The 72089-nt window shown below is 43.0% G+C and overlaps 1 protein-coding gene across 1 annotated transcript; it reads left to right on the top strand.

Annotated features, from left to right (window-relative positions):
* Positions 1-16693: 16693 nt before the first annotated feature.
* Positions 16694-71516, top strand: LOC144829415 (sodium- and chloride-dependent neutral and basic amino acid transporter B(0+)-like). The gene is made up of 14 exons (XM_078688537.1): positions 16694-16899; positions 26848-26992; positions 32847-32978; positions 38382-38552; positions 42394-42526; positions 44644-44776; positions 47865-48005; positions 50156-50384; positions 51270-51395; positions 51501-51619; positions 54832-54931; positions 56166-56275; positions 68769-68936; positions 70216-71516. The coding sequence occupies exons 1-14, from the start codon at positions 16840-16842 to the stop codon at positions 70378-70380; spliced, it is 1932 nt and encodes a 643-aa protein (XP_078544663.1). The 5' UTR covers positions 16694-16839; the 3' UTR covers positions 70381-71516.
* Positions 71517-72089: the final 573 nt, after the last annotated feature.

Genomic DNA, 72089 nt, shown 5'->3' with positions numbered 1-72089 from the left:
GACATGCCTACTGACACACAAGTGTACTGCAGAACGCAAATTGGCCTATCCAGGATGACATGTGGGAATATTCTAAGGTGAGTAATACAATACTGACCTGTTCATTTCATATGCAAACAGCATGCACATTGGCGCACATGGCACACACATGACGTGGTCACACAGGGTGATGCTGTGCGGCTATTACACCTCTGTGACCGTGGGCATGTTGCTGTCATCATGTGCCAGTTCCCTGTACTGAATGGTGAGCCATTCCAGTGTTGATGTTCCTGGCAACATGTTGGTGACGTTACTCCAATGCTAAGTGTTGAATGCATGTGATGCACATGTGCAATATGATTGATGACATGTCTCGCAAGCTCTTGACACATCAACTGAGGCACAAGGTCACAATCCCTGTGCTTCTTCAATGTGTGCCACACCAGGGGCATCCTGATGTATGTATGCCATGCTGATGTATGCACCACATCGTCGACATGAGTGTAGACTACATCACTGCTATGTGATTTCCTGGTGTGACTCTCCCAATGGTGACATGAAGGTGGACATGGACGCAGCCTATACAATCGTTCACTTGACCAGGTCTGACGCACTGTACCCCAATGGTATGTGTGTGTGTACGCCTTGTTTCCCTATTGCATTTCAGCCATGCGCGAGCAAAGCGTACCCCAATGGTACGTGCGTGTGTACGCCTCGTTTCCCTATTGCATTTCAGCCATGCGCGAGCAAAGCGTACCCCAATAGTACGTGCGTGTGTACGCCTCGTTTCCCTATTGCATTTCAGCCATGTGTGAGCAAAGCGTACCCCAATGGTACGTGCGTGTGTACGCCTCGTTTCCCTATTGCATTTCAGCCATGCGCGAGCAAAGCGTACCCCAATGGTACGTGCGTGTGTACGCCTCGTTTCCCTATTGCATTTCAGCCATGCGCGAGCAAAGCGTACCCCAATAGTACGTGCGTGTGTACACCTCGTTTCCCTATTGCATTTCAGCCATGCGCGAGCAAAGCGTACCACAATAGTATGTGCATGTGTACGCTTCGTTTCCCTATTGCATCTCTGCCATGCGCGAGCAAAGCGTACCCCAATGGTACGTGCGTGTGTACGCCTCGTTTCCCTATTGCATTTCAGCCATGCGCGAGCAAAGCGTACCCCAATGGTACGTGCGTGTGTACGTCTCGTTTCCCTATTGCATTTCAGCCATGCACGAGCAAAGCACACCCCAATGGTACGTGCGTGTGTACACCTCGTTTCCCTATTGCATTTCAGCCATGCGCGAGCAAAGCGTACCACAATAGTACGTGCATGTGTACGCTTTGTTTCCCTATTGCATCTCTGCCATGCGCGAGCAAAGCATACCCCAATGGTACGTGCGTGTGTACGCCTCGTTTCCCTATTGCATTTCAGCCATGCGCGAGCAAAGTGTACCCCAATAGTACGTGCATGTGTACGCTTCGTTTCCCTATTGCATTTCTGCCATGCGCGAGCAAAGCGTACCCCAATGGTACGTGCGTGTGTACGCCTCGTTACACCATTGACTGGGTTGCATTAGCAATGCAATGTCACCGTACTTGTGTGGGCATTTGAAAAAATACATAGTGAACAACTAGGGGAACAGTGTACTGATCAAAATGCAACCAGGTTGTCATGGATACAGATTTTTTTGAGCCTCCTACAGGTGTTCTAGAAAATTCAGTTTGGCAAAAGTATACAATGTTGCAAAAGTTGTTGTTCAGCTCTTGCTCAATTTTCAAACCATGCATATGTGTGTAATGGGCTTATGTGTGATGTGATTGGTTGGAACATAGGATGCTAACTATGGTGGCCTATCACACACTACTCCTTGGACTCACAGACCCTCTGCAGCACAGATATAAGGCAGCATGTGGCTGTGGGAGGGCACTTGCCTGCACAACATTGGTGTGGTAACCACAACTGCTGTCTCTGAATCCTCTGGACCCTGATTAGCTGAGCATGGAGAGGGCACCTGCATTCACCAATGGTGAGAACAAGGCCCTGCTGGATGCCCTCCTGCCCAAGTACAGCAAGCTGTATGGGAGACCAGAGGATCAGGTGAGTGATGTGTGCAATACCTTGGAGTGTGCGCCTGTTGTGTGTGTGACATAATGGCCACTGTGTATGTATGGTGTAGAGATGCAATGTTGTTGGGAGTGAATGCCAGGGTGTACAGTGTTGTGTTAAGAGGGTTATTTATTGTAGTGGGGTGTGTGACAGCGTGTCACGGGCTGCAGTGCACCCAGATGTAGCATACATTGCTCTGTGAGTGCCATGCTCTAAGAGTGTTTAGCGCATGTCATGTCATCTGTAGCCATTCAATGGCATGTAATGCAGCAGTGTTTGCTCACAGGCCACATACTCCTGGACAATGATGCAAATGTGTGGAGCCTACGATGCCCTGTTGTCATCAAGTATTTTGTGCATATATGTGTGTCTTTTGAACATGGACCAGGTGTACTGATGCTCTTTTACTTTACATTTGTGACAGGTATGTGCCTATGAGAAGGGTGAAATCTGGCTGGACATCGCCAGGGCTGTCAGGAGTGAGGGGGGGCCTCGCAGGAGGCTCAGAAACATCAAGAAGAGGTGGCAGGACATCCGGTGCTGGACCCGCCGCATCGCCAGAGTCCAGCTGCATCTGGAAGCTCCACGCCGGCATGGCGGCACCCGCCACCTCACCCCCCACATGCTCCGGGTCCTGGAAGTGGTGTTCCCAGACCTCCATAGGCAGTTGCAGGAGGGACAGCAGCAAGTAGGGGGTAGGTACATGTCTGTTTGTTGTCATGTGTGTCACATGCTCCCTGCAGTGCTCCAAGGCATGGTAACACTCCCATAGTTTGAGTGGTGTGGTCAGACAGGCACTCCATGCATTGGCATTAGAATGTCCCAATTTCTGCAGCTGCTTCTTTACATTTTTAGCCGTACTCCACATTTGCCCTACGCTTTGTCTGATGTTTGTTTTTCACATGTACTCCTATGGTGCAATGTCTCAGTAGCATCTTCCTTTGCACATCATCATGTTGGAGGTGGGTCTGTGACACCTGTTGGTACATTACATGTAGCACCACATGTTCACTGTGTCTGCCATTCTTCATATTTTGGCACTGATCTTGAGTCTCAACATGTGTTTTCTGCACGAGTCTGCCTCAGTGGCCTTGGTCGTTGGTACTCTTTCGAATTGCCATGTGTTGGATACAGGTGCACAATGTACATGTGCAATATTTTGGGCTTATGCATACTCACACTGGGCAGTGCGTGTGTGCATATTCGCCAAATAAGTAGAATGTTGTTTCTAACTAATAATGATGGTCAGCCACACAATGAGGCTTTGGGTGTCAACAGCTGTGATGCCAGTATGAGGTGATGTTACACTTGATTCATGTCCCAGGATGGCATCACATTTCAGTTCAGGCAGGACTGTTCCCATGTGGCACAAGGTGTAAGCAATTCAAACATGTCCAGGTCTGGGTTTGGGTGGCAGGGTGGGAAAATGAGCTGGGATGCATAATCAGCTATCCTGTTGTCAGGCAGTGGATCATCATTGTGTCTCTCATACTAGTTTTTTCCTTGCCTAGTTGCTTGTATCCTACTATACATTGAGTGTTGTGTCTCTCACAATTGGCCACAACTAGACTTTGCATTGTGCAGAGTTCTGTGTCATGTGACTCATGATGCATGCCATGTTTAGAAATGAGGCAAAATGTATTGTAGCTTATATGTTTGATGTGTACAGGTGACTGATATGTTGTTGTTGTTCTCCTTGCCCACAGCATCATCATCTGAATCTGGAGGAGACACAGGCGCGGACCAGGCAGAGGGACCCAGCGACAGTGCCACCTGCTATGAGGAGTCAGAGGGAGCCAGTGGCACGGAGGGTGATGAGAGTCTGCAGGCCGGACGACATGTGACTGACACATCTTACCATGCCGATGACTCCGAGTCAGACTCTCAGGAGGAGGGGGAATATGCAGCAATGGTCACATCTTCTTCTTTGGCTGCCCTCCCCACCTCCAGTACCATCTCCACCCTCCCAGTCGTTAGTGTCCCTAGGGTCCGTGCTAGCCCCCATGTCTCCTTTGTTCCCGGCACCGCAGCCCCTGCCCCTGTGTCCCCTGCTGCCCTCAGTGCTGAGACTGTGGACCTACTCTGGCAGATAGCAGTAGGTCAGACATCCATGCTGACTGTCCTCCATGGACATACACAACTGCTTACACAGGTGATGTCGTTCATGGAGGGCATGTCATCGGCCATGTCTGATCTACGTCAGAGTGTGGCTGCCATGGAGTCAACACTGACGGCAGCTCTGTACACCCAGCAGCATCTGTCCCCCCCATCCTTCAGACCCATCCACCTCTGCCTCTCACATACCTACACAGCATACACGCACACGCCACAGGTCAGACACACCCAGCGCACACACACAGCATAAGAAGCTCAAAGCTCCACGCACCCATTCTCAAGGGGAAGTAGGCACACCCACAGGGAGAGGGGAGACACCTAACACACGCATCCACACACCCAGTAGAACTGACTCACAGCCCTGTACCTCCACCCCCAATGTGTCCCCGGGTTCAGGTGGTAGTTTTTTGGCACAGGCTGAGGTGTGCAGCCAGGTATTTGAAGCTACTTTTGGCGATGCCCCAACCAGTGTGGATGAATCCACTACACCTGCACCCACTCCACCTGTCCTTCCCTCTCCTGTCCATGCGGTGCCAGAGGATTCCACAGATGGTGCCCCCATAGTTTCCACAGCGGATTAAACGCCATGTGCAGGCAAGTTTGGGTGTGAGCACACCCATGGAGGCACAGACTGTTGCAGAGACATCTTTGGACTGGCCATTGGCCTTTAATGAGCGAGGACTCTAATTTGCTTTTCTATTTTGAACCAGCTGAATAAAGCTATTAATTTCCTTTTCTGAACTTTAGTTTGTGTGAAAATGTCTGTGACTGCTGTGTGCCTGGGAGGTTGTGTGATGTTAAAATATAGGTATGTTGACATGTGATTATCTCCATATGGTAATGTGGTTAAGAATGGTAGGTTTTTGTTGTAAAGGCTGGCCACTGTTGGCCAGTGGTGGGGGTGTTATTTACACACACACTCTGATGCTGGGCACTGGTGGGCAGTGGGGGGGGGGGGTTAGCCATACACACACTCTGATGCTGGCCACTGGTCGGCAGTGGTGGGGGTGTCAGCCACACACACACACTCTGATGCTAGGCACTGGTGGGCAGTGGGGGGGTGTTACACACACACACACTCTGATGCTGGGCACTGGTGGGCAGTGGGGGGTTTAGCCATACACACACTCCGATGCTAGGCACTGGTGGGCAGTGGTGGGGGTGTCAGCCACACACACACTCTGATGCTGGGCACTGGTGGGCAGTGGGGGGTGTTATACACACACACACTCTGATGCTGGGCACTGGTGGGCAGTGGGGGGGTGTTATACTCACACACACTCTGATGCTGGGCACTGGTGGGCAGTGGGGGGGGGGTTAGCCATACACACAATCTGATGCTGGGCACTGGTGGGCAGTGGTGGGGGTCTCAGCCACACACACACTCTGATGCTGGGCACTGGTGGGCAGTGGTGGGGGTGTCAGCCACACACACACTCTGATGCTGGGCACTGGTGGGCAGTGGGGGGGTTAGCCATACACACACTCTGATGCTGGGCACTGGTGGGCAGTGGGGGGGGGTTAGCCATACACACACTCTGATGCTGGGCACTGGTGGGCAGTGGTGGGGGTGTCAGCCACACACACACTCTGATGCTGGGCACTGGTGGGCAGTGGGGGGGGGGGGTAGCCATACACACACTCTGATGCTGGGCACTGGTGGGCAGTGGTGGGGGTGTCAGCCACACACACACTCTGATGCTGGGCACTGGTGGGCAGTGTGGGGGGGGGGGGGTTAGCCATACACACACTCTGATGCTGGGCACTGGTGGGCAGTGGTGGGGGTGTCAGCCACACACACACTCTGATGCTGGGCACTGGTGGGCAGTGGAGGGGGGGTTAGCCATACACACACTCTGATACTTACACTTACAATTACTTAGCAGACGTATGTCCCACACTTCTATTACACTGGTGAAGTGCGGTGACGTACCGTACCCCGAGGTCGATGACGTAGGTGCGGTACGTCTCCGTATTGAACTGGTGTTGTGCGGTGACCTACCGTACCCCGAGGTCGATGAAGTAGGTGCGGTACGTCTCCGTCTTGAACTGGTGTTGTGCGGTGACGTACCGTACTCCGAGGTCGATGACGTAAGTGCAGTACGTCTCCGTCTTGAACTGGTGTTGAGCGGTGACGTACCATACCCCTAGGTCGATGACGTAGGTGCGGTACGTCTCCGTATTACACTGGTGTTGTGCGGTGACGTACCGTACCCCGAGGTCGATGACGTAGGTGCGGTACGTCTCCGTCTTGAACTGGTGTTGTGCGGTGATGTACCGTACCCTGAGGTCGATGACGTGGGTGCGGTACATCTCCGTATTAAACTGGTGTTGTGCGGTGACGTACCGTACCCCGAGGTCGATGACGTAGGTGCGGTACGTCTCCGTATTGAACTGGTGTTGTGCGGTGACGTACCGTACCCCGAGGTCGATGACATAGGTGCGGTACGTCTCCGTATTGAACTGGTGTTGTGCGGTGACGTACCGTACCCCGAGGTCGATGACGTAGGTGCAGTATGTCTCCGTCTTGAACTGGTGTTGTGCGGTGACGTACCGTACCCTGAGGTCGATGACGTGGGTGCGGTACATCTCCGTATTGAACTGGTGTTGTGCAGTGACGTACCGTACCCCAAGGTCGATGACGTAGGTGCGGTATGTCTCCGTATTGAACTGGTGTTGTGCGGTGACGTACCGTACCCAGAGGTCGATGACGTGGGTGCGGTACGTCTCCGTATTGAACTGGTGTTGTGCGGTGACGTACCGTACCCCGAGGTTGATGACGTAGTTGCGGTACGTCGCCGTATTGAACTGGTGTTGTGCGGTGACGTACCGTACCCTGAGGTCGATGACGTAGGTGCGGTACGTCTCCGTATTGAACTGGTGTTGTGCGGTGACGTACCGTACCCCGAGGTCGATGACGTAGGTGCGGTACGTCTCCGTATTGAACTGGTGTTGTGCGGTGACGTACCGTACCCCGAGGTCGATGACGTGTGTGCAGTACGTCTCCGTATTGAACTGGTGTTGTGCGGTGACGTACCGTACCCCGAGGTCGATGACGTAGGTGCGGTACGTCTCCGTATTACACTGGTGTTGTGCGGTGACGTACCGTACCCCGAGGTCGATGACGTAGGTGCGGTACGTCTCCGTATTACACTGGTGAAGTGCGGGAGTGCGTGGTGCAACGTACCCAGACATTACAGTCGTGCAATGGAGATGTGCGCGTGTGGCAACACGTACAGGTATGTTGGAGTTTGTTGTACTCACCTTCTGCGCCGTCGTCGGTTTCTAAGTACGAGGTGGTGGCCGTACAGGATAGGGATGCGACGGATAATGGCGTTCATGTCCTGCTTGTCGCATACCGGGGTGCGGGTCGTGCCGGAGTGTGGTTTTACGGTAGTTTTGAGCTCTCGTACAAAAAGAGCCGTACGGAGTGTGTTCTACACGGATCGTACTTCCTGGTTCGGGAGACGCGGTCTTTTTACGTCCGTACGTAGCGTGGAACGTCAGCCGACTGCAATTCGTATGGACTTTCGATTTGGACGGCGTTTTTTATGAGCCGTACGGAGTGACGCTTTAGATTGTGATCGTACTTGCAGATTCGTACGGGGACGCCTACGGGTACGATTCGTACGGGAAAAACGCTCCGAAACGCATTTCGGAGCGCTTTTTAACAGATCGGAAACGACGCCCATGGTGTCCGTCGATATTATGTCAGTGATCCTCAAAATATATTTGAAAGCATTATCGAAATTACGTTCACAATGATCAAGATAAATACAGCCAAACAGCTGATTAGAAATGAAAGAATGTGTGTCTTTGGTGGGAATGACACAGTAGAACTCTTAATTTGTTGACAAGCATCGCCACATGTAACATATCAATGAGCCTGCTGGTATAAACGCGCCACCAATAACATTGCTGTAAAAGAAAAACAGTGACAGCTACTGCTGCATGTGCAGAAGTGATACCTTCATGAGCAGCCACTATCAAAGATTGTCTGTGGTCAAGGTTGGGAATCAAATGAACACCAACTTTAGGAATGAACACCAAAGGAACTTTGTCAGTAGTCAACGAGTAAGTATATTTAGATGGAAATCCCTGAGGAAAGGGAGTACCATCACAAGTTGATCCCATGGCAGCCAAAATATCAACATCCATTTTAGTCTTAGAACATGTAACTGCAGCTACTTTAACTGCGGCTACTGCAGATTTGGCTGCTTCACCACCCATCGAATTCCTAATAGCGTGCGTTCATGCACGTTGATGGCCCAATGTATATACAACATGTGTCAGTGGCAAGCGATCTTTAAAAGCAGCCATTCAAACCCAAAGCATTTTATGCTTTACTGTGCTACCTTTAAAATCCCAAAAATCAATTTTTATCCAAAAACACACATTTTCATTGAATGAATGAACACAATAAAAAGAATCACACATAACAAGAGTGGGTGATTCAGGATCAGCTTATTCAAGAGCCAAAAGAAGAGCCCTCAATTCGGCCAGCTGGGCCATGCAGTCCCCAAGGAACTAGGTATGAACCTAGGTAAAGTGAAAACTCAATTTTTCACTGAACCTACGACAATAGCACATGCTGCAAAATAAGCCTGTTTAGAACCAATGGCCAGTTTTGCCGACCTATCAGTGTAAATGATACATTTGTACTGATCAAGGGGAAGAACAGAAGAAGGCATAGGGTGAAAATGTTCATACTGAAGAAACTCATGCGTTTGCAAGGAAGTATCAAAAACAAAGCTGACATCAATGGATGTTAAGGACGGAGCCTATTGAATCCAACAAGGATGTAGAGCTCTAGAATTAGGAACAATAGCTTTTGTGACCACCTGTAAGGCAGGCATAGAAGAAATGACAAAAATGCATTTACAGTAGAAGAAAAACACAGATCTGCAGGAGTATACAGATGCGATTTATAAGCTATTGGGACAGTGTCACCCTCATTAAACATCACATAAGTGAAGCCGATCGCAAAAGGCAAAATCCTGAAGACCATATTTGTAGTATTGAATCTAGTCTGAAAGTATTGCATAGCAACAAATCAGATTGTAAAGCGTGTAGCACCGCAGTGTGTTCCGGAAGCCAGGAGGTAGCAGAAAAGGATAGGTGCATCAAAGCAGAAAGAGGTTTGATATGCTGAGCATAGTCAGGAATATAAGTCCTGCCAAAGTTCAGAAAACCAAGCAGACATTCGAGTTTCTTATGGGTAGATGGATGTTGCATTTGTGCACATTTCTCCAAGTAATTGGGAGATAGCCCACGACCTTCATTAGTTAATTCATCACCAAGATAAAGAACAACCAGAACGGCACAGTGTGACTTCGTAAAATTGAACTTGTAACCAAGAGCATTGAATCGCGTGATGATGTGATCCACTCTCGCAAGATGGGGATTTAATTAATCATCTGCCAGGTATAGGTCATCGACATAGGAAAAAGCGTCAGGATCAAGATAATGAAAAAGGCTTACAGTACGTGCTGTAAAAAAACTGGGGCTATTCTTATAGCCCAAGGGCAATCTCACGTATCGCCTCTGAGATCCTAGGGCGCTGAACGCTGACAGATACCGGCTCTCAGGAGCCATGTTACGACTGAAAAATTAATTTGAAATATCTAGTGTAGTTTTAAACTGCTTATGCATGATAGTATTCACTAACGCTGTACTATGCATTTTTTGCACTGCAAAGGTACTGGTATGACTTTTCAAATGTCTATTATCCAAACAATGCGATACAAGCCATCAGGTTTCAAAACAGAAAAAAGAGTATTATTCATTGCTGAGACACAGAGTTCAATTATACCCTGGTATTCTAATTGAGTTATAATCTCTTTAACGGATGCTTTAACATCATTTGGATATTGAGGCTGTGGCTGACGAATAGAGCGTTTTGGAACAATATGCGAAGGAGAATCCTTATCCCAACCAGCCTGGTTGCGGTATAAGGTGGCATAAGGCAGGGGCCAAAGCTAGAGCCCATTCAGAAGAATAAGCATGCTTAGTCCCATTAGGGATGCATTGCGAAAAGGAAGGTAGGATCACATCCTCACCTCGAGGACATGCCATAACAAATGGAGGAGGCCAGTCGACCTCAGCCAAAGAAATATCATAAGAAGCGCAAGGTTCGGCGCCCTGGTACAATGATAACTTGCGAACGGCCAAAGCTGCATGTAAACGCGCCGAAAGGCAATGGAGGATCACATACTCCCTGCAGGCTAAAACTGTTTACACGGATAGCAGACGCGCTTATCATGCTCTTATTAGGAAGGCCAAATCATTGTATTACTGCAATAAAATTGAGGAAGCAAAGCAGTCTACCAAGGAGCTTTTCTCCATCTATAAATCCATTGCAATAGGCAAATCCGCCACAGTTCCTAAGAAACTTTGCACTACGGAGGGCTGCAATCGAATCGCGGAGTATTTTGCAACCAAGGTCTCCAACATCTATAACTCCTTCCCCCAGAGGGCAGACAATGGCCTTGCCTCCCTGGAATCCACAAGAACGGAAGGGGAACATCGGCTAACCAGGTTTGTCACTCCTTCCACTACGGAGTTTCTCCGCATTTGTGGATCTATAAAATCTGGTTCCCCTAGAGACCCGACCACTCCTAGTCGGTTAAAGGATAGCTTGCCAGTTCTAGAGCCCTATGTACGTCAGCTGCTGGATATCTCCTTTGAGTCTCAAGTGGTGCCTAAGGCCTGGAAACAGGCTGTGGTCCTTCCCCTGCAAAAGAAGGCCAACGTTAGCTTTGAAAAGCTGGATAACCTCCGTCCTATTTCCCTTCTTCCTTATATGGCAAAGGTGGCGGAAAAAACAGTCAACATACAGCTCATGCAGTTCGTGGAGACGGCGTCGCTACTCCACGACTCGCAATTTGGTTTCCGCCCCCGTCATTCGACGGAGTCCGCTCTCCTTGTGGCGGTGGAAGCACTCAGACAGGGAGTTGACGAGGGCCAGACGATGGCACTGATTTTACTGGACTTAAGTGCAGCGTTCGACACTGTAGCACATTCCACCTTGCTACAGTGTCTGAATGGAGGAGGGGTGACAGGAGCTGCGCTTGGCTGGATTAAGTCCTTCCTCACGGAGAGGTGTTTCCAGGTCAGATTGGGTGATTACTACTCCAGGGAGATTGAGTTGGGCCAGGGCGTACCGCAGGGTTCGTCCCTGAGCCCAACTCTATTTAACATCTATGTCTCCCCCCTGGCAGCCATCGTGGAGGGGTATGGTCTCCGCCTGGTGTCCTACGCCGACGACACGCAGCTGGTCATCTCCCTATCGCGCGCGTCCGGACTTGCGGCAGACATCTTCAGGAACTGCATGAATGACCTTGCTGCCTGGATGTCTGCCAACTGTTTAAAGCTAAACGGGAGCAAGACCGAGGTGCTCGTGGTGGGGGGAGTGCCGTCTGCGTGGTCGTCGGCGTGGTGGCCACCGTGTCTGGGGGAGGTTCCTGCTCCCTGCCGCGAGGCCAGAAACCTTGGCGTATGGTTGGATAAGGACCTCACCTTTGGCCCACATGTCGGTCGAGTGGCAGGGATCTGTTTCGGTGTTCTGAGAGCTCTCAGGAAAGTATTAGATCTGCTTCCCACTTCTGCTCGTCAGACACTGGTGCATGCCCTGGTTACCTCCCGACTCGATTATGGGAATCTGCTCTACCTGGGGGCCTCAGGCAGGGTCCTCGGCCGCCTGCAGGTTCTACAAAACGCAGCGGCGCGGCTGGTCCTCAGACTCCCCAGGAGGTCATCCGCCAAACTGGCCTTGCGGGCGCTTCATTGGCTCCCCATAGAGAGGAGAGTGGAGTTTAAGGCTCTTGCCACTTGCCATCGTATCCTGAGTGGCAAAGCACCTCTCCCGCTCCAGAGCCTTATAGCCCATTATGAGCCTGCACGCAGTCTCCGGTCTTCGCAGACCGGGCTGTTAAAAGTCCCAAGAATATTTAAAGCTCGCATGGGAGGCAGATCTTTCAGATACCTTGCTCCCAAGCGCTGGAACAATCTGCCACTGGAACTTCGGTTGGAACCCTGCGAAGTCCAGTTTAGAAAAAAACTTAAAACGCACCTGTTTCAGTAGATAGCTTGGTTGGGAGGAGGGGGGGACAGCCACACCACTTGCCATAGCGCGGAGACACGCCAGTGGCGTAATCAGGCGCTTAATAAATGTCCAAATAAATAAAATAAAGTCAAGTTGTCCCTAAAAATAGCATTAATGGAGCATTTACATCCCCTTCAATTTGAATGTCTACATGATAAAGTCTATCAGGTGGAGCTACATGGGTGTCCGCAGTTTTAACAGTTACAAAGGTAGCAGTTGCTTTTGCCTCTAGAAACAGGTAGAGTGTCTGGCGTACTACGATAACTTTTGCCACGCAGTTGAGGAGAGTCGCCGCCCAGCTTCTGTCCAGGAGGAGGGTTCTCACCGTCTGGGGCATATTTCACTGTTAAACTGGCAACTTTCTTCTTCTGGAACGGAGCTCTATATGGAGGTGGTTCCTCTTTCTTAACTTTCATTTCAAAAGAGCGCTGCAGCTCCCGCTTGGGATGGTAGGACTCGCCCTGTCTGCGATCCTACTTTTCTCCTTGGTTACACTGTTGATCTGACGATCCCTGAAAGGAATGAGGAGAGCGCGGATCAGGAACCTGGAACCAGTCTGGAATCTATCATGTGGCGCTACACGGTTGTCCGCAGTTCAGTTGCTTTTGCCTCTAGAAACAGGTGGGGTGTCTGGCGTACTACGGTAACTTTCGCCACGCAGTTGAAGAGAGTCACCACCTAGCTCCTGTCCAGGAGGAGGGTTCTCACCGTCTGGGGCATATTTCACTGTTAAACTGGCAACTTTTTTCTTCTGGAACAGGGTTCGATATGGAGGTGGTTCCTCTTTCTTAACTTTAAAAGAGCGCTGCAGGTCGCCCTTGGGTTGGTAGGACTCGCCCTGTCTGCCATTCTACCTTTCTCCTTAGTTATACTGTTGATCAGACGATTCCTGAAAGGAATGAGGGGAACGCAGATCAGGAACCTGGAACCAGTCTGGAGTTTTATTTTTAGAGCGATCATGTAATAATATCTATGCTCAGAAGCGTCCTGAGGTGGTGACCCACAACGAGACCTAGGCTTCTGTTGCTGCTTAGATTTGTCCCATGTCTTTTATGAAAGACAGGATGACCCTCTTTCCCAGGAGGGGGCTTACCTTGAGACTGATTAGAAGGCCGAACGCCCAAATTATTGTGACCTAAGGACGGGATAAACATCAGCAATAATAATCGGCAACTCACGTTCCCGATCAATGTCCGCCACCGCCGAAAGGTGTTGAAAAAACAATAAGAATGCTGCTTCACCTTTAATATTAGAAAGAATCATTTCAGAGACTACTGGAAAAATATCCATAAAATTCATTGCTAAATCCAGGGCTGGACCTGCCTCATGTTTGTTCTGTACTTGTAGAGCCGCGTGAATGGCATGAGCAACAAATTGGATCAGGCATCTATAAAGGATAACTAGCTGAGCATAAAGCAAACGTACTTCAGCCAAATTGGCAATAATATAATTAGGGTATGGAGTAAAACCGCCCAACACAGGCCAAGTGGTCCGTAAATACTTAAGGGGCCCATTCAAACAGTAGTAATAGGATGGGGTAGGGAGCCATTAAACCAAATTTAATGCTCCCTGGCCATAAGAGGAACTTCAACAACTGCAAAAGGACGATACGCTGCTGGAACAGCGACAGCAGCATAAGCATGAAAAGAATTAGCATTCGCATCCACAGCAGGAAACATTACCGTAACCCAGGAGTAAAACATTTCAAAATGGTATGCAGGATCCATCTCAAATACAAAAACAACCGGAGACCCCGCATTGGAGACTCCATTCTGTAACAAATGGCCAGGTCCTCTCTCGACCAGAAACAGCATCCTAGGACAGGTTTCACCACTCATCAGCCAGGATAGCTTGAATCTGGTGGCGTAGTGAGCACAGGGTGATGCCCCAAACTGGTTCCAGGATGCTTGTTTCCGGTCCAGGGAGGAGCTGGCTTGGCAGTTCGGGCTGGACTGTTTCCATTAAGCACCGGATCAAGACTGATTTGCATATGCAGCGCTGGTAGGCCTCAGGGTAGCCATGCGCTATACAAATTTAAATTCATTCATTCATTCATTCATTCATTCATATGGCTGGGTCTAAACTGTGATGGCATGGTGAGCAAAAGAACGATGGATTAACACAGATCTCTTGACTGGGGGTGAATGTTTAATTTGCTCTGCATTCCATTCTTCATCTGTGTGTCTTTTGCTTTCTCGCCCTAAGTGCACCAGATATGCCCAGATGTGGGTCCCAAGCTCACAGTGCCACTGGAATCAAAGTACCCTGGCAGATAAGGGGTGATGTCCCGAAACCGGTTGCAGGATGCATGTTTTTGGTCCAGGGAGGACCTGGCTTGGCATTGGCAGTTGGGGCTGGACTGTTCCCATGAGGAACAGGGTCAAGACTGATTTGCATGTGGCTGGGTCTAAACTGGAGTGGCACAGTGAGCAAGAGAACAATGGATTTAACCAAGATCTCTTGACTGGGGGTGAATGTTTGATTTGCTCTGCATTCCATCCATCATCTGTGTGTCTTTTGCTTATGGGCAATTGCAGCCTAAACCTAGGCTTGCCTGTCCTTTGTTTCAGTAGACAGACTGTAGCCTAAGCCATGGAAAAGGGAAGAAATTACCAGAACCTGTTTTTATGGTGAGAGGAAGGTTTGTTCTCCATCAACAGAATGGCACTGGTTATAAAAGTGACACACTCAGAACCTAGAATCAAAACACTCCTGGAGCTGAGAAGATTCCGAAGGACTGTTCCACCGTCTGAAGAAGTGAGACTTGACTTCCTTTGAACCCAGGACCTCAGAAGTGACTCCAAGGATCAGTTCCCTAACCTCGTATTTAAGCAACCGTACCAGAACAAGTTTCCAGAGGCCTTTCCTGCTTTCCAGCTAACCAGACCCAACTGAACCTGACTTGGTTCCTTCGGCTGGCTTCTGTGGGAGTGACTCTTGAGCCCCTCCTCCTCCAAGTGCTGTTCTCTAGATCGTGGGTCCTGGGTCGTGGGCCGGAGTCAGAGTGTAATCCTCCCTGCTCAAATGAAGGTTTCATTGGTTCTTACACAGCACAGACAGATGCCCCCTTACATTGACACACTCGCAGCTCCTGATCTGCGGCTTCACTGTATCTGATGCAGCATGGCACAGAACGATTCAGGCCTAGCATCGCAGTAACTCACAGCACCGGATCAGTGGCTTTGGTGCATCCTATGCAGAGCAACACAGAGGATGCATTGCAGAAGCACACAGCCTCCGCACCAAGGATCCCAGTGAGCTACGCCTTGTCCTTTACCCTAACGGCACTCCATAGCAGTCAACCTGAACTTTTGACTTTGTCCCAGTCAGGCACAACCAGATACCTACAGTCGGCATTTCACTCCTTTTTTATGCTATTTTGACCCTAAACTTTAAAAACTCATACCTGATGTTCATCTTTTTTGATTTCTGATGTTTTGGTGTCATTTTTTTTAAAATTAAAATAATCTGTCTTTAAAATTCGTTTCGGATTTTTCTTGTAGTGTTATCACTTTATTTTCTGAAAAAGTGCTACATAAATAGTTTACATATTACCTCTAAGTTTAGCCTGACAACTTTTGTACCAAGCTACTAGAAGGCTAAGCACATGCTTATTTCATGACTTTTATGGTTCACCCTGATAAGGGTTTTGATTATTATTACAGAGAGTAACTCACGCCTCTCAACTAATAACCGTATTTCTTACAGCTTACTTATTTATGTACGGTTTTTATTTGAAAACAGCTAAGCATATTGACAACAAATGAAGACGAGGTTGTGAACTCCGGTGAGTGCTACCATCATGTCAGGTTTTATGTTGTCTACAGCGGTGCTTTCCCCTGCCTTGCTGAAAGTTTCAAGTCACAAAACATCTTAAAAGGCTTTTCTCACGAACTCCCTTGAACATACCTCTGGGCTCAGCGGTGCTCCTGAGATCATTTTGAAGCATAAGATGTAAACCTACAAACACTTTACAAATGATTCGTGTTATTTACTATTCCACATAGATACATGAGCATCAAAAAGGCAGTAAATCAATATGTAACCTGCCAAAGTATTACCAATGTATAAACTATTTTAAATGTCTTCTAAATTGAAAAGTGATAGGTAACCTGACTGTCAGCGGTGAGCGCCTGGTTTCAACACCGGCGATGTGGATGTGAGTGTTCAAAGATGTGGGTTTGCTAATCCCACCCCTCCCGCCTCAGAATGGAAATTCCTAATCGCAACCTCATGTTATCGCCATGTCATGAAAAACAATGAGCACTCTCAGGAGATGCGTATTGAAATTACAAAATCTCGTCGCTCTGCTAATGCTGCAACGTTTCCTGTAATTGACTCAGGGGCAGGCAGGGAGGCGGTCGGCTGCCTTTAAAAGGGCTGGGAGCAGGGGCATGGCCACTTGGCTGGCATACCTTTCCAGGTGAGCCGGTGTTGAGAGGAGGTTCAGGGCCGGGAGTGAGCGCAGCCGCAAGAAAGAGCACAGGCAGAAGCAAATAACACTCCCTCATAGCTCCCCGCGCAGGTACACACGGAGGCCATGGGCATATCACTGCCGGGATTCCTGAAATGCTGTGGTCGGACAGCCAGCAAGGACTTGGTGAGTGCAGCGTTTCTTCACTTGAGAGGTTCACTGTTAGACCACCTTATCTCTTAAGGGCGCATGCTTCTTTCCCGGAGACATGCTGTCTGATGTGTGACCTGACTGCCTCTGGCACTGAAGCATCAGCAGTTCTGGCCTTGCACAGGACGCAGGGCAGTTACTACTCGTTTAAGTTATTTGCCGTTAAAAGAGTTATGCTGTCTGGAGAACCTGTGCGCCTCGGCACCCCCTCGCCCGTCCAAACCCCGTGCCGTGAAGCAGGCTTGGGCGGTGCACCTGTTGCACCCTGGGAGCAGGTACTGGCGCCGGCATCAGCGCGGCTCGCCTCGGGCGCTGCGCGGCATGCCAGCTCGCATGCATGTTAAGGCTGCTATTGTTCTGCAGGGTGGACGTGTTCTTGGCAGACTCCCCTCCACCGTTGCGACACAGCGCCCACGGTACACCAATACTTGGAACCAGCCCCAACTTGTGTCACGCACTTGTGGGGTTTGTGTTCCAAGAGGCTGCACTCAGGAACATTTTAAGGATTTTGGTGGCCCTGGGTCAAAGGTATTTTGGGGCCCCCTTTTTAGAACAGCTTTTAATGTACGATCCAATGTGCGCTCTTTCATGCCATCTTTGGCCAGGGCAATGCCACTGTGCAGGCACTAAATTCTTAATATGTTTACATCTACTATTTAGGGCTATAAAGTTGTGTTTTTAATCTCTGTGTTGCCCTCCCATTGCTCATATATACCTTTTCTTCTTTTGAGCTAAAAAAAAGATGTAAGTTGTATCTTGTGTGAAAATTAAACACAACATTTCGCTGCAAATTGCCTGTAATAGACTCTCACACATCACCCATGTTAAAAATAAATTAAAGTAAAATGGTATTTATAACAATCTGTTTAAGAATTGTTCAAGGTCATCAGGGCAAGACTCTGCAGAATAGAGCTGGCTCTATCAGGGGGCTCCCTCAGGGCCCTGGCTAGAGCCCACTTTGACCATTATATGGACACCCGAGTTTCCGCCATGAGTCACCGAAGTCTGCCCTCGGTGCTGTTGTTCAGCACTTTTTTTTTATTGCTACTGTTTCTTAAGCAGCGACCAAACCACAGGCTCCAGGTGCTAAGGCTGCTTCGGCGAGCTGTGGCATGCTCACTGCCACTACCACACTTACTTCAATATTTAATGACACCTTTGTGAGGCACACCCTGCTGTCCCTGCCGTGAAACATCCCGGTTTTATAGTATTTATTTTTTTAACATTTCATTCTGTATTTATATATATTTAATTTTTGGCCATTTCATCTGTATTTATCCATATTTATTTTGTGTTTTGCGTATAAATGTAGTTTTAAAACTACATTTCCATATTTATTTATATGATAGACACACACTTATACTTTGATGTCTGTCGTGTTTTAGCAATTTAAGTTGCCAAATATTACATAACAGTACATCCAGTGGCAAACATTAGCATTATACCACAAAATGTCTGTTGACAAATGCAGTTATTTAAAGAAATTTCATCCCGTTTTTTTAATTTCCCATGCTGTCCATCTGCTCAGCTGTTGGCCTAAATTCGTGAAAGACAGCACGAAGAGTCACTGAAAAGAAGCACATTTTTGTATTTATCCATTTTTTAAAATAAATACAGACAGAAAACACATTGTTTTCTGTCTGTATTTATCTGTAAAAATCCGTAGATATAGTATACCGGGCATTGTCTGGGGCATAGCAGGGGCGCCCTCGGCCCTAATACACGCAAGGACAAAAGGCACCATTTCAACAGCGGTTGGCAAAGCCAACAGGGCTGACCTTAGAAAGAGTGCAATAGTTTTTGGAATGGTTTTTGTTGTTTCGGAAACATATGCAACTAACTTATTCATCATACGAATATGAAATATACAAAAAAAAGTCGATTATGCAAGGATGCCTTCACCGATGGTGCAAAACAGCCAATGGGTGACATGGGCTGAGATGGGTGGAAGCAAAATGTTAGTGTCACTTCCCCAGGCCGCTGGTCAAAGACGGTTGACCTAAAGCCCCTGAACATATGTATGTTTACTTGCTTTTTATTAGGATATTTTTAGAAGCTATGAGGCTGAAGAGACTGTCTCTGTGCCAGACCTGAAAACAGCCATGTTTGCAGTGCTGCAGGTATGTCAGCATCTAGGCCCCAATGCCACTGCTACTGCAGGACTAACAATCCTTATGTCCCTTATTCAGTAATATTGAAAAGCACCCCACATCTGGCATTTTGGTCCCCAGAACTACTGCCTCAGAGGTCATATACGCTTACAAAACAAAGATGTGGGCAGATGTGTCGAGTGTGCTCTTCTATTGTTAAGGCAGAGAAGTTCAAGTTTGAATATTTTTAGAAAAGTCTATTTTTTTCTTACCTGAAGTATAGAGATACATGCAGACATTAACAAGTTGTGAAAAGGCGTAAGGTGTGGAGTGGTCATTGCTTTACAAAGCAATATGTCAGCTCAGCAGAGTTCCTAACGCTCAGCAGAGTTCCTAACGCTCAGCAGAGTTCCTAACGCTCAGCATTCTATAAATGACAGGTTTGCAGCCCTGTTGGCAGGTTGCAACGTGAAGGGGTGAGTGGCCAGTGAGTGGGTATCTTTCTGTCGTGCCCTGGGGACAGTCAGTCTAGACTCGCTGCCTTCAAGGCTTGTTCAATTAAACTCGATCCGAATAAGCGTTTAATTCCTGAAGGAGGCGCTGTTATGTGGCAGAATGAGACACGAAAAAGACACACGCTTGCAGACACAAGGCTGACCCTGAGGCCAGACCACAAGTTTATTATATACTCGAGGCGCTGGAGGGAGATTGCTCGAGGGCTTCGAAGCATGCACAGAGCAGTCCTGGAGAGAACTTAGATCCCCTGCAGCGCCCCGTGGTGAGACTCGCTCATTGTCTTATGTGCAGGGAAAAGCATACATTTCAGCTTTGTTAAATCCAATCTATTTCCAATAGGCTCATCTCAAACACAATCGTTATTTCACTCCTTTTAATGAATACTCTAGGTTCCCACTTGCACATATAGCAGCAGCCAGCTAGTAAAGTAGACTACTATTGAAGTACATCATGTAATGATATAGGGGTCGATTCACAGAACTAACTTAAGACAAAATCCTAAACTTACTACTTTTGGTATTCACAGAAGTTAGGATTTTGTCTTAAGTTTGTCTTAAGACAAACCTAAGACAGACTTAAGACAAAACCCTAACTTAAGTCTGTCTTAAGTTTGTCTTAAGACAAAATCCTAACTTCTGTGAGTACCAAAAGTAGTAAGTTTAGGATTTTGTCTTTAAGTTAGTTCTGTGAATCGGGCCCCTATAGTTGCACCGAGTGCTTTCTTTGTCAGTATGGCCTCGCAGCACTTGCAGAGTTCAAGTCCCTTCACGCCATGCTGTCTGGGATTCTGTCACAGACTAGTCTGAGTTCAGGTGGTTTGGTATATTTAAGTCTATGTGTTAAATTCAGGTACTTTCCAGATGAGAGTAGTGGCATTTGCATTTCCTAGTTTGAAGTGTATTTCTGAGATAATTGATAGCATTGTATGTTGATATGGATTCCTCTAACATACATGTTTGTTTATTTATTATTAGGGATAGTACTGGGGTAAGTTTTGTGGGATCCAGCTATATGGAAAATACCATCGGTGTTGAATAGGTATTCAGAGTATTGCCTGATATGTTGAGTTACTTTTATGAGGACGGATCTCTGACACCAAATTATATCGTGTATCTGGCCGATGATGGATGCATGTAAGGTATTGTTTCAAATGATTTCTGTTGGATGTGGGTACTAGGTATTTAAATGTTCTGCCAACTAAGATCTGCTGGGAAACAGCACAAGGTGGCACAATGTAATTGGCACAATCAGGTGCAAATAGAACTCACACGGGAATGAAATTCCTTGTAGCCACCCTCCCGAGGACCAAACTGAGGACAGAAGTGTCAGTCTTTTTCACCACAGGCTCTGCCACCAGACAACAGAGTTCTTCCAACTACACCCATTCTGCTTGTAGTATCCCAGTAGTGCCTCTCAACTAGGAATTACCCGTGTAAAACAATGCAGTCCATGTCCCGCCAAACCCAGGAGAGAACAAACCAAATAAAACGGTGTGAAAAGGTGAAGGGACGTCCAGTGGTCTGCAAAGAGAAACCAGTGGCAGCAAAAGATGATATCATCGGCGTGGAGCATGATTTTGACACAGAGAGAAATCAGAGAGGGAGACACAAGGCAGAATTTGTGGATCCAGAGAAAGTGGTACTTAGTTCAGAGAATAGCTGTAGCGAGGAAGTTATACCTCCCTGCATGTGACGCTACAGGATCCCATGTGTGTGGGAAATATGTCTCCTTGTTGTGGTGGGAGAAAGAGCTGGAGGTGAAAGGAAGACAACATATGTCACTGGGATTAGCAATTTCGATAATAGCACTAAATGGCTCTTAAAAATTACCTGGTACAGAGGAAGTATGTGAGAATGAAAACATCACCCCATGTTGAGAGACTCTAGGAAGCCCTCACAGCATAGAAGAGGAAACATCACATTCCTGCTAATTCCCAATCGATTATTTTTATATAGCTTTAGTAAACTGTCATGTGAAGAGTCCCACGCACTCTGTCTCTCTTCCAACACCGCCGGACCACCCACCGGCCACCGTTCGTCGCACTGCAAAATAGCATAAAGTAGTCTTGGAAAAAGAACCAGCACTGCTGTACCATATGACTGGCGTGGCAAGGATATGGGAGCCAACCCCTGGAACTGAGCGGAACCCTGGTTGGTACATATGTTAGTACTGAAGACAAAAGCCTGGAGATACTGGATGGGTAAAAAGAAGGGTGGAAGTCTTCACAAGAGCAGGGATGTAACCAAGAATTCAGGTGGGTATGGGACACTCTAAACAACTTGACTGACACTGGAGACAGCAATTTTGCTTCTGACACAGATTCTCTTAACAAAGTAGGCATGGCATAAGTAAGAGTCTTTTGCCTCTTTGTCGCCAGTTTTAAGTTGCTGATATATCTCTTATTAAGAAAACATAAATGTGTGGTGAGCAAATGTATTTCTACAGCTCTACCAACAGCTGCAGGTTATGTATTTTCCTTCAACACCTTACCTGTCATGGACTTGCTGATAGCTCTATTCCTGGTCATAGGGATGAGTTCAGCCATAAAGAGTTAAGTGTTTATTTTCTGTAAAACAAGTAGAGTGGTTTCATTGATGCAGGTCTGAATAAAGACTGACCCATTGCCAGGACCAAACCTCACATGTACTCTCAACTAACTCCACCCAGCCAACTCTGACTCCACCACTACCACCTCTGCCATTCACAGCCATCTTCACCACTGGGTAGCATGGTTCCTTATCCCAACTCTGTGACCTGATCCCAGAAAACCCAGCGTACAGGATTGCCAAACAATCATTGACCACCCTTCCTACGTGTCCCCCATTGCTACCATTCGATTCCATTTAAGTTGGACACCCCCACTGAAACTTAGTCCCTCCCCCACCAGATTAATCCTGCATGAAACTACCTAACTTGAATCTGGAAAAGCGTGATGCTCAAAAGAGCATCAAACAAATCCAACACCAAGAAAAGGTGCACACCTCACTCAGACCATCTCCATTGCCACCTTTAGGGCTCTCCGCTGTGGCTCTCATCCCTGACTCCAGAACCTAACCACCTCCATAAACACCTCCTTCATCCTTGGAGCAAATATGAGCCCTAAGTGCTCTACAAATGCCCCATCTTAAATAGCAGATATTTATTTATTTATTTGTTAGGCGCACAAATCATCCCCAAGAGGATCTCTTGGAGCCATAGCCACGGAAGACAGTTTGCAGTGCAATATCGAGGTTAGAGATTAAACAACCAGGTTTTCTGAAGTTTTTTAATGAAAGTAAGATCAGGACAGGAGCGGATGGACATGGGCAACCGATTCCAGTGATGCGGAGCTAAGAAAGAGAAGGAGCGACTCCCAAATCTAGTTTTATGGATGCATTTTGAGCATAGCTGTAGTAGATCTCTGGATCTAAGCTTACAAACTGGGAAATACAGATGTAGTTTGGTTTTCAGATAACAAGGTCCCTTTCCGTGCAAAGTTTTGCAGACCAAACAAAGAAGTTGGAAGAGTGTACGCTATTTTATAGGTAACCAATGAAGGGAGTGCAGTTGGGGTTCCGATGGGGAACGCGGAGCAAGATTGAGGATAAGGCATGCTGCTGTATTCTGCACCACCTGAAGCCTGGAAAAAAGGCCTTCATTCATACCGACCATTAGGGTGTTTCCATAGTCAAGGCGACTTACTGTCAGAGCCTGGACTAGTGTCCTGAACCTCAGAGGAAGATTATGGCCTGTCCTGTGGAAGAGGGGAGGTGGTCAAGGACCAGCTGGGGTATTCCGCCTTCCAGAACCCATCAAGCCCTATTACCTGGTCGCCTCAGTCTTAGCATCCCGTGAACACCTTTTGGAGCACATGCCACTGCCAAATGACACATCTGGTAGCCACTGGAGATTTTTTAATTTATTTTTTTAGAGTTTTATATAGCTCAAACTTGACCCCAAGGTATCGGAGCACTTTACATGAGTACCAGTTACGTTACAGATGGACATATTCATTTTTGTTGGGCACAGGGAGATTAAGTGATTTGCCCAGAATCACAGGATGTTGAGCGTCCCTGCCAAGACTCGAACCCAGTTCCCCAGGTTCGAGGTCGACCACTCGCTCTGGCCATAAGTCCACAAGCTCTCCACACACAAGACACAAGAGGAGGCCAGAGATACCGCAAGCATCATCCTTCACCAGAGAAGGCTGCACACACAAGACTGTCAGGCATGTACTCCTGAATGCTAATCTGAGCTGCAGCAGGCTCTATGGGGAGACCACTGAATAGCCCTTGGAATATGTTGTAAAGTCCAAACTATGTGCTCAATCTTCACTCCTACCCTCTCTACCTGAGCTCTAAAAACAAGTTCTTAATAAAGCAATGGCCTGTTCGATATCATCAAAGTATCAATCTCCCACACAGTATGGCAGTTCACAAACTGCAAGATCAGGAAATAGCTTTGTTGCATCCAACATCCTTTCTTTATGAATGAGTTGAATACTGCAACCATTTTTACCATTCACATTTTCTAATCTTGCCCTGTCCTTCTTGCATGATTTCGTTTTCAGATTCATGCCTTTTACCATCACTCCCTGTAGATTTAATGTGCTTCATTTATGATGCAATGTTTCACGTGATGTTGTCTTTTAGGACTTAGCATTGTGCATATATATTAGCCAATAAAAGGTAAGTTACCCAAAAAGAAGTGTTTGGTATGAAACATAGAAGTACTGAATTAATGTGCCTTATACAAAGACAGGAACCGGTAGGGGTCAGTGACACATTAGGAACCATGAGGGGAAAACAGCTGTTATCCGGGTAATTGCACCCAGCTTCACTTCCTCACCTATGAACTGTCCTATAATGCAGTACTAGAGGGGGTAAGGAAGAGGCCAAGGGGAGACAATAGAAAACATGAAGCAGGTCTCAAGTTCATCTCCCATTCCTGCCATCAATAGTGCCCATGCAACCCTAATGGCTCCACAGCATATACAGGGTGTCATCTGCGATTTTCACCCCCTCTGCTCCAAATATCAAAGTTAGAATGATTGACTTCCCCCTCATGAGTTATCACCACAGTCCATCTGTGTCCCGAATGTTTATTGTTGACCCCTGCAGGGAGGGACACCAAAGCACTTACCGGGGGCAGGGAGAGGAAGCCCTACATCTAAGCCGCCACCGCCAGGAGTCTCCAGCTGCAGGGATCAGCGCCGCCGCTCCGGGACCACAACTCCCGGCTGCCACTGCGGCGGCACAGCTTCTGTGACGCACCGCAGCGCCAGGAGGCGCCATAAACAGCGCTCTGCCCCGCTTTGCGGGACGACGAGCTAAGCCCGGGCAAAGGGCGGGCCCTCTGTGGCCCTCAGCGGCACGAGGAGGACGGGGACGGGCCATCCCCCTTGTTATCCCCACAAGAGAAGGTATAGTGTCTATTTTCACTTGTATAAGACTCATAGACTTTCTGTTTCGCCAACATAGTCACATAGCATAAATCATGACATCCAAGGGGGCCTATCCAATTTTCTTTCAAAAACGAAGCCCGGGCCAGGAAATGGACACGTATACTCAAAGGCATAGAACCCTTAGTACTATCAGCGAAACAAACACGGATGCTCGGCGTCAACTTTTAGATCTAGATCCAATTCAAACCCTCCCACAAACCCCTGTCAGACCGGAAAAAATGTCTTACTGTGAGGAACTAAATGCTTTGTGCGGGACTAATTTTCTCCCTGTTATAGCCCCTTCCCCTGTAAAAGGCTCTACTATCGACCATTGCGCAGATATTCTTGGCGATCCACGCCCATCACCCAAGGAGGATAGCAGCCAAGCTAGTGGACTGTCACATGGCCAAAGTGCGAAAAGGAAGCACAAAGAGGTTAACGAATACGATACAGAAGTAAAAATACAAAATCTCTGTACTGATCCCTCATCGTCTGCCATAAATTCTATCTTACCTAAAATGCGCGCTGAAGCTCTGGATGACGAAGTAGCATCCCCTCGTCTGCAACTATTGCCCCAGTTTGAACTGATGATAAGATCTGTAATAGCACCCCTGCTTGACCAAATCAACATCTTAGGGGACAGGTTGACAAGCTTAGAAACTATCATAAAAGCCAATTCTTTTCCTCCCGCAAAAATTGATAGATCTAATTGTTTTACTCTCCCTACTGCTCCCAAAGGGCCCCACATTACTAAAACTGTTCCAACTGTAAGCAAACCTCCCAACTGCCCACCTCACATAGTTACCAAAATCGCCCATACATCTGTAAGCAATACCACAAAAAATGTCTTTACCGATAAACAACCTTCCAAGAGACAACCTCCGACTGCCACCAAAATTGCTCGTAAACCGGCGTTATCTAATTATTCTGCTACTAGAGCAGAACCTAACAGAGCAGCTTGTATAGAAAAAAAGTCCACATTTGTAAAGCGCACAATCACCCGTAAGGGTCTCTAGGCGCTGGGGGGCCGTCGGGAAGATTAAGCGAGCTATTGCCCAGAGTCACATGGTGCTGGGCTAACCTGCCGCCGGAGCCGGGGATCGAACCGTGGTCCCCAGATTCCAGCGTCAGTCGCCCTGGCCGCGGCGCCACACCTCTCCCTAGATTTGCCTCCAGAAGCCTTTGTGCTCGTTCTTGCAGGAGTCCCTGCACCCACCCATAGGAAACTTGAAAGACACCAGGACCTATTGCACAAGGTCCTGTTTTGGTTATCAAAAAATAGACCCCTGCCACCCAATAAAGACGGTGGTATACTGAGTGTTAGAAGGGTGGGCTGGTTAGGGTCATCTTCTAAAGAAATTCCCGGGGACCTAGTTCTAGTCAAATTTAGGGACAGGCACACAGTCCCCTACTTACGGTCCTCCCTGCCCCATGAAAATGATGGCTCCATCTCCGTCTGGGATCTGTATGATTTTTATCCGAGTACCCCACCTACTCCCCCACCAAGATTAACAGCCTTACACAAATATCCCCTAGGTAAGGGTACTATCAATTCTCCTACCCTTTGTAGATCAGCGCTTGTTATTAGAAACCCATAGTGAATGTTTTATGAAAATCAGCATATGTATATGAAAATTAGAATTATGTAAATATGTATCGTGGTTTTATTGTAGCTGGTGTTTTATATTGATGTATACTTTTATGATTTCTTTGTGAAATCGAAATAAAGTTATGAAAATGACCCCTGCAGAAAGATTGGGGGCATATATAACTCCAAAGTCGTTTTCCTGTTTTTGAAGAATTCATTAGTTTTAACTCGGCTGGACTAGCAAAATAATGGATTAACATTATATTTTATAATACTCTTCTGCAATAATTTTATGATTTTATTTTTAGGCGTCACACGAGGGCAGCAAAGATGAGAACACAGAGCGTGGGAACTGGTCTAGTAAAACAGAATATCTCCTGTCCATGGTTGGCTATGCTGTGGGACTGGGCAATGTCTGGAGATTCCCCTACCTGACGTTCCAAAATGGAGGAGGTACCGTATTGATTCAAAGACGCTTTTATAATAAGAGTACACAATAATAAGCTTCTGATTAGAAAGAACGTATTTGAAGAAGGAATTGGCACATGTTGTACTTTGGAGGCTTCCTAGTTTAATTTAAAAAAAAGTGATGTGTCGAATGCTTCAATTAATCTCAGCAACTGGTACTTTCTCTGGTCCACTTTCTAGTGCAATCTTTTGCTAAGCTATGCCACTACAGGCCGGGATCAACTTTACGTCTATCAGTCATGGTTGTTTCTATACATTTGTCCAAGATCACATGCGAAGGTGCAAGTGGGGAAACAGGGAAGTCTATGATGGCCAGTCCAAGGTGCCTCATTCCCACAAAGGCACGGCAGATGCGGACTTTGACAACCAGTCAATGATTTCTCAGCTGGGGTTTGAAAGAAACACCTGAAAGAAAAATCTCACATGCCACTGGAATGAAACTTATTTGTCTGACAAAATTATCCATTAATAAGGGTAGGCGTGCACAGCGGAGCACAAGGGCGCACAGAAGTGTAAGAACGAAATGAGAGAGTCAGTAATAAGTGAGTTAGGCCGTTTCTACACTGATCATTAACCGTGCTTTGCATCTAAAACCATACTTAGTCTTGCTTGAAAGCCGTAGGCCAGGCGCACTTGAAGGTGCATCGGTCCAGAGTGTATCGCTGTAATTCACGCCCAGGAGCTGTGAAGAAACTCACATCTGGCAACACGCACACACCGCTTGTCAGAAAGTACGGTCTACCCAGTTTTTCTTCCCGGGGCCGAGGGTAACTGCCGCGTACTCCTCAAAATGGACTGTAATTGTTATGCTTTCACGTCAGACAGTCCGTCATCCCACTGAGTCATGGCTGGCGTTTAGTTACTCAAGACGCTGTACACTGCTTCAGGTAGTTTCTTTCCTTAACTCTCTCCATAGCACTATTTCTTCTGACAGGCCACACCTTGCCAGTGATTATAATGATGCGCTCTCACCCAAACACTCATCCCGTTTCATGTCCGGTGACGCCACCAGCAACAACACGCTTTCCCTTTGTTTCCATTTCTCCTTCTTGGCACGTGTTTTCATACAAGGCACTATGTCAGCACGTTCTACATTCCGCATCGGTGTTGTGATTATGTTGTTGTATTGTATAAGTGTTGGTGTACCAGAATAAAGTAGCTTTAAACAGCTAATTATTGTCAGAAGATTCTTAACAATCGGTTAATCACATTATTTCTATCAGCTTGCTCAACCTTTTACGACACAAATAACGTAGGGGCATATTATCAACAAACGCCGTTGAAATTATCGCCGCTTAAGCGGCCGAAAACTGCCGCTTTAGCGATAATGGACTTGATAATGTTCCCGTGTGAATTCCCATAGAAGCCCATGTTCTGGTGTGAACATGGGCTTCTACTGGAATTCACTTATTAAAACAGGTTGTTGTGACTGGTCACCCTGCCTACAAAAATACAGTACAGCCCAGTGGGCAGAAAGACTATTGGATGGAAAAGGAAAATGCAGTAAGAGAAGGAGGCCCGTGGTTGGTCCTATACATTTTTCAGAAAATTATGGTAGCCAAGCTTCATCTGCTGAATGCAAAGGGCCAGGATACCAACTTTGAAAGACAGGGCCTTTTTATCTAGCATAACACTGATTGCACCCAAAATAAATTATGGTGTTCGACAATTTGTCCAAAGTGAAAAAGTTGTGCACACCCTTTATAGTGTGGCAGGCACTCGCATTTACCACGAAATGAAGGGGGTCTCAATTCAGTGCTTCCTTGTGTATGGTTCTATAGGGAGCGATGCAGAGAGGCAGCATAGGGGGGCCCATCGGCGCTTCTTGAATACCTACAAGAGTAGGATGTTTAAGGCCACATATGTGTCCTTAAACATACACCTGCATTCACTGCGTGTCTATAAAGGGACTTTAATCACCATCCTGTAGAACAACAATTGATCAAATGCAACAAAGCGAATGGAAATTGTTTTGCATCAGTTGAGGACTCACCTCAGCTTAAAATATGTAATAGGGTCAACTGATCATTTTTAGCCATAGGTCAGTCATCCGTTTTCACCTGCTCTTTAAACAACACTGTAGGGCCTTAAACTTTGACCATGTTTAAAAATCTCACCGGAGAATTCCAATATTTTTTTGAATTGGTAAATACCCCTGCACAAACATTCAGAAGTGAACACATCACTACTTAATAAGTAACACATTACACTGCTCAGTTCCCCATGGAACAGCCCTAGAGGCAGGCTAGTTGATGTGCTCAGTATAGTCAAAGCAACTTATGGTAGAAGAACAACATTTTTTTTTGTTCGGTGACTTCCAACTTCCTGCTCAATCTTCTGCTGACACCACACAATTCAAATCCCTCTCCTGTGCTGTTTGCCCAGGTCAAACACAAACATTTGTACACTACCTCAAAAGAATTCCTGAGATGATCAGATACCTGACCCACCACTCGACCCGCGATGACAGCCGACCCCTACCAAGAGGAAGAAAGATACCAAAAGCAGATCATTAAAACTTAGCCTTTGCTCAAATAATCATTGGCAACACATAATTGAATGAATAACACGATTCACGTGCCACTATGCTTTCTTTTAAAGTTTATATTTCCCTCTCGTATCTAATATTTTATAAATCATACACCCATGTCTCAGCTTCCAAGCATTCAATGTAATTGCCGAACTTCACACTTTCACCTTTCAACTCACGCTAACATAACTGAACATTTCCTGAAAAATAAATGGTACCTCTAGTCATGAAGGATTAAGCGAAAATGCAGCCTCCTCGTTAATCTTTAATGACTTATACATACTCGAATTTCCCCCTAACTGCATGCATTTGAGTTCTTTCTTACTTTACTGTGAGATTGTTTGTTTGAAGACTCACATTGTGCTGTAGTGAAAATATAGCCATTCCTTATAATCACATTACAGGTGGATTAATGTTTGGTTTTCCTATTTATTTTTAGTTAACTTTCAATATTTTCACTGCGTTCTGACTTATTTTTAACCTGATTAATGCCTTGATTAATTCCCTTCCACATGCACTAGCGCCAAGACGCCATGGCAATCGAGCGCTCTACAAACATTTATCCTATCCTATCCTATTAGTTTTCCCCAAACTAACCTCTTGTCCAAAATAGAAGCGACTTCCTTTTATCAAAAGAACTTCCAATGTATTGAATATTCTTTCAAATATATTGTTTCTGAAGAAATCATGATCTCTTGTCGTTCTCTTTTTTGCTAAATCTTTGTTCTTTCGTCTTAACTGACGGATACACTCCTTCATCACCAGTGAAACAGGGGGCTTCGAACTCTAATGTAAATCACTCCACAACATTTGTTCTTTTGTTATGCTTCTGTTTGCATTACCAGAACTATGAAGCTTTTTCTGATTACTTTGTTTTCTTTGCTTGGTTTGTTATCTAACCAATAAGTATATAAAATACCTGCGAGATACCATCTCTTCCTCTATTTATTTTTCCTAGGGTTAAAATGTGTTGCACTTCTCTCTCATGTTTGCAACCTTATCTGCTCACTTATTATGAGCAGATCCATATCAACTCACTCATTATCAGCTGCTTCCCAAGACTGCAAGCAACTGGTTGGCAAACATCTACAAACTCACCTGGGACACTGAGCTCGATTTGCAGTTATCTATTGCCTTAATTGTGCTCCTGAATTCCCACCATGAATCACCTAGGAGGAGTTTTTAATTTATAAAGCGTTTTCTGAGATTCAGGCCCTTGTAGGATAGAGGGGCATGTCAGATCCAGAAAATAACTTTTTTTAAAGAATAATAGGGGCATACTACCAAGGACATACAGTGATTATCGCAAATAGCGCTTAGTGCGATTTACATCACCGCCGTCTATCGCTGGATTCCTGCGCTAGGTTAGCGGCGTATTATCAACGCCTTTCACCAAGGCGATGTGAAATCCAGTGATAGAGGGTGTGAACATGCATGAACGTGTGAAAAGCAGCGATAATTATCCTGCAATCACAAAATCCTTGATAATAGGCAGGTGTGGACCTAGCTTTGCAATCCACCTCCCATGTCACAGATAGCTGAGTAAAAATTTTAGCAGGAGTAAAAATCCAGCGTTAAGGGGCATTAGCGCAACGTTCATCATCACTTCGCGGCTATGGGGCATCCTTGTAAATATCGCGATGCTGTGTTAGCAATGTTTTACAAGGATATTATGTGAGGAATGCCTACTTTGCATCTAATTAGCGATGCGAGTCTAGGCGTTCGGAAAACAGCAGCTAACATGGGCTAATGCATGTTAGCGCCGCCTTGATGATTGTGCGATATTAAAATCTTCGCTTTTTCTGCTCTATGTGCCAAAAAAGCGGCGATATGTGTCTTGATAAAATGCCCCAATAATCTTTAATATTTTCCCCTATACTTTTCTATAGGCAGAACTCCACCCAGGTAGTGAAAAGTTACTAGAAGTAACTTTACACTCATGAATCCAGTCTTAGAGGTCTTCACTCCCAGAATGGAGGGGGTGGAAACGTGTAAGTCTACACTTAAATGTAGATCTAAACTCAGAAATGGAAAATAGCTAACAAATATAGACACGCCTACGTGTGGTAGTAAATGTACAGGAGAAAAACTACATGTTCTGTGAATCAGACCCAATGTGCGTACTCATTCAATTCTTACAGTTACATTCTGCAAACATCAGCATGGGAATAAGCCAATACTTAATTAAGTTGAACCTTCAAAGCATGTGAATGTATTGCACTTTGCCATATCTTTCCTTCTAATATATTAGTAAAATGCACTAACTGTGCAGCACACATAGGAACCTAGGAAGAGGTAATCACCACTTGCGATTGTTATTGTGCTGGAAGGTGTCCCTTCCTGCCCAAAAACAATCATCCCTGTGACACAGGCAGTCAGCGCATGGCAGCTAATAGTGCGCCAGCGCAGGAGAGAGCAAAGGAAACCGTCATATTGTTGTAAATATGACACATCTCATTGTTTTGGAATTAGCACAGCCAAATGGCTTGTGGCCCTGCGCTGCGTTATTTATCTCTGAGCCTCATGCACTTCAACCACACACTTACAGCCATGAACTAATGCACTCTGAACGGTTGCCAGCATCCCACTGTTAATCAAAGTGCTTGTTGGCTGTGCTAGGGATATAAAGTGATATTTAAAATCTTCAGTATAATAAATCTCTCAGAGTGAGTATCAGGATACCACATAACATTCATTTAGTCAAACTGTGAACATTTTGAACGCTGCATTATTCACACATTTTAAGAGGCGTTGATGCATATTGTTTTGGCTGTAAACTGAAGGAAACTTCTAGTGAAACAATGTTTTTCAAAATGCCGGGCAACTAACAGTCAACAACGTTATATTGCATATGTCACATAGAATCTCTTTTTAAAATAACCTTTGGATGCATTTACCTAGTTTGCACACTATTCACAGATTAATCTTTTCCGGAATATACAGTGGACAAGTTCTTCCAAGACTGAAACACGATCGAAGTGGATGAATTTATTCTCTAATGAGATATCGAGAGTGTAAATAATATTTTCTTCAACTATCCTATTACTCTGTTGAAGTAGCGAATTAGTGTGCATATTTTGACATACTCCCAGTCTAGATTTTCAGTAATTCAAATAAAAGAAACTATTGAATTAAACAAAATAATTCTCCATGTGTTTTACGAAAAATTATGATGTGTGATAATTGTGCATTTCAGTATCCACAATCACATGAAAGGGAGCCTTGCCTCTAATATACCTGGGAAAGAGGATCACCGTGCACTGATTTCGTGTTGCTAAACTGTTTTCTTACTCCAATTGTATTTTTCAGGTGCATTTCTCATTCCATACGCAGTTATGCTGGCACTTGCTGGACTACCCTTATTTTTCTTGGAATGTTCCCTGGGCCAGTTTGCCAGTTTAGGGCCTGTTTCGGTGTGGAAAATACTGCCAGCATTTGAAGGTGAGCATTTTTGTGGTTTTTGTTTCTGTTTTCTGACACTGATTTAACCAAGATGACTTTGGATTAAAAAAAATTAACATATGAAGGACTGACTTACTGAGTACACGCCTGTAAACCATATGCTGTCTTTGTCCGTGTTGGGGTAGTTATAAAAATCCAATCTACAAATCTTTTGCAGATTGCCAGCAAATATCTACACAATTTTAAGACAATGGAGTGTACTGTAAACTCTGAACTTTGAGGATTGTGTAATTTGAGAACTGGCTTTGTAGTAGAAATAGAAAAGGTAAATGTTTATCAGAAGTGCTTCATCCAACAAAAATCAAAATGCACGCCCGTTTCATTTGAAAATCAAATGTCCAAATTGTCAACAGCTGTCAAGATATCTCTTGAAGCGTTTCAGTACTTCGAGTACTGTCCTGTAGTCCTGGTTGGACTTGGTATTTTTTTTAAGTTTAAAGTTTATTGAAAGAAAGGGTATAATATACATCGGAAGAATAATATTATACAGTAAATAACAAAAATATAATCTGATAATTACTAAAGGGGGAGGGAAAAAGGGGGGTATCTTAATAAAACAGTACAAGTAAGAAAATTATCTGAATCATAAATCCTAATACATCAACAAGAAACAATAGCAAGTAAACTATAAGGCATAACATTCAAAATTGCAATAATGAGAAAGATAAAAGGAGAAAGAACAAGGAGTAAATCTGAAAAATAAAAGATGTAAAGACAACAATGAATTCATGGAGGTTTCCGAACTTCATCTGGGTTAGAAGATAAACTGGCCAAAGATGAAGCAATGGTTGTTAAGTAGGAGGATAAGGGGAGCCATAAAATATCCCTTTTAATGGATAAAGATATAGGAGTAACATTGTTTGTGTCTACATAACAGCATGGACTTGTTTTTTTAAGTTATAAATAGTCGATTACTACTGATATCCCAAACACTATTCAACATCACCAGGGTCAGAGTTAATACATTGCCACAGAAAAATCTATTGAAACAGCCCTGCATATATTATTGGTGCCGACTGAAGGTCAGTGTGGGGACCCTTTTGTTAATGAGGAGACATAGAATGGAAAACATGATAGATATGGATTTATATTGGTTATGGTGTCATGGTGTCTGTTAGAGGTTAGAAGGCTCTGGGATGGTGGGGACTTCCTTTCCAAGTATCTATGAGTTTATTAACCTAAAAGTTTTCAGTTTCTATACAACATGCACCAGGGACTTGAGTATCAAGCTAACAGAAATGAGATATTTGATATGTTACATGTCGTCTTCATATTTTCAATATTTACTATATGTTCTCATATCATGATGCATCATGTCATTACTTTCGTGTCTTTATGCCATGCTTTCTTACAGAGAATTATATCGGGTTAAACATGCCATATGAGACCCCTCATTGGTTGACTGTAGTTGGTTTATTGGGACAGATGAACACCGATACGTACAGCGTTCAATATAGCAGTAATATAACCGAGTGATTTGCAATATCACTAAAAATACCTGCCTTCAACCTGTAGGACATACAAATACCTGGGGCTGTATCATGGTGGGCTTTGCTGGTGCAGCGCAGAGCCAAGAGCTTTTCTGTTTGCATCTGACCTGTGTAAAGCAAATTTATTTGACCCAATGCTTTATTTTCTGATAATACAGCTCAGAAGCACTAAGCAGGGTTTGCTTCTTTCTGACAGAATTCTTGATATCCTGAGTGGGTTTGTTTGATGTTAAGTGTGTCTAGGATTCAACATGTTTTCTGTGGGTGAGAAGCTCTAGCTGAAGACAGAGGTGAATGTGGAGGGTTGTTCATTCTCTTTCAACACTCAGGACTTTTTTGTGTCAGGGTGGTGTTATGATGGACTTTGTGTAAAGTAGGCGGCAGGCAGCTATGCATCTCTCCTCTCTACAGCTGTCTAATCCAGGCAGTCACCAATCCTTACTAATGTGTTGGAATGTGTTGCTATGACTCATCCTTATAAGTCATTACACACAAATCCTCCAGGCACAGAGCCCTTGTTTTTGTGTTCTGACGTTGTTATTCTCATGAAAGGTCTCAACACAAGTTATAAAGTGAAGCTTTTAATTCTTCTGTTTTCTTGCGTTTTCCTGCTCTAGACAACCGACACATGTTGCTCCAAGTGAAGGTGTTTGGGTACAGAAAGGAAAATAATGCAGCAAGCTAAACATAACAGCAATGGTTATTTTATTTAGAGAACTGTTCATCACCAGTGTTCTGCATTTTGATTGGTTCAGCGTCGGTCAATATCTATCTGGGAAATTCGTACCCAGGACTTGAAACAAGTCTCATTACAGTTGCAAATCAGACATCACTCTGTCTTGTTCCTAAAACGGCTGCCAGTGAATAGCGTAGGGTTTCATGAAGACCTACTGCACTAGAATTATTCTAAGAGATATAATGCTGAAGAAGACAGTTTTACAATCATTCACTTCCTGTGCACAAGGCTGTGTGTACAAATGAAAATTGTTGTTTTCTTCGCTGCTGCAGCATTTCAAAATGAAGTAGGTTTTCTTTCTGTTTCAAAACGGTTGCTTCCTTTTTACAGGTGAGAGATGAGGTTGTAGTCAAAAGTACCTGAATATTGTTTTTTTAATGAAGTGTTTATCGCTCTGTTGGGGTTAACGTGCTATAAAGTAGTAAGATAATGCATGTGTGTAGTGTAGTTCCTATATCCCTGATAGGTTCTGCGCATTGGATTAAGATACCCTATAGTTTTGACATAGAACTGAGGTCAGTATGTCTCTATCAAGTACATTAAACTTAATTACCAGCTCACTCAGAGGTCACTAGAAACTTCTCGAATAAACAAAAAGGGATTAGTTACCGACAACCACATAAACATGACAACTTTGTTTCAGTTAGAATCGGAACAATCTCAGCATCGTGGAAACAATAGATAACAGTTTCACTCAGTCAATCGTGCATGCTTCGTTTCTACAGAGTTACACAGAAATAGATAGACGGGCGTTTCAATAAAAAGGGTTTATTGAACAGTCTTATTTCTCGTGCAAGAGATATGAACTGCTACAATCGTAAGACAGTATGCGAAGTAAAATACGTACAGCGTTAGCAGTAAGAAAAAATAATACTGCAATAGCATGGCTTGTAGCTTTGAAATATGTTCATAAAAATACATACATAAATAACACAGGCTAAAATGTGAATACTCATCTGGTGCTTCTGGCTAGTTCTACCCCAGTGTACCTAACCTAAGTGTAGTACGAGATAAGAAATAGGTGCTGTTCGTCTTTAGTCTAGTTGGGCTATAGTTTAGATTGGTGTTGCCAAGATTTGCCAAAAGTCCCTCTAGGGCCTAGTCCGCTCCATACCTTAGAATGAATGAGGTTGGAATCTCTTTCCGGGTCTCGATCTCTAACACCCCGCAAGGGGAGTCAGAAACACTGGAGCTGGATTCTATGCGAGGAGGATGAACTTGCCATTGCAAACAGTGTCCTGCAAGTATGCAGCAAGACCATGGTTTGCCATGGCAAGTGAAGGTATATTTATACCTTGAAGGTGTTTAGGAATGCTAGTATTAACGTAAAAGTCGCGCAGAAGAACGTCGTGAAGGAACCCCTAAGGAATAGATGTTCATGTATAATAAATGAGTTCTTAGAGAAATCAATAATCCGAGCAAGGGGAAATGCTAAAGCCTTAAGAGTTTGGTTTTCCAACAACTCGTGACGTTGATGGACGGATGTAGGTGTCCATGCCTGTATTTGGTTAGCATGGAAAATGCCCAAATAAGGGTAGGATTTCTATCCTTGAACAAGTGCAATGCGAATTGTGCCCATATAAGGGCATGAATCCGGAAACCTATATATGGTATCTAAATCGACACACAACATGTGAATTAGGGAAAAACGAAAACTGAGAAACCACATTGGGAAAACCAAATCATGGAAAACCAATTTTAAGGAAACACAAATAAATCAAAACTGAAAGGAAACATTTTAAAGGAAAGACAATTTTAAGGAAACACCCCAAATCACACTCTTTGGGGAAGATTAGGCGTAATGAGTTTTTTTTGTTCCTGAATGGTAGCTGTTCAGGCGTGATGAGGGTTTTCTTTTTTTTAGAGTTTTAGGGTTAGGGGTGGTTGGGGTTTAGGGCTGGTGAGGGTTTTTAAGAAATCAGGCATATGTGGAGTTTCAGGCTGGTGAATGTTTTTAAGATTCAGTGATGGTTAGAATTTCGGGGTGGTAAATAGTTTTTAGTGTTTAGGAATGGGTGGCATTTAAGGTAATGAGGGATTTTAAGGGTTCAGGGATAGGTGGAGTTTATATGTAGAAAGTGTTTGTAGGTTTAAGGAATGTCGGAGTTTAGGGGTGGTGAGGGTTTATGGGGTCGGTAATGGGGATTTTCAGGAGGTGGCGAGGGTTTCTTAGGGTTCAGGGATGAGTGGAGTTTTAGGGGTGGTGTGGGATTAAGGGGATTAAGGATGGGTGGGGTTTAGGCATAGAAATTCATTTTTAGGGTTCCGAAATGTGTGTTCTTTAGTGGTATTGAGGGATTTTAGGTTAAGAGTTGGGTAGAGTTTAGGAGAAGAAAGGGCTTTAAGGTTCAGGAATGGTTGGAGTTTAGGGTCAGAGATGGGTGTAGTTTATGTATGGGGAGGCCATTTTAGGGAGCAGAGATGAATGCTTATAGGGGTGGTGAGTGTTCAGTGAATTAAAAATATCCAAAGTAATTGCTTGACAATGTAAAATATATTAATCCCAAATAATGTACCCTGACTGAAATAAGGGACTGAAATACATTTCTTTGGCTAAAATGATTTTGAAAGTGAGTAATTTCTTCTACACCTTAAAAATAGGTATGCAGAAGTGAATTTGAAAAAAAAGACTTTCTATGAATTGGCTTCTATTAAATGGTAAATGCTATTCATCCCGAAAACTTCCATTAAACCGTCTAGATGAAATAGTTTCTCAGTAATGGGATTCCACTAAATTGTTTTTCTATGAAATCACATACAGCCTGTGTGGTAAGATGAAAACTTGACTCCATGTATTTATAGCATTTCCAAACCAGAAACATCTTTAGTTGTTAACAAGAGTAAACACTGTCAAAAGTACTGCCACATCAGCTAAAACCCAGTTGAAAGTATTTCAAAGAGTGCTTTAACAGCTAGCAAAACAGCAGAAATAACAAGAGAAAGGCTGAACTTTGGCTTACAAAGAATTATTTTGAATATATGTGGCTATGAACTTAAAAGTTACAACATTATGTCTATTTTGTCTGTGATTCAACCTTATAACAAAGTATTTTACTGTATGATTAAGTAAACCTGCCTGAAACCTAGACAGTTAATTTATTTTTCCCTCTACCTTAATATAACTTTGTTCCTTCTTCCATGTGTTTTCCTTTGCAGGTGTGGGAGTGACAATGGTCCTTATTTCAACGCTAGTGACTATTTATTATAATGTCATAATCGCCTACAGTCTTTATTATCTCTTTGCCTCGTTCACAAGTGTGCTTCCGTGGTCTGACTGCTCCAAGTGGGAAGGGTTGAACGATACGATATGCAGTAAAACACCCAAAGGTAGGTTCAGTGTCATTTTGACATTTTTGTCTTGTTTTTCTATGACTCATAACTTTTTCTGCGTTGTAGCATTAACACACTAAATGGCTGATATATTTAATACAGCAATACCTTATTTTTTTTCAAATTACATTTGCTATAATTTCAGAAGAAAGTTGAAAACAAGTCTACGTAAGAGAGACATTTTTGGAATTGGAATGTATATGCGGCCCTGTTCATATAGAAAACTGTAAATCTACACCCACAGGTTTATATTGACGTGCAGCTGCAGATTTACTACTTTTTGGAATTAACCAACTCCTTGAAATATTTGTAAGGAAAGATGCACCTGACTCAGGTTTCCCTGCAGATTCCATGGGAAATCGTGGGATTTCTAATGTGAGAATCTGTTTCCTCTACATGGGGTTCTCTGTGGTGAACAACTCTGCACAGAAGGAATGGATTCCCCTCTGCAAATGCATATTTTTGTTTTTTGTTGTTATTTTTTCCTATGGAGAAACCCCTTCCACGATGCCCCATCAAATTTGGGGATAATCTGACCTGCTTCCCATCTTTGGAGGAGAGTTACGCCAGTCCTATCCAGGAATACATCTCTGACCTTTTTCAGGATGGAAAGGAATTGGATGAAAATTTGAGAATGGCAACAAACTTCAATGTAAGTGGGCTTTGTCAAACTTTCAAGGCAAGCTATGTCTTGACATACTGACTTGCCACTGGTGGGATTTACGGCTGTAGAAATCTCCGCTCTCATGGTGAATATCTCTGCCACTGCAAAAGGGCTTATGCCTATCGGAAATCCTTATGTGAATTCCTAGCAGTTGTAGAAACGTTCAATTTGGTTGTAACCTTAAGGATACAGCCAATTTACTTTCATGTATAGTGCCCTTAGTGTCTAAATTGAATCCTACTCCTGGCTCTGGTAACCTCTGACCCTTGAAGTAGACCCAGCTGTCCCCAAAGCATCATGTTTCAAAAAATTTAGTAAAAGTACTGGAAACATTGTTTATTTTTTAAACAACGGGAGCCCCCCAGCAGGCCAAACTCTGTTTTGTCCGCAGCACCTAAAATCTTTGCACTGTTTCTGCATTGAAGCGATTTTTAGATTCATAGTGTATGCTGAACTCAATGAGAATGTGTCAAGGCATTGTGTTTGGGGTTTGTCTAGCTTTGCCTTGCACGTCATGTAACTGTGAATGTTTATTAATTTCTTGTTTTATGTATATGGCACACACTTGTTAAGTAAAAGTTTTATTTTTATAGTCCCAATCTTAAAAATGATAGCACTTTACATTTGTTTATTGAAAGCGCACCTCCTGTGTAGCAGCTTCACAAGCCCAAGTACTGACCGGGATGAAAGAATGCTCTCCCTACAGCTACCTTGATAACTTTATAAGCAGTAGAAAAAATACTTCACCCATATGGTGTTTCCTGCCTGTAATAGTCCATTTTCTTTCTTCAAAGGCTCATTTTGCTTTCCAGCTAAGTTTATGCTATTTAGGTCTCATACATACAGTTATACTCGCATATTTTACATATTTAGTTTTGTTTTTCGTGGAGCTCTCATGCGGTCAGTGCATGGAACTTCTGTAAGGAGTACAAAGCAAGTTAGTCTTCAACAGTCTTTTGAATTTCATATAGATAGATTTTAGGATGAGGTATAGCAGGAAAAGATCTCCAAAAAACAGAATGCTGCAAATCAATGGATCTGCATTCAAAATTCATGTAATCAACATAGAACATTCTGCTTGATTTGGGAGACTGGCCTTAGGCTACTTGTAACTAGTTAAAGTGCCAACACTCTGGTAATGTTGTTTGACAAATTGCCCTGGATCATTTTGAGTTTCAAACATAGAGTCTTGGAATCAATGATTTATTTCACTAGCAGTCGATTGCAGCTCTCGTATCCAGGATGATGTGGTTTGATCATGATAAGTCAAAGTTGAGGCAGCAGCTTAATTTATGTGTGGTGCAGTTGGTGTAGCATTTTGGCTTTTTGCCTGTTGTAGACTATGTTACTGTATGTGACATTGGAGATGTTGACTAAAAGGATCAGCCAAATCCTTTGAGTGCTTCAGCAGGGATGGGAAGAGGCCATACACAGCATGAGTTCATAAAGATGCAATTCTCCACTTTTCTACTTAGATTGAGCCAAAATTTCAACAATCACACCATGATGTTTTGTGAGACTATATAGAATGAGGGTCAGTACACCTCAACGCCTGGATAGATCCAATCTACACTGCAAAGAGGTGGTAGAAAAAGACCCTCAATGTACAAAATGTAAATGGGATATTGCTTAGTGTGATCACTGTCTACCTGTTGATTATAAACTGCATACATCAATTTTGGGTCACTCATAATTATTGTGAGGAAGAAATGCTGAAGAACTTAACAAGATGTCCAGGGTTAAATGGCTCACAGTGAGATCGGGTCTTGTCTGATATTGATGGAAACAGTGGAGGCCGAAGATGACATAGCACTTATGGTGAGCTTAGCGTAATGGAAGTGTGTCTGAAAATAATGAAGAAGGTGAAGGACAACAATATAGGCTCATTAAAATAAACCTGGAAGCTGGCAACAATATAATAAATCAGGCTGAGCAGTAAGGGAGAGGTTCTTTTATTCAAAGTATGGTGCTGATTACATTTTGAATCTGTGTGTGTGTCTTTTGCTCACTAAAAACCCAATCAGGCCCTGTACATTTCCACTCGTTCACATAATTCTATGCACAGGTGTGAGTGTATATATTTGGGAATTCACAAATATTTACAGTAGTAGACTTGGAAAGCTGCAGCTTTTCAGACCTTTTACTGAGAAAATCATATGACATTTTATATTTCCCTGACACAGAGTGATATGAATTACACATCTCTGCATTGGGCCAGGGCAACTTAGTTGACAAATGCATGTTTTTCTTCATTTTATGTTTTTTTCCATGCATGGATAACATTTCTCACCTTGGAGAAACACCTTTCCCTGTAACCGGAAGACTGAGGGTTTTACACTCTAATGTTTACACAGGAAGGAGAGTTACTCCAGCTCTTTGCTCCTTTGCTGACTATGCAAATGTCTACAAACGTACGAGTCTGGTGATGTTCACAAACTCTAAAAACATACTTTGTCCCACTGCTTGATTGTAGGTAGTGTTGTCCTGGCCATTTTGCATTTTTTGCATTTAACAGTTGGGCTGCAAGCAAGGGGGCTGCTTTCAGAGCAAGTGTGGTTGCCATGACCCTACCATGATCCATGGACCCGTTCTAGTTACACCCTCCTGCAGTGTAGGGCCAATTTGAACATTGTTCCAGGATTGATTTAGCCTCTAGTCCAGCCGTGATTATAAGACGCTGTGGGGCAAAATATGCATTAGTAAAACCTAATGAATGTGTAAACAGAGTCATTTCATCCATAAATGTAGAACTGAAGGTGGTAAATGGTTTTGTGACTCCGACACTCTGTACTTTGCATTACTTTGTTTCCTGAGTTTCAATGTAAAACCTGGCACGTTCTTTCAAGATTTTCAGATATAACTTTATGACGCAACTTAAAACTTGCAAAATGTCTTATTGATTATTCATGAGAAATTGATCGTAATAGAAAAATGTTTTCGACTGTAAAAATGCTTTTTATCAGTAGTATGTCCATTGCGCTGGAAATTCTAAATTTGCAATTTCTGTGTGATCCCATCTCTGTTGGGGCCCATGCATGAGGTCTGTTCTGACATGTTGCTTGCTACCATCTTTGTAATTAAATATAAAATATGCAATTCATACTGAGACTTAAAGGACAGTAAACTAACTTGTTGCATAATAAGCTTTGCATGATTTATATTGTATTCATACAGGCTTCTGCAACGTAAGTTTCGGAGGTGACATAGTGACAGCAAATTTAACCTGGGTGAAAGAAAGTAACCAGACCTGCCTAGCCAACAGCACATTCGAACTAGATGTTGAACTTCCAAGCAAGCTGTACTGGGAGTAAGTATTCTTGAACTAGTAGTAAACATTCCTTCATTTATTGGTAACTATAGGTGTATTTCTGAAGAGACTGCCAATATAACCTGCAAATGACTTCTCAGAGCATATTCACAGATGTTCCTATACTATGATTTGCTCTCTTTAGTCAAAAATAATCTTTTAGCAATAGTGCAACTGTTGATCGTTATTGATAGCTGCAGTCAACTGTGATCTCATTGAGATCACTCTTCTGCTCTGATGGTTTTCCACCCAGAGAAACGTGTTGGGGAACTTGAAGAATGGCATAATTGTCCTCTTCTTTGAAAAAAATATAATTTCCTAATATATTTAATAAATTCCTATTTTTCATACATTTTTGGTAAGAAGCTGATTAACAAGGCGAGCTCTTCGTATAGGTATGCTAATGAAAGACCTTTATATACACGATGTGTATATATAGCACAATTCACCAGGTGCCCATGAGGGTATCATGAGACCAGGAGTATCAGGATTTAACAAAAGTCCTAAAGACTTGAATCCTTGCACACTAGGGTGTAAACATGCAAGCTGTGCAAGTAGGCCTTGCTTGTGTGGTACCATTCTTGGTTGCATATTCCTTTTGCCGGTTCCAAATTATTCTGTGAGAAGTTGGCTTGTGTCCGTCAATGAAGGGTAGCATTTTTAAGACAATGGTTTCACTCAGTGCTACCTTTCTTTAAAAACAATCTTCTGCTTCCTTACAGCACAAAAACACTCTAAGCAGGGCAATCTAGGATCTTAGGATATAATGAAATAAACAATCAAGGACAAAACTGTGCAGAATCAGTACAATCGCTACCCTTGTCAAGGGCTAGTGCAGTATTGGTCGTGGCCTCTGGTTAAGTCTCAAGTGTTAATAGATACTACTCCAACTGTGATCAATTTTTATAAATGTAACATTATTCTTAGTTACTACTCCCAAAAATCTACCCTACTATTTGCCTATGTATTCAAAGGATATTTTATGTCAAATGAAAAACCCTTCACCAATGTGTGTCTATTTGCAACTGAAGGAGCAGTGAGTCAGAGATAGGGCTGGAAAATAAATTCTGCTCCACTGGCAAAGTTCACAGTTTTGCCCACTCACCAATGGTAAGTGCATGCAAGAATTGGCATCCCCTAGTGTGATTTTTGGGCACGAGGATGTCACTTCGTGAAATTTTCGCAACGTGGGCTGTCGTGGGCAGTCACGATTATTCGCGGCAGAAAGCTTCCGCTCAAGTTGAAAATCTACTCAAGCGCTAAAATTCAGCATGATGTGCCGATTCAGCACGCTAGCAGAACTCAGCCGATTCTAATGGAGTTTTAATGTTACTCCGCAGGATTTCTGCACAGTGAAACTTCATGAGTTTCATGAGTGCCCTGTCTCCAAAGTAGGGGACAGGGCAGGTGGCTCGATGAAGAAAGGACATGGAAATAGAAGGACTGGGGAGAGAAGGAAACACGAAAGAGAGATGGAAAGCGGGAGTTAAGGAAATTGGAGACATTGAGAGAATGTTGGGAAGGAGAAGGGACAAAAGTAGCAAGTAGGAGAAGGCATAATAAGACATAGAATTGAAGACAAAAAGGCAGAAGGGGCAAAAATGGAGAGAGGGTTTAAGTGTATGAGGCAGGACTATGGATAGAGAGAAAAAGCAGAGAAATTGACAGCTTATCAGATGGAAGGCGAGCATTAGTAGGGTACTTAATCAGAGGTGGAAAAGAAAGGTGGTTGGACAGAGAGGAGTGGAAGGCGAAGTAAATGGTCTTAGACACGGGTAATCAAGATGATATCGACTTAGAAAGGAAGGGACATTAAAGACAGCAGGGAAGGGATACTAAAGGCAGCAATGCATGAGCGGAGTCGAGATAGGTGGTTTCTTAAAACTCCCACATGTAAGGAGCAAGTTGATAGCGTTTTCCCCAAGCAACTGTTAGACATGGAGCGCGTGGAAACACCCAAGACCAGTTGAATGTGACCCAAACGTTTTTCCATAAGCGTTTAAAATTCCTTGGTACAGTGGTACTAAGCCTCTCTTAACTCTGTCAAGTGCGAGCAGCATTGCAAGTGTACAGCATATAGTGGGAGCTGTACTCATTTCTTATTTTGTTGTTTGCAGACGGGAGGCACTTCGTCGTTCAAGCGGAATGGATGAAACTGGAACCGTTGTCTGGCACTTGGCTCTTTGTCTTCTGTTAGCATGGCTCATAGTTGGCGCAGCTATGTTTAAAGGAATAAAGTCTTCTGGAAAGGTATAGTATGCGACAAGTAAAATAGAATAATCATGCCTTAAAGGGTTAATTTGAAAAATAGCATGTGACGGGTGTGGATGTATATAAGTAGAAACAATCTTTCATAGTTCATCTAATTTTCTGTCTACAGGGCATTTTGGCTGTTTAACGTCTGTGACGCCGAGTGGACTTTTTGCAAAAGTATTCATTCAGTGCCCTTTAGTTTTTAATTTAGCCAACTTTTGTTCAGCATGTTTAACAATGAGAGCAAAAATGTATAGGCATATTGGCACTTGGGGTCAGAATCTGGGATCAGGGCAGGCATTTGAACCTGTGTTTATAGTCCGATAGCAGTGTTGAGATTTGTAGACTGGGGTGGGGCGTAATTTGTAGACTAAGAGTCTGACCAATCTGTTTGTAGGACACTTTTTCAGTAGACCAGGTACACACATAGATGTAAAAAATACCCTCTACGAGCAGTTAATATGATGGGACTGCAGGACTGCAGCCTGCTTTGTGGTTCACAAATCGAAAATGTAAATTCTTAGTTGCCCGACCTAGGTAGGACAAAAACATATTAAAACCTAAAAAAGTATTTCGGTAATGTTTTGGACTATGGTTGGGCCTGCATATTATGGCAAGAAAAAATACAAATGGAAAAATAAATGGTGCATTGGTACAGGAGTCAGGACATTGTTTTGCATGCTACATGTGTGCTCCAAGCAATGTATGGGCAGCTCTTTGTTCCTGTATTTAATGAACCGAGAAAAAGGCCTAAAACCCTGCCCTTTGTTTGCTACTTGCATACGTGCAACATTCCCCTTTGAGTAATGGGTAAAGGGAATGCCATAAGATCAGACTATGTTCACATAACTTACATATGTATAGTTTGCACTTACGTATTTGTGGGAAGAGGGCATAGATGAATTCATGCTGTCTGTTACATGTAACCCTGGGCAGGAGTTGCACTATGCGGAACTCGGCGAAGTGCAAATAAAACTCTGCTGCACTACGCGGAGCTCCACAAGTGGCAGAGTACGATAGAAAAATGCTGTTCGCGGTGATTGCACAATGCCGGATGCTTGTCCGCACTGTCCAATCATTGCGAACGGCACCTTGTACAGTGCAAGCGGTCCCTGCTTTCCTTTTCTGCCGCTCGAGTAGATTTTTACTCGAGCGGCAGCTTTCTTAACACAAGCGGGCTGTTTCTCAATGAGAGCAGTCGCGAGCATTTGCTACCACTCGCAATGAGAAACCTGAGCCCCCGTGTTGAGAAATCTCGCCGGAAATTTGATTTTCCATGCTCGCGTTTGCCAACTTGACGTTGCGAAAAAATTCTGCTCTGCTACACAGAGCAGATTTTATCAGAACTTTGCGAGCTCCGGTAATGCAAAGTGCGGTAAACCCTGCAAACTCCGCGAGCGGAGGTAACCACCCAGGGTTAGTTACATGTAGGGCATGGCCACAGCAAATATCCTTTGCACCACATGCCCTGCATGAATTGCCAATTATGTCTTTGGTTATGTCGAACATAAAATTATCGCTGATAATATTAATAATGTCATCTTTGGTGTTTTGTATGATTTTGCAAGTTAAATGTTAAATGTCGTATACTTGTAAAGCGCACAGCTGCCCCAGCAAAGGGGCGTCCCGGTGCTGTATACCGCTGGGGAACCCGTCCTGGCTTTCCCTGTGGGATGGTCCCTACTGGGAATCCCCAAGGTGGAGCCAGGCATCCCCGGCGTTAATTGGGCCGTTGCGGAGATTAGGCAAGCTAATGCCCAGAGTTGCCGAGTGGGACCCCAGGTTAGAGTAGGCACCGAGGCGAGAATTGTCAAGTCCGCTGACCCTGGTCCACGACCCTGCCGCGTCGGGAATTGAACCCTGGTCCCGGGCCGACTTCTGCTCCCGGGTCTGCTGCCTCTAACCAGTGAGCCACACCAGCAGTACAGCAATGGCAGAGGAATTTTTCTGCAAAACTACCCATAACTATTTAATTTTTAGTGTGCTTCAGTTTTTATTCATAACCATATCCGCCATTCAACTTAAATATTTTCATTTTATTTCAGTAAATTGTTTGGGTATTGTGATTATATAATTTGACCCTGTTCGTCAGAAGATTAGACATGGTACAACCTACACTCATGCCTTAGGTATTCTACTTACATCCAATATCTGTGGCCTGTATGCACTGTGCCTTAATCAGCATCTCTATTCACACTAATCACAGTACAGCGTCTTGATATGCCATGCTGGTATTGCCAGGGGATGTGAAATTCAGTATGTGTAAAAAGCATATCTCTGTTAGAAATAGCTACACAACATGACCTTAGAGAATACCGCGAGGGTTGCTTTAACGTACTCTTGCCCAGAGCACTCAAAAGGTCATAGCTTCCAGCTGTAGTCTTTGGTTAAATAGTGGAGTTCGGCATACGACGGGAAAGGTGAAAGTAAAGAAATAAATAAATAAAACCACTTCCCTTGCTCTTGTTGCACCACCGACTTGGCGATGCAGCAAGCGCAAGGTAAGTGGTTTTATTTATTTATTTATTTACTTTCTTTCCCGTCGAACACCACTGCCTCTCCATCCCGCCTGCCCCGGCCCCGCCTCACCGCCCCACAGTGTTGCCTGTGCGAGCCGCCACTGGTTTGTGATAATGCTGTATGTACTACAAAATACAGTTTGGGATTTAGGCCCAATAACTTTCCTAAAAATCACCCACCGGCAATTCAGTTTTAATAAATGAACATATCTGTGTAACAGAGAGATAACGAAATAGGTGAATATGGTTTGTAAAATATTTGCCTCAGCAACTACTGCCTCTGGTGGAGTACTTAATAATTAGCTATGCTCTACTGTAGCGAAGGCAGGAGGCAGGATTTTTCTGGGTTCTGTTGCGGTCATCCTAAAAATGAGCTTGAGTTCCACTGTTGTCTTAGCTGGTGTGTTTCAGGGAATAGACATCACACGATGAATACAGTAATAAAATCAATCAAATATGAAGTACTCATATATCTAAAAATTTGTGTTTTGTGATATCAAAATGGGAATAACATCTCAGTATGTTTTTCATCATCTCTGTTAATTTTGACGTGTCTTCTGCTGCAGGTTGTGTATTTTACTGCTATCTTTCCCTACGTGGTGCTGCTTATCCTTCTAATTAGAGGCGTGACCTTGGAAGGCGCTTTGGAGGGAATCCAGTATTACATTGGACAACAGTCCGACATCTCAAAGCTGACTAACGCAGACGTGAGTTCTTTTTTTTTTACTTTGAATGAGAAAAGTAAATTATGCTCGTACCTTTAAATTTTGTTCTTATCTTGTCACATTTGCTATGAACTCAAAGACCGAGGTCAAATTACTTTTCTTTCTCTGACTTCAAAGTACACATAACAAACAGTAAATGTCTGTTAATGAACAGTGCAAATATTTCAGAATAAATCAGAATTAGAAAAGCACAAATGAAGCACTTTAAAAAAAAATTTGTAAGTATGGTGGAAAAATATTTTAATACAATATAACAAATCAATACACCAATTCCACAATACTTTTGTGTATTATGTCGTTTTTTCAGTAAAACTGTATTTGAGATTGTAATGGTCAATTCAATTGAAAATGTGTTGTCTGTAATGGTGGAGTACTAACACACCATGCATACATACTCCACTCAACTCTATGCCACTCCACTCTACGCCACTCTCTTCCACTCTACTGTATGACACTTTGAAATACTCAACTCCACTCATCCACACTCCACTCTATGCCACTTCACTGTATGCCACTGTATTCCACTCTACACCACACCACTCAACTCCACTCTGCGACACTCTATGCCACTCTACAACACACAATGCCACTCTGACACCTTACTCAAGGCTAATCTATGCCACGCCCTGCACAACACTTTACTTCACTCTACAACACATTACTTCACTGTATGCCCCCAACCCTGTGCCCCTCCAATCTATGCCCCCTCCATTATCCCACTATACATCACTCCACTCTATGCCACTCCATTCTACCACACTCTTTGTCATTCTACGCCATCCTACAGTACTCCATGCCACTTTAGCCCACTCTCTTTTATGCCACGCCACTTTGCTCAAGTCTACGCTATGATACTGTACACCACTCCACTCTACACCACACCACACCACTTTACTCTACAACACTTTACTCTATGCCCCTCAAGTCTAGGGCCCTCCACTAAGACACTTTACTCCACTCCATGACACTCTACACCACTCTATTCCACTATACGCCACTCCCTCCTACACCACGTCACTCTAGGCAACTCTAGGCCATGCCACTCCACTCTATGCCCCTCCACTCTTTGCCACTCTACTCCACTCTGCTCTGCTCCACTCTCCTCTATGCCCCTAACTTTTAGTCATGCTGAACAGCAGCCACCCTGATGTAGAACGTGGCTCAAACACACTGGCAAAGCCAAAAGCTCTTGCTCTTGCCAATGCTTATCTGTCTTTATCTTCCTCCTGATTTCCCCCTTGTTTGCTTTTCTTTCTCTTGCTCTAGGTCTAAGTCTGTTGAGGAAAAATAAGTGCAAGTTCCCAAAAATGGATTCCGGTGGGCCTCACCTCCAACCACAAGTTTAAATTAAACACTGGAAATCTTTCTGAAAGTGTGGAGCAGACTAAACTTGACCACTGACCGACAATACAGGCAACACTTCCTTTGCCTGGATATAGGACCCCTAAAAACTGAACCTCTCATGGAGAAAATACATTAGTCTTTGAATGTAAAGCAGTCACATTTCAATGAGAGAGTAGGCGACGAGCATTCCGGTCCACACCAGAATACTAAAGTGAGTTCCACTTGTTGTGAGCAATCAGTAACAGAATGGTGCTCTTTGCCCCATTGTGTTCATGTTTCACATGCGCTCTGTTTACGTAGGTAAAGTTGCCTTTGCACAGCATGTAAACAGCCCAGTTGAATATATACTTCACCATTTCGACCTATTGCGGTATTACCTATTTGCACCAATGCCCATTGTTTAAAATAAGATAAGATAGATAAGTAAAATTTGCATCGCGATTTCCACTGGTCAACCAGCGCAAATTGTCATTTTTAGATGGTGCCAAATGCCATTGAGGCGATCATCAGTGGGTGCTAATGCAATTTCGTAATAATAGGTTTATGTAAAATAGCCTGCAGTCTAGGCACAGTTGTTCCTTCTCTGGTTCTTAAACATATAATTTGCTCTTCAGGATGCACAGCAGGCTGCATTCGCTGACTTAAAAAAACAAAAAAACAATTAACTTCATTAGAAAACTTCATATGCTAAGACTTGATCCATGTAAACATTTGTTTTTTTACTGGATATCAACGTTTTCCTCATGTAATGTCATCCATATATTGATGAAATTCTGATCCTGTTTTAGGTTTGGAAAGATGCTGCGACTCAAATCTTCTTTTCTCTGTCGGTGGCTTGGGGAGGTCTGGTAGCCCTGTCTTCCTACAATAAATTCAACAACAACTGCTATTCGGACGCCATATTCGTTTGTATTACAAACTGCCTTACAAGCGTCTTCGCCGGATTTGCAATTTTTTCCATCCTGGGACATATGGCTTTCAAGGCAGGAAAACCTGTCTCCAAGGTGGTCGATTCAGGTAAGTCTGAAATTGTGTAAAGGGTTGTGATATGGGTCCCTCATCATTAGTGACGGCATAGTGCAAAAATCAAATCTGTTGACAGTAGCGCCTGAAATTGGTTGAACGAGACTGCAAATGCTTATGGCAATGCTGGTAGAATTAACCCTTTCAATGAACAGATTTGTGAAAGTAGCACTTCTACTACACATCTAAAGAGAACATACAGAGTTCTTGTGGGTTGAAGTCAAAGATTGCACCTACCAACGTCCTCCAGATGGCGGCACTAGCATCCGTCCACAGCAGAATATTCCATGGATGAGTTACAGTAGACACTGCTCTAGGTGTGCTTCAGGGTATCACCGGCCTGGCTGTCTAGATGGGCCACAGGCTCCTCGGGTCCTCCATTCGGGGGGATGGTTAGTGGGCCTGTGGGGTACTCTGGCGGACTCTGGAACTGCACTCTGTAGATTCGCCGGAGTTTGTTCTACCTGTGTTACCCAGAAAGCTCTGGTGAATGCACATGCTCTGGAGGAGTAATTACATTTTTTGTGGAAAGTCTTCTTGCCTATTAGGATACCATCTCCCGGTTACCTCTTCCTGCCAGTAGCTTCTTACGTGGCAACACACACAGGGGTCAGATACTACTTCAGCATTAGTTGGAGAGGCAGTTTTGAAGATCCGGACATCTTTAAGTTACATTTACTGCCTGTTAATGAGTGTTTGCTAAAATGTACTCCTTAATTTCATAGTCTGCTGTAAGCATTGCTGTAGCAGTCCCAGCGTGCAGATTGCATTCCATGCTGTTGACCTCTTTATTTCATGTATGTCTCTTTTGTACCATTTTTCTTCAAACGCTACAGTAGCTGGCACTCTTTGACACTTGTCTTCATGTTGGTGGTTTAGGTTTTGCCCTGGCATTCATTGCTTATCCCGAAGCTCTCTCTCAGTTGCCGGTGGCTCCCTTGTGGTCCATTCTGTTCTTCTTCATGCTGCTGACCTTGGGTCTCGACTCTCAGTTTGCCTCCATAGGTAAGTAGTGTTGTTTTACCGCGCCGCTGGTCTGGTCTCTGTACAAACTACTACATTCCAGTGACCCAGTCCAAAGTAGACTAAATCAAACTCTTTTTTCTGCAGAAACCATTACAACAACCATTCATGACGCTTTCCCAACATTGATGAAAAAGATGCGCATCCCTGTTACCATTGGTGTCTGTTTAATGTTGTTCCTCCTTGGTCTCGTCTGTGTCACCCAGGTACAGAACCGTTCATGTTTGCTTTAAGAACAGCACATTGTTCCTTATTGAGACTTCAATTTTAGTATTGAACCTAGCAAAAGATTCAAGGTTAAAAAAAATATGAACTTCCTGTTAATAAGCACTTCTGTCAATATTACTAATTTCAATTTCACAGGCTATTGTGGTTTTCCATGTTCACTTTGTACGTACTATGTAATTGGGGGTAAAAGTAGTGCAAATATTATTTTTTGCATTTTGCTATTCTCCTTTTAGGGACCTCCAGTATTATTAAGACATTTTCAAGCTAGGCATGTTCATATAACCGTATGTAATAGTTTCAATAACTGGAGATTATCAACGTTAAACAATTCAGTAGTAGAGCACCGTTTCTCTACTATAGGGGCTAGATGGTGGGGCGAAGTTTCTATGCTATGGGGTCTAGATAGCATATCTAGAGTATCTTTACAGTTAGGGTCAAGAGAGCACGGCAGAATTGGTGTACTATGTGGTCTAAGTAGTAGTGTAAGGTTTCTTTACTGTGGGGTCTAGGCAACAGAACTAGAGTACCATTACTGTGGTGATCAAAGAAACAGAGCTGGAGTATCTTTCCAGTGGGAGTCTAGGTAGGAGTGCAGATTTTCTTCACTCTCAGACCTATTTAGCACAATTGGATTATTTTTACTGTGGGCTCTGGGTAGTATGGCAGAGTTTCTTTATAATTTGCTCTAGGCATTAAAGCAGAGTTTCTCTATTATGGAGATCTAGATGGTAGAGGAGGGTGTCTGTACAACATGCTCTCGGTAGTGGAGCAAAGCTCATTTACTACAGAGATTAGGTAGTAGAGCAGAGTTTCTTTACTACAGGGTTCAAGTAGTAGATCTGAATTTCTCGCTATCAGGTGTTGGTAGGAGAGAAGAGTTTCTTTCTGACGGATTCCAGGTGGTAGTTCAGACTTTCTTTACTACAGGGCTAGGTAGATGATGGCAGTCTGCTTCAAACCTTGTTTATTCATAGCTAGTTTATGGAAATCCAGCTAAATAATTCCGCAGTTTCAGGATTTTTTATTAAAGCAAAATTACCTTTGTTGAAGGAGAGAAAAGGTAAGACTATAGGCTAGGTGTCCGACATAACAGCCTTATTTACTATCCAAGCAAGTCAGAAGTACTTAGAATTAAACTGAATCCGGGGTTCTCCAGCTGTTTACGTTTTTGAGGATGGATCAAGCCACCCTTAAAGGTATAGACTAGTATTTGAGAATACCTTTACCAACAAAAGACGTTTTGCTTTTATGGTGAATAAGTCAGATAATCCTGGCTACATATTTTCGTAATTTGGCTGTGGTATAAAAGAGAGCGGGAACTATTTTTTTATAGAGTTCTCAAAGTGCCTGCTGACCTACCACTACTGGCACAATGCACCTGGATGATACAAGCTAGGAATATAATACTATTCTAGGCAGTTAATAATTGTTGATTGAACACTGCATGAATATGTCGTTTGTGATTTGGAGCAGAATGTTCTCTACTAATGTTCTGAATTCTGGCTGACTTGCCTCTCTTAAATCATACTTTAAAATACAGTTTGTAAGGACAAAAGGTTGCTAAACAAATATATATGTGATTCGATACATTGACATAGTAAGGAAAGTTTAGAAACTAACAAAACTAAATAGACTGCCCGGCTGTTATGACTCGCATGTCTCTCTCCGGGAAATTACTTTGGATTGGCGTTTCTATACTTGACCCCCACTCCTGTTCTTCGATAATTGTGTCCCCATAAGATTAAATATGGGCTTTCTTCCGCCACTTAATTAGGGAAACAAACTTGAGGACACCAAAGGCATATGGAATTATCAGCATGATCCTGACAGCTGACTTGTTCATTCCATTTTGCCTTACTGTCGCAATGTCTTGCTTTAGCAAATCCATCTCCTGAGCTCTTGAGACATGTCGTGCGTCATTGGACCGCTGTTCTTGCTAATAAGATTACGGGCGCGTCTGCTGGCCCGCGTGCAAGTGTCAGCCACACCCACACTGAAAGTGCACTGTTCAATGGAGCTTCTACCCGCCATAGTAAAGCGAATACCTACACATGTGTAGGTGTGTGGGTATTGTAAGCGTCTTGCAGCACTCCCTCCAGGGAGATTGGGCAGGTTTACTCCTACGCAGGGAATGCTGAGTGTATGAAATTGGTGAGATCGGGTAGGGCGCATCCCAAATTAAATGAGGCTATAAATAAAGGCTTTTCATATTGGTTTAGAATATCATTTAGTGGAAAGAAAGAAACCATACATATTAAGTTTCCATTTCAAGTGAGATTTAAAATCCCTTTATTTGGTGCAGCCCCTTAGTGAACATAGCGAAGATGTGAAACCATTACCAAAACCTCGCAATTTACTAGGGCCAAAGGGCCGATAATACCAATACATGAGGAATCCAGTGTATTAGGCGCCACATTTTTCATGTTCTGCTCATTTTGTGTGAAAAACTCAGAAGAGGAAGTATTTAGTGTATCCAGTAAACACACACACAACCCAAAATGTTGGTATTTACTAGGTTAGGGTAATATCCCATCTCCAAGCACCCCACTTGAGATCAGGACCTTAGAAACTCATGGCCTGATTCCCAAAGGTAAACTTATACTGTTGTGAAAGTTTATGATTGTTTGCTATTCACGAAGGGATTTAGTAGTATCTTTACGAAAGCTAAGTCTCTGCACATAAAAAGATAGGACAGTCCTATATCCATTTGTGCATAGCAAACAATCATAAGTGTACACCAAAGTGTAAGTTTACCTTTATGAACCAGGCTCTTAGTATTACTGTGCAGAAAAATCACTAAAAATGTGATGGATTCTGCAGATGTTGATCAGTGGTGGCTGACACAATGAAGAGGTGGTGTGCAGGTGAAGGGGGCGCGGAAGAGCGCAGAAGGTTAATATTTTTTTTAAAAGGAGTACCTGAAGTTGCATCGCTCCTCGTGGGTCTGTGTTCTGCTGCTTCCTGGTCCCAGCAGACACTGGGACAACAGCAGAGACTCCCTGTGCAATCCCCGCGCTGCTCTCATGCTGCCCCCATGCCAGTGGGGCGACGCTCCTCTGCTATTGCGGAGGAGCTGCCCCTGATGTTGATTTATACATTAAGGATGCGTTTCAGTCAAAGTTTAATATTGAAATACTTTCTACTTTGAGGGTCAGATACTTAAAATACGTGTTTTGTTATATCATTACAGGCAGGCATTTTCTGGGTTGATTTGATTGATCATTTTTGTGCTGGATGGGGCATCCTGATTGCTGCACTGCTGGAACTCGTGGGAGTGTGCTGGATTTACGGTAAGCAAATGTGTTGTTCCTAACTGTAAAAGACTGTTATTATGGAAATGAGTAGTAAAATGGAATTGAGGTTTATGATGCCAAATGAAAAGGGGTTTCTATAAGCTTACTCAGTTCGCTCAAAACAGAGGCATTCTGTATGTACTCTATTTCATACACCATCAGGCAGATTTTTCAAGTGCCTAATTTGAGCCCTAGTTGCAGGTGGGGCCGACCGGCACACAAATTCGGTGATTGGGACTTATTTTTCCCAACAGGCTTTGATCCAGGGCAAGAGAGAGAAACACAAAAAGGGGAAAGAAGGCGGACAACTGGTGACAGGGAAGAAGGGATAAAAAAGAACCTGAAATCGTGAAATAAAGAGACAGGTAGTGATTTGTGGTGGATTAAAGAGGCATGAGGTGGAAGCACGACTACACACTCTGTATTCTCCACTCCTGACATTCTATAGCACCAGCTGCGGCTGCTGAACAAAACTTTGAGACCCGGCCCTTATCGTTTTACAAATTAAGTAATGGATTTTTGAAGACTTTGAGCTTCTGCAAAATAACAAAGTGACAAAAAAGCAGGGCAAAGTCAGATAACATATTTACTTTCCAGTGCAAAACAGGTTTGTGCTGGAAAGCTGCCCTAAAAGTTTCACAAATACCACAAATAGTGCTCAGGTGCATTACTTTGTTTCAAGTGGCCATTTCATGAATGATACTTCAGCATTCTACACTACCACACATTGTTTTTATGCAAGGCCAGATCTACAAATGTTATCAGACCTGGCTTTGCATTAAGAAATAACACCTCTTTGAGGCAGGTGTTAACTACCAGAAATATATATTTATTTCTCCATATATTTCACTTATTATTTGTGTGCTGCAATGAACTGAACACATCGAGTGGGTGAAATGTAAACAAAACGCATAGGATTTTGTACTAGATGGGACATCATACACACACCTTTTCAATATAGTGCAAATGTGTGTTCATGGTACAAGGCAGCCTGTTTGTGCGGCAGCACCAGAGAAGAGAGTAGCAGCAGATAGTAAAGATGACTATGCCTTTCTTTCTCCTACTGTGTTGTGCTATAATTGAGTAAATGTGCTCCCACTTCTGGAATATTTTAAATTTTATAATTGAAACATTTTTTTGTATGCATTTGTTGTTACATATTTGACAATGTAGTGCTGTCACCTGCCTATTCTATACCACATAATATTTGAACATTTACAACTTTCAACAGGAGGAAACCGGTTTATTGAAGACATAGAAATGATGATTGGTAAAAAGCACTGGCTCTTCTGGGCGTGGTGGAGACTCTGTTGGTTCTTCATATCCCCATGTCTCTTGTTGGTAAGGTAGCACCATTAAGTATTATTCACATCTGCTATTTTTATATCTTCCTTATGATTCAGGTGCCTCCTAGAAAAAGGCTGGATCCTTCACCTGTGATATGTGTCATTGTGTTTCTAATCATATATAATTAAACACATACCTCACAGCAAAAAATGAAACAAATGGAAACTCTCAGGATCAGAGTGAAAACACTCCAACTGCTGTCCCCTACTCAAATCTTTCATGAAGATGATAATGATGGGGCATTCTACCCTAATCCATCCGAACATGGCTCTACAGAAATTTACAAAATCCACGCAGCTATCTAAAGTTTCAAGCACGCTGCAGCAATATCCAGACCCACTCGAACTAGAGCTGACAATCATCTTTCACAGGTTCAACCATTCACTTATAGCTTATGCTTACAAGCAGCATTGCCCCAATAACTCCACATGCTGTACCCTAATCAAGTCTGCAGCCTGTGTTATAAGTCACTTATAAATCTATCCCCTAAATCTGACATTTTTTCCAGTACTCTAAAGAAAATTACTCACAACCATTTTTAACTTGAAATACGCCTGCCCAATTTCAAGACTCTCCTTTTGGAGAATAGCCATTGAAGAGTTAGTCCACATGGAGGAGCCACACACCATATAGCAGGCAGTAGTATACTCTGTGATGTGATGTGATGTGATGTGATAGCCCATTTATACCGCGCAACAATTGCTCCAGGGAGCATCTCGGCGCCAATATGAGGTCAACCTGATGTCAAAGTTGCCATTACTGCTTGGATTGATCAGGGCCGGACTCACACTAGTGCTCTGGCAGCTATGTCTGGAAGGTTGTAAATCCAGGTTTTTAGTTGTTTACGGAATTCTGATTCCTTGGCCAGTGCTCTGAGGTGTGGAGGAAGGGAGTTCCAGGCTTTTGCACCCAATACCGCCAAGGATTTGCCCCCACGGGATTTAAGTCTAAACCCTGGGACGATCAATAGGTTGGCGTTTGAGGATCGCAGTGCTCGGGTCGGACAGTATCTAACAACATTTTTCCTTAGGTATAAAGGGCCAAGGTCGTGGACAGCTCAAAAGGTGATTATCAGCACTTTATACAGGACCCTCTTTGTTATGGGCAACCAATGTAGTGCATTGAGTGCTTTGGATGCTGAGGATTTTCTCGGCCATTTTAGGACCAGCCTTGCTGCCGCATGCTGTACCATCTGGAGTTTGTGAGTAACCGCCTTATTGGTTCCAGCATACAGGCTGTTGCAGTAGTCTATGCGTGATGTAACTAATGCAACGGTAACGGTTTTCCTCGCTTCAAAGGGCAGCAAGTCGAAGAACTTCCTGAGACTCTTTATCACCCCAAAACAGATGCCTGCCACTTTTGACGCCTGCTTTTTAAAAGATAAGTCGGAGTCAAAGTGTACCCCAAGATTACGGGCTGAGGAGGTGGTGTGAGGCGGTATTTCTGCCTTCTCAGGCCACCATAGTCTGGGGATGAAATCATTTTTTGGGCCTATAGGCATGATCTCAGTTTTGCCTGTGTTACATTTTAGATGGTTTCTCCGCATCCAATCAAAGGTGGCCGTTAGGCAACATTTGAGTTTTTCCTCCCAGACCTGGTTATCTTTATCCATTACCAGGATAAGTTGAGTATCGTCGGCATATGCTATTACATCTATGCCAAAGGACGATACCAACTTTATCAGAGGTGCGGTGTAGACATTAAATAATGTCGGGCTCAAGCTGGAACCTTGAGGTACTCCAGTCGACAGCGATTTCTCACTGGAACGGTAGTCCCCCAAGGTCACCACTTGTCTCCTGTCACTTAGAAAGTTTCTTATCCACTCCAGGGCTATGCCTGAGATGCCAGATGTTATTAGCCGGTCTATTAGGATGACATGTGAGACCGTGTCGAAGGCCGCCGACAGGTCTAATAGTATCAAGACGGCCTTCTTTCCTTGGTCTAGGGCAGATCGGATAGACTCCGTAGTGAACAGGAGAGCTGATTCCGTAGAATGTTGAGTCCTAAAACCTGCTTGGTTGGGGTGCCATACTTCACTGTTTTCCAGGAAGCTAGTAAGCTGTTTATTTACTATCGACTCTGTAATTTTACACAGTGCCAGGAGGAGTGAAATGGGACGTAAGTTTGACAGTGTAGTTGGGTCAGGGAGCTGTTTCTTTTGCAAAGGTTTCACTGCTGCCAATTTCCACTCTGACGGGACATTGGCAGTAGCCAGTGAATTATTGACGATGTCATTTATATCTGGATTGACAATATCAGCAATGAGATGTAAAAGTCTAATGGGGCAAGGGTCAAAAGGTGATCCCGATTTTGTTGCTAGGATGGCTCGCTTAGTCTCCTCCAGACTAATTGTAGTAAAGGCTGTGAGCTGGGTTCTCTCCTGCCTTGTGTTGTCATCCTCCTTCATTGCATCCTGAATAGGGACCTCAAAGTCTTTCGTCAGACCCTGGACCTTTTCTTCAAAGAAGTCTGCGATAGAGTCACAGAGTATTTGTGAGGGCGGAATGTCCTGCATTAAACATTTAGGTTTATTAAAATCGTTCACAATCTTAAAAATCGCTTTATGTTTGTTGTTGGCTGTTTCAATCGTTGACAAAAATACTTTGTTTTTGCGTGTTTGATTAGTGCGTGGTACGCACTTTTGATCTTTTTATATTTACCACGTTCTATACTGTGGTAATTTTTCCGCCAGCTACGTTCAGCTCTACGTAACTCCCCCTGTTTGTTTTTAAGTTCTCGATCGAACCAAGGGGCGGATTTCTTCTTTTTCCCGGGTCTGGCTTTATTTCTTCCCTGTCCAGCCATACCTTTCAGTTCATTCATCCAGGCTCTAAAGGTGTTTAAATTTGGAGGATCTGCTGTCCTGGGTCTACATTCTCTAGCCATTGTGGTTAGTTCTGGGTGATTAATAATAGCTTTCCAGTCATCCTGCCTAACCAAGTAACGTTCTTCTGCCTGTTTGTTCTTTCTATTGGTCTCTAATGAGAACATAAAATGTATTAATGCGTGATCCGTCCACGTTTGGGGTTTCAGATGGTCTGTTTTTAAAATATCTAAATTGGAGGCAATGCAATCTATCGTATGCCCAGCCTCATGGGTGGCTTGGGTGTCACGAATAGTGAGGCCCAATACGTCCATGGTTTCCCTAAAGGAGATAGTGGATGCATCCGTTTTGGACTCTAGATGAATGTTTACGTCTCCCAACATAGTAAAATTGGAGTATTTAAGTATCAGTGGACTTAACACATCTCCAATACTCCCCAGAAAACCTGTGCATGATCCCGGAGGATGGTAAATCAATGCCCCGCGAAGGAGAAATTGTCATGAATTTTAATACAGAAGCCCATTCCTTCCGCATCTTTTAATTCATGGAGTTCTGTCACCGAACAGCCAAGTGTATCTCTATGTATGATGGCCACTCCCCCCCCGTTGTTCATTTCCTCTGTCAACCCTTTGGATACCATATCCGAGAGGAAGGGCATGTACCAGATCGGGAGTGCACCAAGGTTTGAGCCAGGTCTCTGTCATAAAGAGACAATCTAAGTTGTCATCGGTTATAAGGTCCTGAATATGCTGGGCATGCTTTGGCAGAGATCTAGTATTAATTAAGCCTGCCTTTAGGGTATAGTTATGTGTTAAAAAGGAAGAGACCTGGGACCACGTGAAAATACGGTTACAGTTCTGACAACTCACCGGGCCTGTCCAATCTGAGGGATTGAGTTTATGTAGGTCACATCCGCAATCCGACTTTAGGGCTAATAATTCCTGTCTGCTATAGCTCCCTTTATCAGACCTAGCAGGGTTCCCAGCCCTGTGCCCGGCCAGTCCGCGGACGGGCACAGATGGGCCGGACTCTGGCTTGACTCCGGCGCGAGTCCGGCGCATCCGCTGAGCGCGTCCGCTGCGCGGAGACATGACTGTTTGTTTTTATACCCGTGACTCTCGCCCCCAAGGGAGGCTAGCCCTACCCAAGATGGCCGCCGCAATAGTTTAGCCCGTGCCCCAGGTCGAAACAGCCCTAAAATCGGCTGTAACCTCTGGGGGAGGCAGCGCTATGCAGGGTGAGTACACTCCAGTAATTAGGTGGCAAGTGAAGTTAAAATAATGCCTTCACACAAAATCGATGAAGACACCAAGCGTCGCAGTAGGGCCGCGCGCTAGTGCAGGGGGGGCAAGGACACAAAGGGAAAGTGCAAACAACAAGTTTTAAAATATCAGCAAGAGAAAAGTGTGACCGCCCGGCTCAAGCCTCAGGCGAAAATAGCAGTAATCTGCTATTTTGGACGAACACTGTACCTTTTAGAATTATCTTAACTTTTCTATAACATGGCCTCTTCAAGACCATCTGCATCACCTATAAGGAGTTCAAATGTGCGACATACACTTTAACAGGCATCCAAAATCAGGATCTGAAGACAACTCGACAAATCAGCCGAAACAGTACCCCAGGTCAGAGAGCAAGAAATACAAGAAAGTGAAAAAGAGACTTAATGCCCTTTCCTGCTGTATCCCTAAGCATGTGGAAAGCCACCACGTAGACATCTGCCGGGCCTCCCCTTCCCACACGCTTCAAAAGAGAATTTAGGACCGTGCTCCTCCGCTAACTCCTCATCACCATATACGCTTTGGGTCATTATTCTAGCCTCAACAGCCACCATGGGCTGCCCCCAAAAAACCTTCATCTAAACCCCAACTACTGCCTACCCATCAAGGTTCTCCCAGCACCCTGTCCTCCTCCAATACCTTTAGCACCACTACTCATCCTATTTTCACTCACCGTACGGTACCTTTGATGCTCCAGTCTGTTACTTTGGATAGGTCGGTGCTACATAAAGCCACACACATACATTCATAGTCCGAACGTTGTCTAGCCGAAATGCTACAAAACACAGACAATATTGGTCAGAATCACAAAGTGATAATGGAGAGCATGGCTCCGAAACTATGCTGTAAAAGTTTGATTCCCTGGTGGATTCGTTAACTCCCTTTTTTTACTTTTATTATGCATCAGAATAGTAGCATCTGTCCCGGGCAATGGCAAATGTAAACATTATGCAGATCTGGATGTAGTGGAATTTAAGAAAGAAGATGAATACCCCGATAAGGAGATAACAATTACAACTTGGCTAAACAGAAACATTGCTGACAAAATAATGGCGAATGTTAGCGTATTTGAGAAATGGGGTATTAAAGTTTGGCGACCACAAGCATCTTGTTATCCAATGGTGTTGATTCCAAACGAGCCCCTTGATATAATGCAGCAAAAAAGTGATGATAATAAAATATGTATGGCTCGTCAAAAACGAGATGATAGAAAAACAGCCAGAATAGAACAGGTTAGAGTTTTAAAAAATGCATCAGGCGCATCTAAGGAATTAAACATAGCATACGGCATCAAGATATGATGGGGAGAGGAGTTGGCCTAACAGCTAGGGCGCTCAACCTCGGACCTGGGGATCTGGGTTCGAGTCTCGGATACGACGCCAAAACCTCCTGTGATTCTGGGCAAATCACTTAATCTCCCTGTGCCTAAAAAAAATGAAAGTGTAACTGGAAAATATGTAAAGCGCTCAGATACCTGATTCGGTTCGGGTCCAGTTCGCGCTACATAAAACTTTGCAAAAAAAAAAAAAAAAAAAGATAAGGAGTAGCCAGTCTGGTTTGCGAACCTGTGAAGCATTGAAGAAAGTCCCTGAGTTACAAGACGATTGGAGTTGGCTCCCAGGAATATTAACTAAGCAAAATCTTGAAAAGAAGGATTGTTGCTGTTCAAATCCTCTGACTCTTTGTTCCTGGAACACCAATGGCTTAAAATCGCTAATTGAAGATCAAGGAGTAATGGATTTCCTGAAAGCTTCCAGTATAATAATGTTGCAGGAAACCTGGTCGACGTCTAATGAACCCCTTATCGGCTATACTGAATACTGTAATAATGCAACACAGGAAGCCAATTCAGGTGGCCCATGTGGTGGTCTTTCTATATATATATTTCTACAAATCTTAAAGCATCTCCCTTTGAAATTGACCTCCATGTAAAATGGCGCCAGTGTGTTAAACTAATAGCCAGTCATTCAATTATCTTATTAAATGTGTATTTAAGTTGAAAAAAGAAAGTTAGATCCTCTCAAATAATCCTGCTATGGGGAATGGTAAAAACTTTATATTATGAGCATTTGGATTCAGTATTTATTATTTCAGGTAATTTTATTATGCACTTTGTTCCTTTTAATAGGCAGACTTTTGACTTAAAACGGTTAGCTCAATGGACAGAAAATGAGTTCAAAAATATAACCTAAAGATTTTACAGGATTCAGATAATATTCCTACATTTATCAAAGCTGGCTGTTCCTCTGTAATAGACTATACTATACTGTCTGAGAAATTATATAATTTAGTAAAAAATTACGAGATTGTCCAAAGGATCAAAAGCGATCCCAATCCACAAGTCATTTTCCTTGACATTGATCCGGAGTACCTGCCAGAAACTAGGACTTTGATAAAAGCTCCAACGGCCTTTAATCTTAAAAGGTTAACATGGAATGGAAAAACTGAGGATAATATCTTGGGCGTTCTTGGCTGTTTAATTCAGGATACGCATTCTGCTTATGCTGAAGGGCAGTCTATGGTTGAGCTTTGGTCCCATCTGTGTGATAAATTAGTAGCTAAATTTGCTAGAGACAAGTCCTGTAAGGGTATAACACTAAATCCCAGGAGACCAGGATGGTATTCTTTCCACCTAGTATATCAAAAAAGAAAACTTAATAAAGAAATAAGATTACTTCACGGGAACAATAACAGGCTACCGTGTCTCAATATATCATGTAAAATCAGAGAGTTAAAACAGAGATACAAGAAGGAAATATGGATAGCAAAACAAGCCTATTATGAATCAACTTGGGCAAAAATCCTTCATGCATGTAAATCCAAAGATCTTCGGTTATTCTGGAGCATCATTAATGACATTGGGAATGTTAATAATAGAGGCAGCAGTGCTAATGTTGATGAAGTGGGTTGGGTGAGCTTTTTCAATGAAAAAATTGATACAGATTATTTAGATAATGATAAATGTAGTAATAATAGTTTAGTTGATATGCATAAAGTAAAAGATAGGGGAGTGGGGGAGGTATCTCTCCTCCTCAAGGTAGAGTGGATATGGAACCCTGGTCGCTCGACAAAGTAAAAAAAGCGATAAAAAGGATCAAATCCAACGGAGCTCCGGGTCCAAATGGTATCCCAAATGCAATATTTAAGGCTGAATTGGGTAATTGGCTGGAGTTATTAATGCTTTTATTTAATGAAATTCTTAAATCAGATTTTCTTCCGTTAACCTGGCACGGGAGTATCATACAGCCGATTTACAAAAGGGGCCCGCAGGATAATCCGGCTAATTACCGTTTAATTACACTCACTGATATAGAGGCAAAAATATTTGCTAGTTGCTTGCTGGATGAGTTAGAGACTTGGGCCTCACAGGAGGACCTGATTCCTAAATTTCAAACTGGGTTTAGAAGGGGCGAATCAACCCATACGAATTTGATTTACTAACGTTATTAGGTTAGAGAGACAAAACTAGGAAGCAAAGATTAAATGTTTGTTTTATTGATTTAAAAGCCGCTTTTGATTCTGTGCCACGAAATATTCTTTGGGGGAAGCTGCGGAATTGGGGTATTCCAGAGTCTCTATTAAAAATTATTATACTGTTATACTCCAATACCTGGGTGCAAATCAAAATAGGCGATGGTAAACATATAACCCAACGTTTAGCAACGAATGTGGGACTAAAACAAGGCTGTGTTTTGACTCCTTGCCTTTTTAATCTTTTTATGGCTGATCTACCAGCCCATTTTAAAAATATAAATTCGCATTCGCCTTCTATTCATGGTCAGGAAATCAAATATATGCAATATGCAGATGACACGATTTTAATGAGCCAAACAGAAATAGGATTAAAAAGGTTAATTAACTCTTTTAACGGTTATGTTACACAAAATGGTCTGACAATTAATATAAAAAAGACAAAGATAATGACTATGGGAAAAGGGAAGCCTAGGAGTAAAGAGTGGAATATTAAAGGTATGGTGATTGAAAATGTGAAATTATACAAATACCTTGGAATCACGTTTGACGACGGTCTGATTTTTAGACAACATTTTAACAATCTTGAAGCCAGGGGTTGCTCACTTGCATTTGCTTTTAGAAAATTAAGAGACAAACTATTATGCCCCAACTACGACCATCTGATAAAGGTGATGCGAGCAAAATTAATGCCATCTTTGGAATATTTCTCAATTATCTTTAGGGGCAAAGACGCGAAAGTGCTCGACGATATAGAAATTAGAATATATAAAACTGTTTTTAAAATCCCCAAATATATTAGTCGAGCAAACATAAGACTGGAATTTGGTTTGAAAAACCAATCTCTGGCGCGTCAAACTACATTCTTGAAGACTCTTTTAACATTAGTGCGTTCGGAGGAAGGATCATTGGCAAAGTTATGCTGGCTTGAAATCTCAGAAGGGGAATATTCAAAAAATTGGCAGCTGTATTTTAATGAATGTATAAGTAACTTTGACTGCTCTAATTTGGCTGATGAAATGAGGAGCAGGATAGTTTAAAAAAAAGAAATGAATCAAATGGCCGCATTATTAACGACTATAGGGGACAAGGAGGAATTAAGGAAAATAAGTCATTTCTGGACAGTTGCTAACTCTTTCGGTAGGCTGTCACCTCAGTCTTACTTGTCTTATCATTTAAAACCTAGGCTTAAGAATACATTTATGTATTTAAGGCTGGGAAGATATCCGACAAAGGGTGGTATACCAAAATGGGAAAATCAATGGTCATCGAGTATTTGCAGGCTTTGTAGTCAAAGGGAGGAAGCATTAACACACATAGTAACCTTATGCCCAGCTTTGGCAGAGGCTCGGAAGTTGATCCTAAAAACAATTTTTAATGAACTAGGAATTAGAACATGCAGTCAAGCGATTATTACCTGTTTCAGTGGGGCAAATATAAAACGTATTTATCACTTTGTTAAGTTCATCATTATTGCTGAGAAGAAACTCAAAGACGAAGAACAAGTAAATAACCATTATTCGTGATATAAAATACTTAAAGAAACTTATTTTAAGAATTGTTTGAATCAAAATGTATGCCAGTTGAAGGGTCTATTAGTATAATTTACTATAGTTATGCACACTGCACTTTATTATAGCTTGCAAATGGAAAACAGCAAAAAATGTATTTATACTTGTATTTCCTACTGCTAACACCTGTCACTTTAGTTAAATGCTGCTATAATAGTGATTGCTGCTAATATATTGTACTTTAGTTAATGCCTGTATTTTAATCACTGTGTAAACGTTTTAATATTATTATGGAATTTACTGTATTAATGCATTTTTAGATAATCATTTTAAGATGATAATAACTTTGTGCTTAGTATATGTTTGTTTATGTTGGTTGCTTTTATCTATCTTTGTTTGTAATAATTTTAATTAATCAACAAATAAATACTACTACTACTTATGCAGATCATTCTTAGTGTCAATCGTTTCTTAGGTATGCTCTTTCAATATTTGTTGAGAACCAAATTCCATTTCAAGTCCGCTGAACTGACTGGGGGTCAATAAGTCAAAAACTTTTCTACTTTTTGTTGTCCATCCCACATTCCTGGGGATCAAATTACTTATCTTGTCTATTAATTATTTATGTTCAATTATCAGCCCATTCAAAAACTTCACCCACCCATTGAGAAGATCAGCCAAACTACCATGACCCACATTTTGCCTTATCTAAGGACCGATTCACAAAGATTTGCTTGAGTGACTATTGCTTATTCTGGATTCATTCTTACATTTGTATGTCTAAGTCACATCTACTCAACAAAAAAACTGTGTTAATAGGGCTGTGGATAACTGCAACTATATTCAGGTAGAGTGCAGGCATTTAAGTACTATAGCTAGTACAAAATCAAGAAATATGAATATCACTTTGCAATGAGAGCACATCTTCCCTCCCGTCAAAAACTTCAATGACCATTTTATTTACTTAGATTGGAATTTTTGGGAGCATTTTATAACAATTGGAAATCACCTCAGCCTAGATACCAGGAATGTTAAAAGTATAATACTGCATTATTATCCTTAGCTAGGAGAGATAGATGGGTGCTGAGTAAGTTCCAACAGAATGAGGCAGTTTCCTTTCAATGTCTACCAAGGGCCCACCTGGATAATAACGCCCTGATAATGGAACCTCTTGGGAGAGGCAGAGACCATTATGTCACGGCCAATTGAGTGGCGTGTGGTGACAGAGGTTTGTAGGTGTCTGTGCAGTCCACCTGTAAATAGACACTTAGCTCCAATAATGACTCTCCCACCACGTCCCCCTAAAATTATCTTTGGCTAACTAATTAGGTTGCTACTAGTTTAGTCCTGTCTCCAGAACACACCATAAAGAGAAATAAATTAGCTGAAGGCTTCCAGTCCATCAGGAAGAAAGGTGAACCTTTCCTCTTTTATACAGTCCACACCAGCAAGTCATGTTAAATCACAAACAGCCCTTCTCTAATCTGTCATGATCATTTCGAGGAAGAACTGCAGTCATTGCACATGCCATCTAGTATGTACAAGAACAGAAATAGTTCTAATATGTAGCTACCTGAGAGCAGTGAATATGCTGTTTATATCAATCACTCCGCTACATCGTAAACTCACTGACACTTTAGTTAGTATACCTTGCTATTAAATAAATAAAATAATGAAATGAAAACTCTATGCAGCTTTGATTTAAATTGGGTAGAGTGGCAGAGTATTAGAATGATCCCATAGATTTCTGGGGAAAATAGGTAGAAAACGAAACTATATTAATAATTCAGTTTCAAATATTACAAATCAGTAGCCTTGCTCAATAATTAGGTGTTGACCCCATTAGTAATGATTGCTAGAAAAAAAACATACCGTTTTCACGAAGGTTGTTGGCTAGCAAGATATTACGGACAATTTCCAACTGCTCCTTCAAATTGTAGACCATTTTTTTTTAGATTTTCATTAAAATTAAACCACCATACTCCTTCATTTGCCAATTTGTCAGCCAACACACACTCTGTTTTTATAATCATTTCTAAATTAGTTTTACTTTTAAACGGGTGACCACCAATTGTAAAAGTCTCATTTTTGGAATGCATAAAAAACCCCAAAGTATGCATATAGTTTTTTTCAACGCACACTCATACTCCCCTACACTACCCAATGTGTATTCTGCACACTGCTGACAATTTGAAGAAATAAATATGGTAGAAAGATTGGCTTGCACATTCAAAGAATTTCATTTATTCTGCATGTAAATATATGTTTTATGTAGAAAAGTCTTCCTCATATACCATCCGAAATATTTTGGGTTTTTGGGCCTTTTCATACCAAATGTGCACACTGAACTATTGATTCAGCACGAACGGAAGTGCAAATATTGTGTTTGAGTAACCGCTGGGATAGGCTCTGCACGTCTACCTTTATGAGTGTTACCATTTGCCTAATTTCTACCCCATCCTCCTCCACTGTGAACAGCGCATGCTCCATAAACCTAACCTAATTACAATGGAAAATCGGTAATACTTGCATACTTTCCAACTCTACCTAGGAATTCAAAAAAGTTTGAGGCTGAGTTGGTATATCGCAAAGAAGCAGTGTGTGGCCACTCACACACTTTACAACAATGGGCCTCCATGCTCCATATGTGTTTTTGAAATTGAGCCCAACTGCCCAACTGACTGCACAGAGGAACAGGCAACTGCTCAATAAGACACTCTGCTTAAGGCAGACTTTTGCTTTGCTCAGCCCTATTGGTTGACTTTCCAACCAATCATGCCTGCCTGGGGTTGAGCAATACCCTCAAGATAATCTGATAGACAGTAACTCTGCCACTGTCACTCATTCATCTTGCAGCAGACTCCTGATGTTATAGACACACACTCATGCAAATTAGTGTTCAGACAGCTCACACCGCCAACCTTTCATATTTCCAATTATCAGCCAGCCATGGAGAAGAACTGGGGCCACCTGGCTTTTTCCAAAGCAACCCTGTCATGATAATGCCTTCCAATGGTCTTTCGTCTGAATTACGAGTGACTCAGCATTTTATAGAAATGTAGCCTGATTCTTAAATTGATCCTATTTGGATTCTTTCTTGGGGCTGCACACGTGCGTGCCCTGATTTTATGCTTAAACTGTTAGGCCTTGGAGACTTTAGGGCAACAGCCTGATCATGGTGGTACAGTGTTAGGGTGTATGACCATGAGTGTTATAAAGCTGCTTGGATGCTTTGCTTACAATTTCTGTATCTTAATTAGGACGAGGACAAATTCAGAAACAGACCTTTTCCCTCCAGTAGTATCAGTCACATATGTGCGCTGAAAGTCATTTAATTGTCTGAATAAGAGACTCAGCTTCCTACATGATGAGCTACTGACCGATGTCTTGCATTTTTACAGGCAATTTTAATCTGGTCACTGGTGACATTTAAAGCCCCTATGCATGGATCGATAGTATATCCAGCCTGGGGAACGGCGGTTGGCTGGTGTATGATCGGATTCTGTCTCATATGGATCCCAATCCTCGCAGTGATCAAAATGATCAGAGCAGAAGGATCGGTGTGGCAGGTACGTTTTCATGGAATACTTCATGCAACACGAAAATGCAATTGCTATGAAACCATTTTGCATACTTTTTGTGGTAGTCGGTATTATGTTTCTAGAGTAAAATAAATGCCTTTAAAATGTTCTTCGATTTAGCACAACGATTGTCGTGTGTATAATGAGGCCAGCAGTCAATGCACGCAACACAGCCCTAACTCCTGTTACAGGTCCACAGCCGACACACTCTCACAACAGACAACTGATTGGTGAAGAGCAAGAGAGCAGGAGTGGGGAAGAGAGGGAGTGGGAGATTGAAAAGGAGCAAGTGAGATAAATAGAAAAAAAGGAGGGAGGTACGAGAGAGTGAAAGAGCGAGGTGAGTGAGAGAGAGACACAGAGAACTAAACAGGGAGAAAGATTTGGAGAGAGAGGCAAAGAGAGAAGGGGAGGGAGATAGGGAGTGAGTGTGAGGGAGATGGAGAGAGAGTACCAGAGATAGAAAGAAGGAGGAAGTAAAAGAGTGAGAAGGCAGTAAGAGTGTGACTCCAGCTTGTGCATCAAATGAGGGCCTTACAATAAACACTAACTACAGGATTTGTGGCCGTTAAAGACAAAGGAACTCAGTCGAGAGTCTATGGCCTGATCTTCTGGTATAAATCAAAACAGTGATTCTTAATATACACGAAAATTTAAGCAATACAAATATTATGCTCTTTATTTCACCACTTGGCATGAGCCAGACAAAGGTACCATTCATAAACAAACTAAACATCCCATTCTCGCGTAGACCAATATAAGAGATAAAATGTGAAGGGATAAGAACTTGAATCCAATTAATGGAACCATAGCCTACATGCTTGTCTGTAGTGGTTAGCAAGATAATCTGCATCTCGGGGAGCAGCGGCGTGTGAACAACAAGGAAAAAAGCTGTGAATAGTGCGTGTTATAGCAGGTGTAAGTTGATCATCCTTGCACAAAGAAGGTGATATTCCACAAAGCCTCGCTTATATGCTTTTTTAGATTCAAAATAGTTGACAGGTGGGACTCTTTCTTTTCTGTTCACTGATCAGAAAGACACATTTAACTGTTGATAGCATCAACCCACATAGCACAATAACACTCTACACATAACTAATCACACAGTTTAACAAGCAGTAGTTACTACTGACCAGATTTCGCCATAACCCGTCTCTACTGACAACACCACCATGAACACAAGTTACAAAGGGAAGTACTTGAAAATGCAGAAGGCCCTTGCTTTGTCAATTCTTTCACCAAAACATATTTGTCTTCTCTCCACCAGCGATTCAGATCCATTTGCCAGCCTGCTGCCACCTGGGGGCCCGCTCTTGAACAACATTATGGACAGCGATATGAACATCTTTTGGACCTGGATCCCAAAAAATCTCGCAAAGGTCTGGAAATACCGACCATCTCAGGCTATGACAATACCGCATATATATCTTGATGGAGTCTTGGATTTGTTGGACATCTGGAGCCGCTATAATGCCACAGTAAACAAACTCACAACGTTGCGACACATTTTTGGCCCAGTCACCAGAGGCAACAAAGATATCGCAATACAATTCAGTAGCAAAAAAGGCAGCAAACTTGCCAATGTCTGTGAAAGATTGGCAAACTGTTGGGTCTTCTTTTGTGAGATGGTTGTGGCAAAGACACTGTAAATGTGTGAGTGAAGGGTAAATATTATGTGTTTTAGTGAATTGCTCATTGAGTAACCGAACACTTGGAAAGGTAAATGCATTGTGTTTTAGTGAATTGCTCAGCGAGTAATGTATGGCCTGGAATCGTGGTAAATAAACCCAATCAAGAAGGCTTGCCTATCCAGCATGGACCAGAGGACCCTGAACATACACCCCACTGTCACCAGCAGAGCTGGTGTGCTTGTGGTACATGTTTTATTAATCTTCTCAGGAAGCCTCATTATGCTCAGTTTCCTTAGGTAGGTTTTCCAAATGATAAATTAGCATGTTTTCTGTCAGCCTTACCGGTATTTGTTACCGGAGATTATTTAAAGGGCAAGACTTAAAGGTGGAATTTGTGCTACTTAAAATATGACAAGAACATGTTTAAGCTATTGCTCTAGTGAAATAACTACATAAATCATACCTTTCTTGACTGAGGGGGAATACCTAATATTGTTAATGTTGAAATAATAATACACATCATGCGATCATCTGCAAATAAAATGCATTATTTGAGCTGCCAAAGAAAGAGCGATCAAAGATGCACTAAAATGTGTACGAACGTTGTTAGAAAAAGTCAGATCTAAAATATATATTACATTGTAAATTATTATTTTACCCGGAGTGCTTACTGAACTGTTACATGTGTTGTAGGTACTTTTTTTGTACTAATAAGAAACACGGTTTTTATTACCCACACAAGGATATAGTTATTTTCTTGTTACAATATTAACTCCAATGTGCAGGCAAAACAAAATGACGCATATATTTTTTTACAGGTATACATTTTATGAATTTATATTAGATTTAAATATGATGATTAATGGAAAATACCTTTGTTTAATTCCAAATATGTAAATGTCGAATGTAGTAAATAAAATGCAAATGTTTTATACTTTGTCAAGTTTACGGCTGCTTTTTTAAATAGGTGTTTATTTTTTTACTAAACCGTCCTTATTGCATTTTTTAAAATTTCCCTCCCACCCCCCCATCCAAGCACATACAAAACAACAGAAACACATAACTAAATACAAGTTGAGTAAGTAGCCAGGAGATATAGTAAGACTTACTTATATCCTTGTTGTTACAACGCAATACATTTACATCGCGGTCATTAGAAAGCAAGTTGTTACAACGACTTGCACTGGATGGCACTCTAAACTAAGTTATAGTGTGATTTACTATTCCAGTGCCTTCCCTACTGTTACATAGGCTGAAGTTTGAATAGTAAATCATACTATTCCTAAGTCCAGCGCCCTTAGCGCAAGCCGTTGTAACAACTTGTGTTGAAATAACTGCGATGTAACGCACCGCAATATAACTGTGCGCGTTGTAACGTCACATATTCATCGTAACAACATCATAGCATATGAAAAATTATATAACACAAATTTCATTCATGTCCTTGACATATAGGCCATTCCATCAAAGGGGCCCAGGTTTGAAGCTCCATTTTCGTAGATTTGGACAT

Source organism: Lissotriton helveticus, chromosome 4_1, assembly GCF_964261635.1.
Source record: "Lissotriton helveticus chromosome 4_1, aLisHel1.1, whole genome shotgun sequence".
Taxonomy (NCBI): Eukaryota; Metazoa; Chordata; class Amphibia; order Caudata; family Salamandridae; genus Lissotriton; species Lissotriton helveticus.
This window is presented reverse-complemented; position numbering and strand designations above follow the sequence as displayed.

Excerpts from the sequence above, each read along its gene's own strand:
- LOC144829415 (XM_078688537.1), top strand. The coding sequence starts at position 16,840 with ATGGGCATATCACTGCCGGGATTCCTGAAATGCTGTGGTCGGACAGCC. Across the intron at positions 54,932-56,165 it reads GGGAGTGTGCTGGATTTACG|GAGGAAACCGGTTTATTGAA; the intron begins GTAAGCAAATGT and ends AACTTTCAACAG. Across the intron at positions 56,276-68,768 it reads TATCCCCATGTCTCTTGTTG|GCAATTTTAATCTGGTCACT; the intron begins GTAAGGTAGCAC and ends GCATTTTTACAG.